At 44.0% G+C, this 60,948-nt stretch overlaps 2 protein-coding genes across 2 annotated transcripts; both read right to left on the bottom strand.

Moving 5' to 3' along the window:
* Positions 1 to 8,264: 8,264 nt before the first annotated feature.
* On the bottom strand, positions 8,265 to 33,396 carry LOC136587216 (1-aminocyclopropane-1-carboxylate synthase-like protein 1). The gene is made up of 10 exons (XM_066585771.1): positions 33,344 to 33,396; positions 32,359 to 32,456; positions 29,507 to 29,584; positions 29,018 to 29,118; positions 26,366 to 26,449; positions 23,130 to 23,175; positions 22,898 to 23,039; positions 14,309 to 14,451; positions 11,391 to 11,544; positions 8,265 to 8,400 (listed from the first exon to the last, which is right to left on the bottom strand). Exons 3-10 carry the CDS (start codon positions 29,546 to 29,548, stop codon positions 8,369 to 8,371), a joined length of 744 nt encoding a protein of 247 aa, XP_066441868.1. The 5' UTR covers positions 29,549 to 29,584; positions 32,359 to 32,456; positions 33,344 to 33,396; the 3' UTR covers positions 8,265 to 8,368.
* A 21,192-nt stretch (positions 33,397 to 54,588) lies between these two features.
* On the bottom strand, positions 54,589 to 60,197 carry LOC136587211 (E3 ubiquitin-protein ligase UHRF1-like). Its single transcript, XM_066585762.1, has one exon. The coding sequence runs from the start codon at positions 60,050 to 60,052 to the stop codon at positions 57,818 to 57,820; it is 2,235 nt and encodes a 744-aa protein (XP_066441859.1). The 5' UTR covers positions 60,053 to 60,197; the 3' UTR covers positions 54,589 to 57,817.
* Between the last annotated feature and the right edge of the window lie 751 nt (positions 60,198 to 60,948).

The raw sequence follows: 60,948 nt of genomic DNA on the forward strand, positions 1-60,948 counted from the left end.
CAACTTAATACCTCATACATTCTATAGTTATTTCATCTGGCTATGTATGCAGGTGAGTGTTTTGAGCATTTGTCAGTCATTGGTTTATGTCTGTCCGTAAGTATGGAGTTTGTTTCGCAGTTATGCTGTTTGGTCTGGTTTCCCCAGTTCATGAGTGTGAGTGGCGTTTATGTCTGCTGCTCAGCTATGTCTACTCCAGTCCGCAGTTTTGAGGTTCAGTCTAAGTTCACCTGCCGGCAAGTTTTGTGTCCAGTTCGCAGTCCTGCAGTTCACGTGCCGGTAGGACCCTGCAGAGTGTTCATGTCCCAGTTTGATGTTACACAATGTGAATGCATTCTTACAGTTTAGTGTGAATTTTGTCCATTTGATGTGTGTTGCTCCCAAAGTGTCTGTGTAGCCCTACCCTAAAAACTTCCCTCCTCCATTTTTGAGTTTAATGTTGCTTCCAACCATCACTCAAAGCTGAACGGGCACAGACCTTACTGGGTGAGGAAGACAGTGGGGCTTAGTAGATGGCTGTCACAGGTGACTCTGCTGCTCAATTCCATAGTCCAGCAGCGGCCTGGCTTAGCTACTCGCTGGTTGCAATTAGGCATAGACAGAAGATTGTGACACCAATACCCTTTATCTTAATTATACTAATGACAACCATAGGGTATTAAGTTTATTCAACTCTTGAACAAAGTCCATGAACAATTGCTATGATAACAGGATTAAACATTGGTTATTCAGTAGATTGTCTGAAGTAAGGTCTTGTTTGACCAGACTTTTTTACACTCTAAATGTGCCCACTTTGGATGTGTGATAACGTTAGGGAAACAATGCAAGCGTGGGCTGCATTCCCACGACCGTATATCGGCTCGGTTTTCACGCCGAGCCGATATACGTCCTCCTCATCTGCAGGGGGGGAGGATGGAAGAGCCAGGAGCAGGAACTGAGCTCCCGCCCCCTCTCCACCCCTCTGCACTATTTGCAATGAGGAGAGGTGGGACAGGGGCGTGGCTAAGTTGCTAGAACTAGCCCCGCCCCCATCCTGCCTCTCCCCATTGCAAATAGTGCAGAGGGGTGGAGAGGAGGCAGAGAGGGGGCGGGAGCTCAGTTCCTGCTCCTGGCTCTTCCATCCTCCCCCCCCCCTCTGCAGATGAGGACGACGTATATCGGCTCGGCATGAAAACTGAGCCGATATACGTTCGTGTGAATGCAGCCTTAGGACATAGTAGATGACTAAGCTATTTTATAGCGTATAAAAGATTTGAGTTGATGCATGGAGGACAGAAGCCATGGACCCATGAGTAGGGGACTCTCTCTCTTACAGTGTAATTCCCAGGGGCTCTCTGTTTTCCGCTGCCCGCTTCTCCAGCTGATGCCCAGACAGATGATTATAAGGAAGGCTCCTACAGATGGGATTGGATCTCTGTCTTTCGCTGCCTCTTCCTGCAGTTGATGTTCCAAGACAGATGATGTGTTTGTGATGTGAGTATATTCCTAGGTCAGGTGAATATGATTCATGTATATCTTTTGGTGATATCATTACTTAACCTTTGCATAACAAATATTGTAAGTGTATGCCACATCACTTATTTCATGTAACTTAGTTTAATTATCACTTTTTTTTTTACAATTTTGTTCAATTATTATCTTGTTAATAAAATTGAGTTGCATCAGTCTATCTGTCCTTCTTTAAAGCCATATCCGAACTTGTTGCCTTTCAACTTGGCAAAACAACTATCCTGCTGCACTTCAGTGGTAGTGTTACTCACGGTTGACAATGGTTCCTTTCTAATTGCTCCCAGGACTTGTGAGGTCTTCCCCACAATGGGTATGATTCTTCCAGTGGGACGGAAATAGACTCTCCAGTTAGTGAGGCTCTCCTTCTCTGTCCACTATTCTTAGTCTAAGCTGAGACTAGGCGCAAGCTTTTCCTTCCTTTCCTTTTCCTCATACTCCCTCTTTCTTAGAATCAGACACAGGCTGCAGACAGACTGGCAGACTCTCCCCTTTTTCTCTCTCTCCTCTCTACCCATGAGCTGCTATTTATAAACTCCCCTCTAGCTAACTCGAGGGCATTCTGGATGCACCTCTTTCTCCAATCCCAAGACTGCTTTTGGGAGTGACAGACATAACGCATCAGAGTCGGGTATCTCACATACAGACATATACAAGTTAAACATGCATAACACCACAGGAGGTAATTAAAGTGCTGAGTGGCCCTAAAGTCTGGGCCACTACAGTCCGCCCTACTTAAAGAAAGCCGATCTTGGCGTACTCTGAAGAGCTGAGTTTATATCCGAGATGGGACTTTCCTCAGCGTGCTACTCAATGGAAATGAAAAACTCTCCTTACATCCCAATAAAGAGTGGTAGTACCGGTCTCAATAAAGAGGATTGTTAAGGGAGGAAACTCACTAGTCAAGACTGGAAAGGGAATGCTGGAAACATATTCCTCACTCCTCCCCAGGTTACTCTTTACATAAGAAACCTTACTTTTGCATAACTCCCAAAGTTTTTTAAAGTCTTGTGTGCAGTTTTAGTTTATGACAGAATGCAAGGAAGTGGTATGGCCATACCTTTTGAGAAAAAGTATTGCTAGGCTGGACAAAATCAGAATGCACTAGTATTTGCTATTGGGCACTTACATAATTCTTCTCCCCAAAGACTAAAGAAGACAGATACAACACTGTAACCGAAATTAAAACTAACAAAGGATGTCTTGCTAGGTTGTGGGTAGGAGTGGCATGACCTTCACTACCTCCCATCTTGTCATAACAGACACGATTACACCAAAAGCCAAACATTGAGGAGGTGCAAGACATGGAAACGACACACTGGGCATTGTTATTATGTCACACTATGCACCTTATTACTCTCTAGGGAATACAAAACATTTATACATTACAGGTCATTATTACTTATACACGCCTGCAGATTACTTCCTCATGCACATTTTACTTATAACGTTGCATAAACGTTTGGTAATCAAAACATTTCAAACATTAGCAGAAGCAGTCCATAGATGAAAGCATGGCTCACAAAAACATGGAGTTCATAAAGTCTCTCTTAAGCAATGTGCTGTACTATAAATTAAGAGTCCAATAATCCAATGTCCAAACAGTAATAGATCACAGTAATTGCCTCTACCTTGAAGGGAGTCCATAGAGATTTTTTTAAATTGTCTGTTAGAAGCCTTCCCTCCTTGGAAGCTCCCAAGGGGCAATCGGCTCTTCCTCCTCCGACTCTGTGATAAAACTGATAAGTGTATGTCGCTGCCGAATGAAGGTATGCCAATAGACGAGCACAATGACAAACCGGGGTGCCGAAGTCTCATGAACTCTTATTCGGCTTCCAGAAGTGCTTGTTCATCCATTTAAGCTAGTGGTGTATTGGGCCAAACTACCCAAGAGGAGGGGCGGTAATACACCCCATCAGTTGGTATTCCATTGATAACGGCGCTGATCCAGTTGCTGCAGTATCAGCTCCTTGTTCCACTTGTCCCCCTTTGGATCACAGAATACAAAAGAAGAATTTTGCATTAGGGTAATTTATTACATATGGCTGCAGGTATCCTGGAATGGGCTGTAAAGCCTCTGTATTGTCCTTGTGAATCAATATCCACGGCACGCAGTGATAAAGAACGGGTCCCGTAGGCATAAACAAAGCTTCCCACGGCTTAGTAGGAACGTTCCCTTGCTTCTCCAGTGCGGGATCAGGCATGGTTGGGCCTACTGCAGACTGTGCATTGGCAGTAGCAGGCATTTGTCCAGCTCCAATCTCCCGTCATGTGGTTGGATCCAGCATACACCATGACGACATTGGTCTACCTCTCCTTGGCAGTAGGCGAGGTGGAAAAGGAGCTCTACTTGGAATATCCAGATGCTACACACTCTTCTCTTCGGCAGCTGTGACCAATCACAGGCAGCACTCAGCTGTCATTCAATGAATAGCTGAGCGCTGCCTGTGATTGGCTGAGCCCTCAGCCAATCAGACCCAGCACTTTCAGAAGGCAGGGATTTTTCAATCCCTGGCCAGCAGAAAATGCTTCAGAGCAGTGCAGGGGAGCCAACGAGAAGACGTGCAGGAGCCCTGACAGCGGCAGAGAGGTGATGTAGATATATATGTTTTTTTGTATATATTCTTTATTTTTCAATTTTAATAGGGTGGGGGGGAGGGGTTACAACAGAAATAGAAATAAATCAGTGGTAAATCACATTACAAAACCATATATTTTTATTTTTTACAGCAACTAGGGATGATTTTCAGTGAACGGCTTATATTTCAAGCCCTTCCCTGAAAATCACTGCGGGGGTTGCCTGCATTCCATTGCTTTCAATGGGGTGGCTGCAGCACCGGCCCCATTGAAAGCAATAGGAGAACATTGTGATCCTCTGCCACAGCTGTGGCAGAGGATTCTTTCGTCCCTATGGGGAGTCCCAGCATCACTGAACACTATGACAGTGCTGTCACAGTGTTCAGTAATGAGGGGACTCCCGCGGGGAATCTTTATGCGCAGCACGGACCTTAATGGCGCACGGATGTCCTGTCTTTTGCAGGTGCAAATATTTTGCGCCTGTAAAAAAGAGATGTGTGAAAACTACATAGGAAACCAAAGGTTCTAATAGTCAAGCCTTTTTTTGCGCACATAGGCGCGTACAAAAAAAGCTCATCTGACTTCACCCAGAGGGGTAGATTTACTGCAATTTTTCTGCATGGGAAAAATCCAAAGCAAATTTTCACCAAAATCTGCACCATTTTGTGTGAACTTTAACATGTATTTTGGTGAAGGGGTGAAATTTGCTGCAAATCTGTGGATAGGTCAAAATCAGTGTGAAAATGTGGATTTTGTTTGTGAAAATTTGCTGCATTCTTCTGCAGTAGAAGGTCCACAGAAAATCTGCAAGATGTCAATGCACCCTTAGGGCTCAGTCACACGGGCACATCGGCGCCCGTGTTACTACAGGAAGGAGACGGCCGTACCTCAAGACGGAGGTCTCTCTGCAGCGCCGGGAGAAAGAACACGTGATCAGCTTTATTGCCGGTCATGTGTTCTTTCTTCAGCGCTGCAGAGAGACGTCCGTCTTGAGGTACGGCCGTCTTCTTCCTGCAGGAAGGGCTCAGTCACACAGGCGCATCGGCGCCTGTGTACAGGTGCCGATACGCCTGTGTGACAGAGGCCTTATGGTGGAAACACACAGTGCAGCTGGCCGCGTGCAGGCAAACCATGGCCACACAAAATTACTGGCAAAACTGTGCAGCCATTAACCACTGTGGGTGGGCATGGTTTGGCCCTGTGTAGCTAGTCCCAACATGTTCTACCAACCTTAACCTGTTTATAAATACGGCACCAGGACTAACTTCAGTACATAAATACCATACCAGAACCAAGCTCATAACATGAATACAGCACCAGAAACAAACTTAGTACATGGATACAATACTAGAACCAAGCTCAATACAGAAATACAGCATCAGAACTAATGTTATAACATAAATAAAGAACCTGAACCAAGCTGAGCACATAAATACAGAACCAGAACCAAACTGAGTACACAAATACAGTAACAAAACCAAGCTAAGAACATGTTTGCAGCACTAGAACCCCCCAAAAAATAACATATTCTATAAAGACAGCCTTTATAATGCAGCAGAACTAGATACAGTGGCTTAATTTTAGTATACCTCTAAATAATAGATACCATATAATGATTGCAGTGCAGGTACCTCCAATGATCACAGGTGATGTCTCTTACTGGAGTTGTCTATATTCAGTTTTTTTCTCCCAGGACCCAGACTACCAGTGAGACAACTTCCAGACATGATTTGCCTCTGCACACTATCCCCATTCTTCTTCTGCAACCCATATTCAACTTTTCAGTGCCTCCCACACACAATAAGTCCACTGTGGCCCCACTTATTAATAGGACCCCTGTGTGCCCCAATTAAGAATAAGACCCTCTATGTGCCTCCAATTAAAGGCATTGTCTCATGACACGCTACTATCTCCTATCCATAGCATAGGGGATAAAAGCTGATCCTTGGTGATGACAGGCCCTCACTATAGAACAAATACTACCACATAGTGCCAAATACCACGATACAGCACCAACTCTCCAAGTTACAGAAACAGCGTAGCTCCCATTCACTTCAATGAGAGCTACGCAAACAGCACTGGGCTGCAGCACTCAGCTGTTTCCATGGGCTCCGGACAGGACGCTATTAACTATAGCAAAGGTTTTCCATCTTGGCTATGAAAAGCCAAGATGGTAATACCCCTTTAACGCCAAATGAATACCATAGTACATCAAGAATTATCCTTCCAGTTGCACCAAAGATGACAATGTAGTAAACTTTTTACAACTCCCCATCCCCACTGGCAGCAGCACTTTAACTCCTTCCTTCCTACCCCTCTACCACTGACAGTGGCACTTTAACCCCCCTTCCCCAACGGACAGCAGTTCTTTAAAGGGAACCTGTCACCAGTTTTACGATTGCGTAGTATCAAACATTCCAACACTGAGATATAAAAATCGGACTCTTTTCAGATTGCCATGCGTGGGCTCCACCAAAGACTTCTATGGGAGAGGATGTGTATGGCAATGAGATTTTCGTGCCATGCGCAGACTTCAATGACGGATAGCGCAGGATTGGGAGAGCGGGTGAGTATATAAAGTACATCTGCGGCTCCCCTCACCTCCCTGAACAGCACCAAACAGCTTTTCATGCTGTTTGAAGGATCAAAACTACTAGTGATCTATCGTCAGTATAGATCACAAAAAGCAGACCAGGGGAGATGCGCTGCTTGGAACCCCCACCGATCAGCTGATAACAAGCTGCTATGGACAGCCAGGACTGTCAAAATGTCATTTGTATCGCAGTGATCCTGTTTGGTATTGCAGCTTTATCCCATGCATTTCAATAGGAGAGAGCTGCAATACCAAACCAGGCCACTGCACTACGGCCGACATTTTGACAGTTCTGGATGTCCATAGCAGCTTATCAGCCAACTGACAGTCACAAGTAGCGTACCCCTGCAAATGAGCTATTGGTGTCTGATCATGAGGATAGGTCAATTTTTTGATAATGGAAAACTCCTTTAAACCTTTCCAATCCAGTGTCGGACGTCGTCTGACATTCAGATTTCCCTGCATAGCTGCGATGTCAGGCGAGGTCCGATACATATTCTTTAAAACTATGCAGGACAGCTCTCCGATGTTGGAGGCTGTTCTGCATATGTATATTAGGGCCCATTCACACGGCCGTATGATAAAAGCACTACGTGTATTACGCAGGGTTTTACCATTGTGTGGGCCGGCTATCACTGTATAGGGCAGTGCGGCTAGTTTCTTCTTATTTTTAATTCCTTGCTCTGTCTCATAGGAGCGTTGCGTATTAAATGATGCACATACACAATGTATTGCGTATGTACAGCGTTTTATACAGACTCATAGAAAACAATAGGGCTGTACGCGTGTAATGCATGGTAATATAGAAGATGCTGAGTTATTTTTTAAATACGTGTATTATACACAATGAAAAAACGCTACTGCGAGTGGAACATGCGAAAATCAATAACTTGCTGTGACGTACCAGATAGATAATTAGATAGATATGAGATAGATAGATATGAGATAAATAGATAGATAGATAGATAGATAGATAGATAGATAGATAGATAGATAGATAGATATGGGATAGATAGATATGAGATAGATAGATATGAGATAAATAGATAGATATGAGATAGATAGATATGGGATAGATAGATAGATAGATAGATAGATAGATAGATAGATAGATAGATAGATAGATAGATAGATAGATAGATAGATAGATAGATAGATATGAGATGGATAGATAGATAGATAGATAGATAGATAGATAGAGAGATAGATAGATAGATAGATATGAGATGGATAGATAGATAGATAGATAGATAGATAGATAGATAGATAGATAATGAATAGTCTTATTATATAAATGTGTGTTATATCAATATACATATATTTTCAGGGTTATTACAAATGGTCTTCCCGATGTGAAACACTCATAAATCACGTTTAATTTTCAAACAATTGCTAATGAAATCATCAAGACGGATCATTTTAATGTGTTTCTGTTGAGTAATTCCAAGGTATCCACAACGCACTTTCCCACACACAATGAATAAGAGCTGGGGAGTGTGCGGGTGGCAGGGAAATTGGATTGGAAAGGGTTAATTTGTTATAAGGATTTTCTGACTTTGACCCAGGCCATTTATTGTTAAACTGTTTTTATTAATTTGTGGTATAGATGAATTCTGGTTGGGATCCATGATTGATGATGTCTTCTCTCCTCTAGAGGCTTCTAGAAGTTGCTTTATGTTATTTGGAATTATTTCATTGTAAAACCTTCTTCAATTTTTCTAAACCTAAAAACAATTTAAAAAAAAGGTTTAATAAATCATGAGTTCTTCTTTCCTTGTAAAAACAATTGTACTTCACAGAAGGGGAGTGAGAGTGATCTGGCCCCGGAGTCACGGGCTCCCTGTTCACCACCACATCTCCATAGACATGATACACCGAATTAATAGAGTTTGATAAAATGTATTGGAGGATCACTTATCACATGCATTAATATTTGCAGGACCTTTTAAGCGACCCTCCGGTTTCAGGACAAAAATCTATCCCGGGACCAGAGGGGTTAGGCAGTATATTACCTGCAGTTGTTCTCCCCCGCCTCTCCGACACACCACTTTCAGGTCCCATTTTTGGCCATCCAAGATGGCCAATACAATCTTCTGACTACCTAATCCCCACAGTGTACTGGTAGTGTTAGACTACTGATAGACTATACCGGATCTTTGATTGGTGAGAAGTGCTCATGTGATCAGCACTGGCCAGTCAGAGAGCAGTACACAGTCTGCTTAAGGTAGTTAGAAAATTACTGTAGGATGGCTTAAAATGTGGCCCAGAACTGACAGAACGAAGGAGTGGCAAAGAAGAACAACTGCAAGTAATATACCCCCTTTTGTCCAGAAAGTGGAGGGTTGCATTAATTAAACATGAGGAGTGAGAGCTCACACTGATCACCAGATAGTTTTGGGGCTTTAGAGCAAAGACAATGCATATGGTAATGCATTCCTTATGAGGGGTTGTCCAACAAGTATGGGCCCAAGGTGTAAAAAAAAATTGGAAAATTTTGTTGCAGTCTCCCTCTGTCGATGCTTACATCTGGTTTTCATTGGACCCGTGTAAACACCAGGACTCAATAATGTTTTGTCTAGAGATGAGCGAGTATACTCGCTAAAGGCAATTGCTCGAGCAAGCATTGCCTTTAGCGAGTATCTCCCCCGCTCGAGACTGCAGGTTCGGGTGCCGTCGCGGGGGAGCGGTGAGTAGCGGCAGTCAGCAGGAGGGAGCGGGGGGGAGGGGGGGAGAGGGAGAGAGAGATCTCCCCTCCGTTCCGCCCCGCTCTCCCCCGCAGCTCCCTGCCCGCTGCTGGCACCCGAACCTTCCGTCTCGAGTGGGGAGATACTCGCTAAAGGCAATGCTTGCTCGAGCAATTGCCTTTAGCGAGTATACTCACTCATCTCTAGTTTTGTCCACATAGCTGTGGTATCTTATCGCTGCAATAGAACTTCTCATAACTATGAACTTTTTTTTTTTTTTTTTTTTTACACCTTGGAACTATTTGGGGACCCCCATGTAAGGGCAATTACCCACTAGGGTGTTTTTTTTTTTTAACACTGCGTTTTTTTCAATGGGACTTTCTAATGTTAAAATCGCAAACTTGCGATGGAAGGTGGGTAAAACTGGGCTGAATACCCTAAACAGAATGAAATCACTCCACGGGGTGCATTCACGTTCTAAGGTCTTTTAACATTTTCTCGGGAAAAGGAGCAGATAGAAACATGGGACACATTTTAGAAGACGTCGGCATCCTTTGGGGCTGAGGGAGACAGATGGTAGCATCGTCCGATGCATCGGACCCACATAACAGCGGCTGTAGGAAGCAGCATTTTCAATACTTAAAGAACAGCGTGTCATTATGGGGTTTTTTTCAACTTGCGTGGAATGACACCCATCGACATTCATTGTCAGTTGAGTGAGACATTCGGTGAAGGTGTCATGGACGTGAAAAATATACATTTGCAGGTGCAACAGTTCTAACAAAGATGAACGAGGTGTAAGAGCAAACCAAAATAGCCTTGACCATGCGCCAGCCGATCTGACATCAGGATTGCATCAAGTCTTTATGGAGAACCACCGACTGACTGAGGAAAGTAGACATTTCCGTAGAATCTGTGCCCACCAGCCTGCATGAATACCTGAGGGTGCGGAACGTTTCCTCCAGTTGCCTACTGCAAATACGAGTATATCAACACAACGCTCCTGTTCATCGGACGGCCCTTATTCAGGGGTTTCTTCATGACAACCGTGAAGTGTTCCTTCATGCTCCGTACTCACCTGTCCTTGCATTTAGCGATTTTTGGCTTTTTCCAGTGATGGATGCTTTTACATAGTCAATTTGCATTTGTGCCGCTCTTGAATTAATGATTTTCAATGAGCAAAACAGACCCCTAAAGAAACATTCGCAACGGCCATGCGATGATGGTGTCGACATTGTGAAAAATGTGTATGTCAAGAGAAAAATTATGTTGAGAAGTAAGAATACCTTCTGCTTTCTGGGGTAAATAGTTTATTAGAAAACAACTAGGAGACATTGGAACTTGAATGTATCTCCTCAACGAAAATAAGACCTACTTTAAAAATAAGCCCCGCCCTGATTTTTTGGGATGGCTTGAAATATAAGCCCTGCCCTGAAAATAAGCCCTAGCTGTGTTACATTTAAAAAAATCAATACATTATCAAGCAGGCTTTGTCCGCATCCCTCTCCGGAACTTCTACATGCTTTCTGCAATCCTCAGCTACTCACAGAAGATCCTTTCCTGGTTACAGGATTCATAAATCCCGCCTCCAGAGAGCACTGCTCAGCCAATCAATACAGCGCTTGATGAATCAATACAATGACTGTGATTGGTTCTTAAGCGCTGCTCAGCCAATCAGAGCCATCACTTCCTGGAGGCGGAATTTAGAAATTCTGTAACCAGGAAGTGATCTTGTGCGGACGATCGAGGACTGCAAGAAGCCTACTGGAGCTCTGGAGAGCAGTGGGAGGGACGGGACTAAACCTGGCAAATATAATAAGTCATCCCCCATAAATAAGACCTAGTGCTTTGGGGGGGGGTGAAAATTAATATGAAACAGGGTCTTATTTTCAGGGAAATGTATTCCTTTCAAGATAACTACAACGGTAAATTCAGGTATGGGAGGGGGTTATCCCTTTAAGTAGTTCTAGGTAGGAATCGTCCAGACTTGGTCCTTTGTATCTCCTATACCAGTACGTAGATTTACTTACACGCTTGTAGCATGTCATCTGGCAGCGAGGTGGTTAAACGAAACCAACCAGGCTCACAGCACTGAAAGGCTTTGCCAGGAGTTATGTAAAGTTTTTCAGCAATAAACCGTTTCCATAGTTCTATCTCCGCTTCAGAGGTCTGTGATGTCAGGAACTAAATTTAGGAGAAAAATTAAGAAAAATTAATTAGAGCAGACATATGAGAAACGGTGCAAAATAACTGCAGGGAAGGAATGTACAGAAGGAGGTAATGGGAGGAAAATTCTCCCCTGCCCCCCCCCCCTCTGTACCCACATATACACAGCCTGGGGCCGGGCTCACAAGACCGTATTGGAATTGCGTATTACGCAGGCTCTGGACTCCCATGTGATACGCAGTAGCTCTCAGGCAATCAATTACATTGCCTTATGCAGTTCCGCTCGCATTAGTGTGTCGAAATTTGCGTAATCCGCGAGTACAAAGTAGAACACAGCATATTCTATTTTGCCACCTGTATTTATGAGTTAGCGCCCATTCTTCTCTATTGTACCGTATATATGTGCGCCCATGCACACTTATATTGTTTATGGGCTGGGGGTATACGTTTTATCGCTAAGTGATGGCGTGGGAAATATAAACAAGAAACTTGTATGCAATCATGCGCAGTACAATTTTCTCTGCCATACATGGATATACCCCGGGGTACAGTTGAGTTCACAACTGGAAAACGCTACAGCAGCCCCACGGTGTTTTACGCTTATGGCGTAAGGGCTTATTCACATGTGATTCATGTCTGTGTGTTATCCGTGTGTCCAGTGAACGTCACAAAGCCATAATAGCCAATGAGGCTATTCACACAGCTGCATATGCTTTGCTGGTCCGTTTTCTCAGAGGAGGATAGCCCATTCAGCGTTAAGGGATCTGTAAATGTGGACAGCGTACAGACCGCGCCCGTGAGCTTTCCAAATGTTTTTGTGTTAAATTTTTGAGGATCCAACACAGCCACATCCATGAGAATAAGAGACAATGGTCGCTTCTGTGCTTCACACAGGACAACTATCGCTCACAATCGCTTGCTTGAGTGATTTTTCGGCAGCTAGTCGGCCCATGTAAAAGTACCCTAAGGTATAAGGTGCGAGAGGAGCAGTCTGCTCATAAATACAGCAGACTCAAATGTAGTATCCATTCAATTATTTCGGGGGACCTAGTAGGCAAATGAATCAATATTTGTGCGGTTTTATCTACCGTTAACCTTTTCTGGGCCAAATTTTTTTTTACAAAAGTGGTAAAATTTAGAGCACTGGGGGAAAAAAAAAACCGAAAACCGATGATCCTATTTAGGAACATTAGTATGTAAAAGATAGCAGTAACATATCGCCCTCACATAAGGCAGCAGAATAAGGTGACACATCCACTTTTGAACTTTTGAAGTTTTCCAGAAACTTGCAAAGAGCCAATGAAAGTTTCTACCGCTAGCAAGGACACAACTTCTTTCGCCATAGCATGGTTTTATAGCGACTGCTCATAAGCTTAGAACAAAGTACATTGATGAGAAGATACACAGATCACTTATGACTAAAGCTTTCCAAGTGATAAGAGCAAGTTGGTGTAATCAGTATAATGGGCACAGGCTCATCAGTGGCTACCACCATTGGATCGGAGCTGCAAATTAGGTGAGGTAATGCCTGTAAGGATGCTGCCTGGCTGGAAGCCAATGAGGGGAAAACTCTTACTAGTGGGACTTCGATGGGGGTCACTTATTGCTACTTGTGTCGTTATTGGGGATACTATTACTACTGGAGGTCATTATCACTAGTGGGGTCACTATTATTACTGGGGTTACTATGGGGAAAACTATTACTATTGCGGCCACTATGGGGGTTTGACTGATGTGTCCGTCAATGAAAAGGAGTTTCACAACCCTATCCTGAAAGGACTTTTTCAATCTGCTAGTTAATGGGGTCCATTTTGCGCCATTCGGTTCCATCATAAGATGGGTCCACTTGGCCACGGGATTCCTCTTTCCTGCTCCCATAATGGGGCAAGAACACGTAACCCCTGAACGCTTCCACCTTTGTAAATAGCTTCATTTTATTTTTGATGCATTTGAGGAATAAAAAATGATTGCAAATAGTCTTGATTACAGATCTCCTTTGCAGATCTTTGTGCTTCTATGGTAACAGACTACTATACAAACCCAGTGTAGTCAGAGCCTGAAGTCATGTCAATCATCTGTTGACTTACGTTTTGCTATGTATGTTAAGAAGTAAAAGACAATAGATGGAAGGGAGTATTACTGCAGGATCAGACTACACAGGGATTGTTAGTAGTCTGTAACCATGGCAACACATAAGTCTGCCTAGGAGCTGTAAACTGCTTCAAGCAATTTGCCAAGTTGCTTCAAAGTTGCTTTAATTTTGCATCAGAGGAGTTCAAAAGAACCAAGACTGCCTGCCCACCAAAAGGGACCCCAGCGATCGTGTCACCATCAAGGATACTATTGGGACTGATTGCAGTGTTGAAAAGATTAATGGCCAAAAATGGAAGCTATTTGGAATAAGGCAGAGTGACTACACTACATTTTTGTTAAATTAGTTGCCGCACACCTTTTATTGTAGTTTTTACTGACAAATATAAAAAAAATGTGGTAGTTGCAAAAACGATAAAACAGGAGGTTCTTATTTTGTCAGACTCACTTTTCTATGGTCGTCAGTCCTGGTGAAGACGCCATAGTAAGGTATTTTTCCCCAGGTACCTTCCATCATCCCACTGCAGTGAAAATGTATGGCCCGGCAGAGTTTTCCTCGGCTCATTTATTTCAGTATAGAACGGGTTTGTCATGTTGAGACAAGCCCCTTTTAACCACACACTCAGTTCTGCTACATCTTACGGTATAACAGTGCGTGAATAGCTTGTAGCTCTGATATTAATAGACAAACCTTCCTGAAATCAGCCCAGACATAGATCCCCGTGCATCGGTGGAGAACTGGTACTGTAAGTTCCTCTAGCCCGCTGAGAAGTTTCTTCTGAGCTTCTCTAAGACGTTTTTTATTTGTAGGAAAAAACACATTGTCCAACCAGTCTGTAAAGAAAATGAAGTTATTGACCATTAACCCTCTGTAATGCTCTGCTTGTACATGATCTCCATGTTCCTTCTCTTACAGCTCAAGGCCTAACATTATTTTTGCTGCTTTCTAGCACTTCTCTCTACTTGTTCATCACATCTGTCTCCATCACAGATTTAGTACAGTGTTCCTCTAACTAGGTTGAAGTACAATGTTACGTATTACATAGTACCGCGGGGGCAGAGCAAGACAGGGTCTTTTTTTGGTCTTTTTTATTTCCTGTGTCATGCTCCGCCCCCTCAGGCTCAGCACTTGGCATAACAGAGCATTTTTACCTCCAATTATCTTTGAGCCATTTGAAGGCCCCAACACTTTTGGCTTTAGTGTGCTAAAGAATATTTCTATTTTAACCTCTCAGCATTCTACATAATAACATAGTATGTAAGCCTGAAAAAAAAAATTATTCCCGACTCCAATGAGGCAATCAGAATAATTCCTGTATCACCAACTCTTCTTAAGTAATCAGTGGCTATAACATGTAATATTGTTATACTCAAGAAAGGCCTCCAGGCCCCCCTTGAACACTTGTAGTGAGTTTACCATCACCACATCCTCAGGAGAGATTACATAGTCTCACTGCTCTTACAGTAAAGAACCCCCTTCTATATTGGTGTAGAAACCTTCTTTCCTCCAGATGTAGAGGGCACCCATCTGTAGAGCCACAGTCTTGGGTATACAAAAACTCCTCAGGTTGCGGCATGTCTAACATTTTCATGGAGTCAGAATAAAAACCTTTTTTCCATTTCTACTTAACCTGGATTCTGCTAGGAGTTCCTGAGTGCCGCAACCTTAGGAGTTTTTGGATGTACCATTTAGGACCGAGAGGTCAACGGTCATTCTGGAACAGGCACCTTACTTGTTTTTCTTCCCCACCTGTGTGGTTACAATCAATGTTCTGCTGGCTATCGCTTTTTGACTTGGAGTCCTGGGTATAGATGATGGGAGAGATCTCTGTATCGTTCCCTGATATAGCTATACATGGTTAGTACCGCTGCCCAAAACTGTCCACAATATTCCATGTGTGGTCTGACCAGTCACTTGTAAAGAGGAAGAACAATGTTCTCCTCATGTGCCCCTAGACCTCTTCTAATGCCCCCCATGATCCCATTTGCCTTGGCAGCAGCTGCCTGACACTGGTTGCTCCAGTTAAGCTTACAGGTAACTAAAATCCCCAAGTCCTTTTCCTTGTGAGTGTTATCCAGTGGTTTCCCATTTAGTGTGTAATGGTGACTTGTATTTCCTCTGCCCATGTGCAGAATCTTACATTTACCAGTTCTGGCGGTCAGAACTGTTTTTTAATGTTAAGATGACATACTTGTATGAGGGCTAATTGTTTCTTTTTTGGTGACATTTTTGACTAGATTTGTATTAATTTGACTAAATTAAAGAAAAACTATTTTTCGTCAATTTTTATTAACATATTTTTGCCATTTACTAATCTTCTTAACTAATAATAGATTCTAGCAGAGGTTATTACAGTTATGGTGTACTCACTATGTGTATATTTATTGGTCTGTAACTGTTATATTTTAAAATGGCTATAAGGGCTTATTCAGACTGGCGTATATCGGTCGGGTTTTCACGCCCGGCTGATATACGCTGCCCTTCTCTGCAAGGGGAGGAAACAGGACGGGACGAGAGCGGAGAGGGCGTGGGAGCTCAGCGCACTAGCTCCTGACTCGTCCTGCCTCCTCCCCTTGCAGAGAGGGGCAGCGTATATCGGCCGGGTGTGAAAACCTGGCCGATATACGGACGTGTGAATAAGCTCTTATAGTTCTAAGAAAAAAATAAAATAAAATAAAAAAATTATATATATATATATTTTGCACATTTGTTTTCACAGATATTCTTTAAACAATTCATATTTTCATACTTACATTCTTTTAATCCCATAATAAGATTTTTAAAAATAATTTATGATGTATGAGGTTATATAATAATGTACCTGCATATGTACATAGTGACAGACAGACTAAAATATAACTTTTATTCAAGACTAACATAAAATAATGACTTGGGCTAAGAACAAGACAAACATAAAGACAGAGAATATTACAGATAGGTGGGTAATTGGAGTTATTAGAATCACCCCACCTAGGCTATGGTAAAGACGAGACTGAAGAGTCACTAGTGATGCATCAGATAGTCCGTAATTTAATGAGTAGAACCACGGGTATCAGATATAAGTCTAAGAACACTTTGGTACTGGAGCAAAATTGCTCAAAAAACCTATGGAGATCGCACTGGTTTAGTCGTCACTTGCGATTAATTAATCCAATGGTCACTAAAGTGGGGCCCCAGTACCTATAAACTATAAGAAAAGTGTCACGCATCAGTATAGCGACCGTCTGTAACAAAGTGGTCACATTCGGATAGGTTGATGATCACAGGATTTGATAGTTACTTAGCCAATAATATGATTTGAGGAAACCATAAAAGTGCCTCAAGTATTTGGCTCAGAGTAGTATCAGTCCATATCATTTGGAAAGAACGGTAAGCTCTCTTTAGTATAAGTATAGCTCAATATACAACTCATAACTCAAGAGAGAAGAATGGATGACCTCTCTTTATGTGAAAGGGTGATTACTGCTCAGGAATAATTACTGCTCGTAGAAATATGATTACTTGCTCAGGAATAATTACTGCTCAACGCGTTTCCCTACTAGGATTGTTGGTAGTTCATCAGGAGCAATTGTATGAGTTATGCCATACGATATGACAGGTTCATTGAGTTGAAAACTCAAGAGAAAGAGAGAGAAAGTACCACAATCGTGTTTTGAGACACGAAGGGTTAAATACTTTGTCAAATTTTGAGAAAGTGCCACAATCTCGTTTTGGGACACAAAGAGTTAAGGGAAAGTGCCACAATCGTGTTTTGGGACACGAAGGGTTAAATACTTTGTCAGATTTTGAGAAAGTACCACAATCGTGTTTTGGGACACGAAGGGTTAATTACTTTCTGCCAGATTTTGAGAAAGTACCACAATCGTGTATTGGGACATAGAGGGTTATATAATCTCTGTCAGATTTTTGTTGGTGTGGTCATGCAGGCTAGTTAGGAGATGTGCAGGAGATATACTGATTTATAGAGAAATACTGCACATCAACTAACCTCAAAGAATTGAAATGGGATCAGAACTAGAAAGTAGGGGATTATTCAGGACCCATACTTAGTTCATCATCCAATCTTTGAACAAGGTCGCTAAATAGCGAAATAATAGCGGTCTGCAACTTGTTCATATAATAAGCTCTATAGATATATAGTAGCCTGGGACTAGTCTATCAAAAAAGAGATAGAGTTCTAGGCTACATAGAGCTTTTTTCACAAAAGTGGTAGAGCCTGGAGCTCTGATGGCTGAGCTCACCATCAGAGCTCCAGGCTCTACCACTTTTGTTATTTTATCTGAATGTGTGTGTGTTGGATGCAGGTCTCATATCTAGGCAGCAAAGACACCGCTCTGCTTATGCTACTATGCGCTGCCTAGAGACCTTGATAGAATGAAAGGGATCTGAAAAAAGCTCTATGTAGCCTAGAACTCTATTTCTTTTTTGATAGACTAGTCCCAGGCTACTATATATCTATAGAGCTTATTATATGAACAAGTTGCAGACCGCTATTATTTCGCTATTTAGCGACCTTGTTCAAAGATTGGATGATGAACTAAGTATGGGTCCTGAATAATCCCCTACTTTCTAGTTCTGATCCCATTTCAATTCTTTGAGGTTAGTTGATGTGCAGTATTTCTCTATAAATCAGTATATCTCCTGCACATCTCCTAACTAGCCTGCATGACCACACCAACAAAAATCTGACAGAGATTATATAACCCTCTATGTCCCAATACACGATTGTGGTACTTTCTCAAAATCTGGCAGAAAGTAATTAACCCTTCGTGTCCCAAAACACGATTGTGGTACTTTCTCAAAATCTGACAAAGTATTTAACCCTTCGTGTCCCAAAACACGATTGTGGCACTTTCCCTTAACTCTTTGTGTCCCAAAACGAGATTGTGGCACTTTCTCAAAATTTGACAAAGTATTTAACCCTTCGTGTCTCAAAACACGATTGTGGTACTTTCTCTCTCTTTCTCTTGAGTTTTCAACTCAATGAACCTGTCATATCGTATGGCATAACTCATACAATTGCTCCTGATGAACTACCAACAATCCTAGTAGGGAAACGCGTTGAGCAGTAATTATTCCTGAGCAAGTAATCATATTTCTACGAGCAGTAATTATTCCTGAGCAGTAATCACCCTTTCACATAAAGAGAGGTCATCCATTCTTCTCTCTTGAGTTATGAGTTGTATATTGAGCTATACTTATACTAAAGAGAGCTTACCGTTCTTTCCAAATGATATGGACTGATACTACTCTGAGCCAAATACTTGAGGCACTTTTATGGTTTCCTCAAATCATATTATTGGCTAAGTAACTATCAAATCCTGTGATCATCAACCTATCCGAATGTGACCACTTTGTTACAGACGGTCGCTATACTGATGCGTGACACTTTTCTTATAGTTTATAGGTACTGGGGCCCCACTTTAGTGACCATTGGATTAATTAATCGCAAGTGACGACTAAACCAGTGCGATCTCCATAGGTTTTTTGAGCAATTTTGCTCCAGTACCAAAGTGTTCTTAGACTTATATCTGATACCCGTGGTTCTACTCATTAAATTACGGACTATCTGATGCATCACTAGTGACTCTTCAGTCTCGTCTTTACCATAGCCTAGGTGGGGTGATTCTAATAACTCCAATTACCCACCTATCTGTAATATTCTCTGTCTTTATGTTTGTCTTGTTCTTAGCCCAAGTCATTATTTTATGTTAGTCTTGAATAAAAGTTATATTTTAGTCTGTCTGTCACTGTGAAGGGCTCCAATTTGATTTAGTCAGACAAAGTTCTGCCCCTGTGATTCTCCTGCATATGTACATACAAGCAAGTACATTATCCTGTGTTCTTGCACAAGCATGCCTAACAACAGGCCTGAAGCAACAGCCCTGGGGTCCTTCAACATGCCAGGGCTGTCTACATAGGGTTATAGATTGCGTCATAGCACATTCCTTGGGTTGCATTCAAAGGTGGGAATCCCTCCATTTTTTCCCTCTGCTATGCCAAGATATTCTACAAAGGATTAAACGATGACGATCAGAGGACCATGCCAGTCTATGATATTCGCGGTCCTGTTGCTGATCACATGAGTACAGTGACAATACCCAGGTTATCGGAACGTGGCAATAGTACAGAACTTTGCATTGTGTATTCTACTGTCACTACACCCTGAAATGCACTGTGCCTTTCCTCTGTTATTCCTCCTGCAAATATATGAATAAAATAGCAAATGGGCATTATCAGTCCTCTTGTCAATGGGACATGTCACTGCACACTCTTATGCTGTCCAATCAGTGCTGACAAGGTAAAACTGTGTGAGGATACACCCTACTGACATGAGAAATGGTAACATACAGTTATATATAAATTTCCAGGAGGAATAACAGATGAATAAAACACAGAGTTTAAAGAAAATAAGCTCCATAACTGTTACTTGTAACTGATGTAACTGATGATTGTTACAAGGCTTGTATAAAGAGTCTAACATTAATTTGAATGCTGCCTTCCAGTAGGTGACGCTGCAGAGGTATTGTTCCATCTCCCTTATTTGCATATTACCCAGAGGAGCATGAATGGCCTTTTAAGTCTCCTCACTCACCTTTTAGGTGCTCTCCCTAAGGAGAAAAGATAGCGTTTCTGATCTATAAAAACCTCAGTACGCCAATATAAATGTAGCCAAAAAAAGATTACTATGTCAAATTTTATTAGAGATACAGTATATATAATTAAACACACAAGTGCTTAAAAATAATTAAAACAGCATTCAAATAACACCAGTCAAAACTCAACATGAGCACTATAATAGCTGATCCATGCACCTCTACCAACCCCCTAAACAGATGTAATACAAACGGCAAAACTGATGTTAAGGCTGCCTGTCCATGGGCATTGCATTATACCGCGGAGGAGATCCTGGGAGCAGGAGGCAGCAGACGGATCTCCGTGGTGAGCTCACCGTGGAGAACCGCGGCAATTTGCAGCATGCTGCGATTTGCCCACCGCGAGCAGAGAATCGCTATGATTCACCGACCGTGGACAGGGGGGCTGCGCTTTCCATAGCAATGCTATAGAAAGCGTGCACTGCGTTCCCCGCGGCCGGATTATCACAGCGGGGAACGCAATGCAAGAACGCCCATGGACAGGCAGCCTAAAGAACATACATGGCTGCATCAGACTTGGGACATGTTTTATCCACCTACTCTATGATTTGGGGGAAATATGTCATTGCATGGTGCTTCAGCAATATTACTTGCATTTCTTTTGCCATACTGATTGCATTTAAGGCGGGCTATTCTTGTACCAGTAGTACTGCACCATAGAAATCAGGTTATATCAGATGATCCGCCTCCACTGTCTTTGCACCTGCAGTTTTCTTGTATTATCCCTTATATTAAGGAGCGCTAATCTTGTATCTGTAGTACTACATTGCAGAAATCAAGTTTTCCCTTTTATTATACATATATGACTTCCAATTTTTGATCTTTCATATGCTTATACCTTTATGTTATTTAGAGTCAGTTTTGCAGTTTGAATTACATCTTTTTTGCTAGAAGTGTGCAGATCGCTTCTTATAGTGACCATATTGGGTTTTGTCTGAACGCTGTTGTCATTGCTTTTGATACTTATGTGTTTATATATTCATATATGCCTAATCAAATTTGTCCTGGTAATCCTTTTTTTGTCTACATTTATATTGGTGTGCTGAGGTTTCTACCGTGTTCCCCCCGAAAATAAGACTCTGTCTTATATTAATTTTTGCCCCAAAAGAGACACTAGGTCTCATTTTCAGGGGATGTCTTATTATGCTTACCTAGCAGGCTTCGTCCAGGTCCCTCCTATTGGTCTTCGAGGACTGCAGGAAGTCTGCTGGGGCTTCGGCTGCCCACAGAAGATCACTTCCTGATACGGAATTCATAAATCGCGCCTCCAGGAAGCGATGGCTCTGATGGCTGCATTGATTCGCTGAGCAGTGGTCGGAGAAGCAATCACCACCACCGTGTTTGTAGAGGCGGGATTTATGAATTGGCTGAGCCACGGCATTGATTGGCGAATTCATAAATCCCGCCTCCACACTGTGATGACTGTGATTGCTTAAGCAGCGATCGAAGAACCAATCTTAGCCATTGCATTAGTTCATCGAGTGCTGCATTGATTGGCTGACCAGCGCTCGAGAACCAATCAGAGCCATCTTTTTCTGTAGGTAGGATTTATGAATCCAGTAACCAGGAAAGGATCTTCTGTGGGCGGCCGAGGACTTCAAGAAGCACGTTGGAGCTCCGGAGAGCAGCGGGAGGGACCTGGACCAAGCCTGCTAGGTAATGTATTCCTTTTTCCTTTATGTAATGCAGCTAGGGCTTATTTTCAGGGTATGATTTATATTTCAAGCCTCCCTAAAAATCCCCCAAAAATCAGGGTTGGTCTTTTTTCTCAGGGGAACAGTGTATATATACACTTGCTACTCTTTCTGATCTCATAGCTCTGAGGGTGTTGCCTTGCGGGACCCCTTTTATTGGATTTTCTTTGTTCATTATTTAAGCTGTGCTCATTTTTCTTTCATTGTTGTCTCATGATGTTATTTGCATTGCAAAATCAATGGCTAAGCTTGTTGTACTTCCCTTTCTACAACTGAACAGTATCAGGGTGCACACAATCACAGGGATCTCTGTGACACAGTGGCCTCTTTAGAGGGATTGTATGTATACCCTCATATATATGTGTATGTGCTTATAATATATATGTATAAATACATGCAAGTGAGTGATGAAATAATCCTCCACAGCCCCACCTATTGGAATGGCAGCTATCCTAGGAGTCAATATCTAGCCTTTTAACAACCCTGTTTAAAAGTCCAGTTACCATACAACATGCCCTCTACTAGTGCCCCTTGTGCTAAAATAGGAAGAGAAGCAGTACTTACCAGTTCCCTGCCACCACGAGCCCGTGCTGCAGCCCCGCTGTGGTCCCTGTGATTGTCGTGACAGATGATAACACCGGAAGTTAGGTGACTGCTGCAGCCAATCAGAGGCTGCAGCAGTCACCTGACTTCCAATGTTGCAATAAGTAGCTCCTACACTCAAGGACTCGTTACTTCTCCCATGATTTCAGCTGATCATCAGAGGTACTAACCATCAGACCGTGGTCATCAGCTCAGTGTCAAGTGGGAGCTACTGAACAAAAGCTGATCATTCTGCGGTAAGTGACATATTGCAATAAAGCAATGAGCAACTTTCTTTTTATCTGCTGGGCCTAGATTGTAGATCTTTGGAAAAAATAATGACTAACCTCTGTCCCGGAGTAACTGATAGATCATGTACTGGGTGGGTCCCGAACATTGGTGAAAAAATGCCAAGCGAGTAATGGCATTGAGAACATGCTTGTTTTCTGTATAAAGCAGTCCTACTCTCATGCCATTCATTCCAAAGTCCTACAAAGGAACCATAAACAGAAAACCCTACAGTTAATGGAACATGCCAATATAAAGGATCTTTTACTACAATGAAGGTTCACACTTTACCTTGCTAAGCCCCCATATAAAGTGAGTTCTCGATGGATCTGGAAGACTAAATATGAACATAACATTGTAAATCTTTGAAATTTTTTATTTTTTTGACTGACACACGATTTGTCTAAGGAAATAAAGACAGGAAGAGGAAAATGAAGAAACCTTTTTCAGGTTACAAGCCAAAAGAGTTTCCTTCCGATATACAGTACTGTGCAAACGTTTTAGGCAGCTGTGGAAAAATGCTACAAAGTAAGAATGATTTAAAAAATGGAAGATTTAATAGTTTATTTCTGTCAATTAACAAAATTTAAACCACATCAATATTTGGTGTGACCACCCTTTACCTTCAAAACAACAGATTCTTCTAGATACACTTGTCATGGATTTTGTAGGATTATACTCAGATGTATGATTAACATGTGATAATTGTTTTCATATGTAGGTTGAACATAGTCATTAACTGAAACTTAAACAGCTGTGTAGGAGGCTTAAAACTGGATGAACAACAGTCAAACTGCTGCAAAGGTGAGGTTGTGGAAGACAGTTTCTTATCACAGGTCATACACCATGGCAAGACTAAGCACAGCAACAAGACGCAAAACAGTTATACTCCATTAGCAAGATCTCTCCCAGACTGGGGTTTCAAGATGTGCTGTTCAAGCTCTTTTGAGGAAGCACAAAAAAGCAGGCAACATTGCGGACCCTAGATGCAGTGGTCAGCCAAACAAACTTAATGCAGCAGGTGAAAAACACATCATGATTACTTCGCTTCAAAATGTCCAGCAGTACCATCAGCGTAGAATTGGCCAAAACCAGAAGGACCCAGGTACACCCATCTACGCTTTGGAGACGTCGGACAAGAAGTGGTCTTCAACGAATAATTGCAGACAAGAAGCCATACCTCTGACGTACAAACATGGCCAGATTAACCATGGTGCAAATGAATTACTTGCTCCAGACCCCATGGTCCACCTACGAACCAATTTAGTAGTCGTAAAAATAAAAAGAGGCTGCATACTGATTTCTCACATAGCACTCCTCCAATCCACTCTGGACTGGCCTTCTTTTCTGTCTTCCGGGGTTAGAGAGTTCCCGTTATACGTGCCAAGACATTTGACCGGTGCTGGCCCTGGCCTCAGTGCTAGTGCCAGTCATGTTTCATGGCACGTATCACGGGAACTCACTGACCTCGGAAGACCAGGAAGAAAGAGAAGAAGAGAAGTCCGGAGCTGCTTGGGGAAGCCCTATGTGATGTCAGTATGCAACCTTCTTTTTTTTTTTTATAAACTAGCAGAAAAGGTGGAATTAATGGGGCGGGGGGTAGGAAAGGCAGAATTATTAATTATGGGGGCAGAGAAGGTGGCATTATTACCTGCTGGGGAAGAAAAGGTGGCGTTATTACCTACTGGGAAGGAGAAGGTGGAGTTATCAGTTACAGGGGCAAAAAAGGTGGCATTATTAATTACTATGGCAGAAAAGGTGGTATTATTACCTACTGGGGCACAAAAGGTGGCATTAATTATGAGGGCAGAAAAGGCGGCATTATTACCTATGGAGACAGAAATGGCAGCATTATTATGGGGGAAGATTGTGGGCAATATTACTGATGGAGGCAGAAAAGGGTGGCACTTTCACGTGTGGAGGGCACTAAAAGCAGCTCTTACTGTGTGAGGCCTAATTACTGCACACTCTGAATAGTGCAGAAGTGTGGAAAACATATGGAGGGTGATTGAAAATAATTCTGTGTGTCAAATTCTAGAGAGACAAGTTATGGGCGGGAGGAGTCATTGTGACGGTGTGGGCACGGATAGAGAAGAAAAGGGAAATAGAACGACACCAATCAGTGATGATATCACCTGTGATCACTGGATGTAACTGCACTGAAACCTTCACACCTGCCTAAAACCTTTGCACAATACTGCACATTTCCAAAATGTAAAGTTAGACCTGCCATAAGATGTGTTTGGTTGGGATCAGACAGAGATTTTGTGACAATAGTGTACAAGAAACAGAGAGGGTCTCATAGCAAACCCAAAAATGCGGTAGTGTGTTGGTGCTGCCCTCACACCCCAACATACAGGTACAGGAGGACATACAGTTTATTACCCACTCACTGTCCATGTGTAAGTTGGACATGATCAGGACAGGTTTTCTGTCTCTGGATGTAATAAAAACCTCACTGACAACAAGCAGAGATCTTCTGAAATTAGAACATTTCATAAATTTAAAAAAAACGTAGCATGTCCTATTATGGCGCGTATTACGCGCGAATACTAAGCAGCAAATATATGCACGCACGAGCGAGGCCTAATACAGTGGTTAATTTTGTATTTACAGAAGCATCTTTAACTCCTTCCTGATCAGCCCACGTAAATTAACAGGCTAACAGGTTTCTCTTTTTGCCTGCAGCCCCTTAGTTTATTGTTGTTTTTGATGGTCCTGTGCGCTTCACACAGTCCGAGTAAAAATAAAAAATACAGCATGTCCTTTTTATGTCCAATTTTCCAGAGGAAGGAGGCGGAACGGGACGGGAGCAGTGCACTGAGGTCCCACCCCCTCTCCGCCCCTCACGGCTGTTTGCAATGGGAGTGGTGGGATGGGGCGGGGTTAAAGTTCCACCCTGTCCCCTCCCATTGCAAATAGTGGTGAGGATGTGGGAGCTCAGTGCACTGCTCCCATCCCACCCATTTTTTCAAACTCCTGCACTCTGGCGCCGAGCTTGAAAAGCAGGCGAGGGGGAAGGGAATCCCCTCAATCAGACGCAACTACGTTCTGTACCGCCGAGCGTAGATGCTTCATTGTAAACAATGGGAGCTGCGATGCCAGAGCACGCAGCGAGATAGAATATGCGAATTGTTTCCCGCATGGTATCACGGTGCCTTGCAGAGAAACATCGCTCATGTGTATGACCCCATTCAAAGGAAGAGATTTGTGCATCTTGCAACTCACAATTCTCACAATTTTGACTCCCGTGTGAAGCCGGCCTCAAGCTAAAATAAGGTTCTTGTCCTTGCTGCTGTAGCAACATCATACATCATGCACATATTTCTATCATTTCATGCATGAGAGAGTTAGAGGATTCATTTGGGGGGTAAAAAGAAAGACAAAATTACTTCCTAGCCACTCCAAGGTTTAAGCAATGAGAAAGCACCATGTGTCCCAAAAAATGCATTTTGGGGTAGAGTATGTTCAGATTGTTTTGGGACAATTCTCACCATCACAAGAGAATGGGAGAGCTCAGTACTTACTGGTGGAAGGAGAGGACACTGGTAAAGTCCCAATCCAGGACTGACAGCATGTAGATCTCATCCAGTATGACATGCAGGCTGTGCCTATAGAGTAAAGCAATGGGTGAATGGAAGCAGGGAGAACTTGTACACTACAGGAAAACAGAGCAGGTCCTACTTTTTTTTGCATGTGTGCGAAACAATAGGATCTATTCTCTGTGTTTAGAATGCACAGATTTTGCGTGCGCAAATACCTGCGCAAGCACGGTCGTGTGCAGAAGCCCTAAGGCCTCATGTCCACTAGGAAATTCGGGCCCGCACACATTCTCCATGCAGAATCCCGCAGCGGGTCCCTCCTTTACCGCGGACATGAGGCCTGAAAATTGATTTTACTTACCTGTCCGGATGCTGCGGGTTCCAGTCTGTCGCGGCTGGATCTTCTGCCCTTTCACCCAGCAGATGTGCTCGGCACGGTGGCAGCGTACTGTGCGCATGCGCCGTGCACTCTTTTAAAAAAATTTTGCACTCCTGCTGTCCCGCACTCCCGCGGCAGAGCAGACTTTCAGGTGCGGATGTACCACGGATCCAGACGGCTTCCATAGAAGCCTGCGGGAGCCGTCTGCACGGAAGACCCGCAGAAAATGGAGCATGCTGCGGGTTTTTTCCCGCACGTGCGATCTGTGCGGCAGGGGAAAATGACATCCGCAGGAATTTACTTACCTGCGGGTGTCCAATGCATCCCTATGGGCGCAGATCACGCATGTGGGTCACCTACGCGGATTTTGTAATTCTAATCGTCCAGTGGACATCAGGCCTAAGTCTATGTAGTGCGTAAATATGCAAGAAAAAATGCATACACTTGTGTACAAATGCTGTGTTTTTACGCGAGCCAAACCCACATACGCTCATGTGAATGAGCCCTAAGGGATAGCATCTGTGATGGTCAGACATTTTTAATTGCGATTTCATACTTGGCAGCAGAAGGCACAGTTTCATTCGGTGAAACATACATTGGAAAATCTATCCACAAGATGGCGCTCTTGCTCCTTCACACATCTGCCCTAACGTTGTACACACAAAATGTCTAGGACCAAAAGTAACAAAAGGTCAAGAAAAAAATCAGTACAAACGTCTGACATTATAGGATTCCATATACAAAGAGCAAAAAATATATATACCGCGTAAATCTGAAAAAGTTAAAATATTAAATATAACAATGGAAGAAACTTATTTGCCTTTTTCCATAAAAACTTTTTGCATATTTTTTTTAATTAAAGTCACTGATGAATTATTATACACTGAATTACACACAACCACTGTGTGTGAAAAAGCCTTATATATGCACTAGGAAGTATCATTAAAGGGAATCTGTCAGGTTGAACATGCTGATCATTCTGCAGGCATGATATTATAGAGCAGGAGGAGCTGAGCAGATTGATATATAGTTTTATGGGGAAACATTCAGAAGAACTTGTGTTTTACTCATTTATATCTCTGCTCGTTCTGAGCTGAACAGTCCAATGGGCGGAGCTATCAGCGATTGGCAGCTACTGCTGTACGTACAGTCATACACAGCTGTCAGTCATTGATAGAACCGCCCACTGGTCAGGGAAATAGAAATCGTTTGATTGCTCATACAATACAGAGCAATACCATAATATTGCAGTATATCGCATTCTGACTGCTCGCTCTAAATGGAGGTGCGTTCCATTTGGAACCCACAATGATACGGATAATCACGAGTATGCATAGAGCCTATAGCCAGACGCGACAGGGGGAAGGAGAAGACCTGAACATGGATTCCAGTACTCAGCTGTAAAAGCGATTTATGTATAATACACCGGATATGTTTTTGTCTGTAATTATGTGATAGGCGGATACTTGTTGCCCATTGGTTGTATGTCCAATGTGGTTTGTATTTAATGGTGGACTGTATATGGGGGATCAGGCTTGACAAAGACCTTACAGGTTGAAACGTTGCCCGTTCTTCCTTTTTAATATGGAACAAATAAAGGTTTGAAAATATTCTATCTACCTTTAACCCTTTCCAATCCACTGTCTGACATCTTCAGACATTCTGATTGAAGGCTGTACAGCTCCGATGTCGGAAGACGTCCGGCAGAGTATTCTTACTGTATATTACTGGTCACTCTGTTGTCGGGGGGGCCTCTCCAGCATGTACTATACCGCAGTATTAGCTCTAGCCAGCAGATGGCGTCATTGTATAATGTTAGAAAGAGAAAAACCCCTAGAACGCCTGAATCCAAAATTGGATTGCAAAGGGTTAATGCTGCCATACTTCTACATTGAGTGCGATTATTTGGGGGTGTTTTTTTGTTAATTGACCCCATACGGCCGTGCATTTTCTCTTTTCCTCCCCATCCTATTTGGACTTTATTACTTAAGTGGGTGCTGTTGGATCCTATAGTTGTACGGTGGGCAGCCAATCAGGACAGAGCATTGATTTAAAGGGTTAACAGCTGCAAATGGAGTAAATGTTGATTGTGGCTGTCAGCTGTCAAAGACTGTGCTCTGTACAGCAGCATGTATGGCAAAAAATTCAGCCAGCTGCAAACTTGGATTATTTACACAAACATCATGATTACAGGTAAGAATTCACAAAAGGAAGTTCAGTTCCATCAGAGACCCCTGTAAAGTTTCTGCTCCTCTTACCTGCTAGCAAAGCCAAGGCATTCTTGAAGTAAGTGGGGAGAGTAGATGTCTCCTAAAGGATTTTGAGGATTTATTAAGATTAATGCTTTAACTCGGATGCCCTGGAAAAAAAACAGAAAGTTTCATCACTGTATAATAAAATGAAACTTTTTTTTTTTTTTTTTACAAGAACCCAGTTTGCTGTCAGTGAATTGAACATTTTTGCTTCCATTCAGAGAGCCCATTCTGATATCATACTTCTCAAAGCTGAGGCTTTACCACAATGTGATCCTTTCTTGACAATCTATTTCGGTCACAAAAATCTCTCCAGGCCTCGTTATTTTGTTACAATGTATCAGCACAGTTAATTCTCTTTGTCCTTAGTCCAGACTGTTTGACTCACGTAAAAAAAAATCCCTTAGGCTGGCTTCACAGGGGCCAGAAAATCATGCAAAATTTGTGCATTGCGGGACGCACACCATACACATGAGCGATGTTTTCAAATGTCACCTGTTGTTTTCCTTTCTCCAGCCCCTCTTCTAACATCTGCATCGTTAACTCGAATGGATGACTGTGATCTTCTGTTGCCTTTAAGAGACATGATAAGGGTTACTAACTGATGTGGAATATCAAGACTTTCTGTAATGAGTCATTTCTTAATTGTCATCAGAGCTATGTTTTACTGATAGAGAGCTCCAAATTTCCTTTAGAGACAGTTTGAAGTCACCACTAGGGGAGCTGAAGAGCTTACTGTATACTTTGTTATTACAGTCAAACCTCTAGTTTCGTTGGTAATCCGCCCGAAAGCAATTGGCCAAACTTGAAACCAATGAAACTCTAATTAAACTGTACCCACCAGCAGGTGGAATGGTATAGCTTTAGCTAAGCCTGTAAGGATGCATCATTGGATTGATGTGAAGCAAAGTAAAACATCTCACTATCAATATGGTGTTTGATAAGTATCAGACAGGAGAGCTGCACTTAATGGAAGTGACCAGAATACACTGAGGAGACGACAAGAGTGTGGCAGGCAATCAAGTGAGGGGGGGGGGGGGGGGGAATGCATTGGCCCTTCAAAAGGGTTATCCAGCTCCAATTATTTTTTTAAAATCTGCCCAGGGTGATGGAAAAACATAAGAATACATACTCAAATGTAACACGGCACGTGAATCCTAACGGACAGGTCAATGGGTCATACCAAGTCAATTAGCAGATAAGTGACATATTTATTTCATGAAAGTATAAAAAGATATAGTAAAAGTTTACAAGACACTTAGCTTGTCTACAGGAGCTGACGGGTCTTGAGACATCGGCAATAAGATGTCAAGAAGTGCACCACAGTACCAACAGACAAGAACTCCCTCCTGGTTTGGGTGTTCGACATCTTATACACTGCATTATTAATATCTACTCAATTAATTCGCCCACTTTTAGGGCAATCGTAGCTTTTAGAGGTCAGGAAATAAATTCTACAACGCAGTGAACATCCTCCAGACTAAACTTGACCCATGCCCGCTGCAGCAACTTCATCAATTGTTGCAAATTTTTCGGATAAATGAGAGTAGATCTCACAACGTTTTCCAGCATATCCCAAACATGTTCCATGGGGTTACAGTCCAGTGAGTTTGGGGAGCAAGGCAATGTGAAGAATTCATTGTTGTGTTCCTACAACCCCTCCCTTGTGATCTGAGCTCGATGACATGGAGTGTTGTGTTGTTGAAAGTTGACACTGTGGTTGAGGAAGTATTCCTGAAGGTCCCTGTAGCATTCACCAGTATTATTGTATTATGTTGCCACCGGAAGTTAGGGGTGGAGACATAATACAGCTGCCTTACATGGAGTTGAAGCCCCCAGCCTGTAATTGGCTGTCTCTGCTTCCCAGTCGTCTGTGAAGTGCCATGCTGTCCCCGTTGCCGTGAGTGCTGTGTCTACTGCCGCCCCACCGCCAACACTATCCTCCCCCCTGGCCACCCAGTTGCCGCAAACATCCTCGGCCCTGCTGTAGTGCCGCTCACTCGTGTGGAATAAGCAATCCCGTGGTCTCCCTAGCTTCACCAGATGTGGATGCTGATGGCTACTCTGATCCCCTGCCTCCACTGCCTTCAGCAGCTGTCACCAGTGCTGCTAGCCAGAGGAGCATGGGGAGCAGAGTAGCAGTCAGCGCTCCCTTCACTAGATGTCAGGTGCGCCGATGCCGACAGCCGCACACCCTTGCTCGATGCTGGCAGCAGCAGCAGCCTCCTGACGTCCAGCGGCACACAGTTTTCCTAGTCTGCCTGTCAAGTGTGGTGCAGGGAGCACGCAGGACTCGCTCGCATTCCCCCCACAACCCAGTCACTGTCACCGCTGCTGCCGCCGGTTGCACTACACAGTGTGCAGTGTGCTGGCAGGTCCCCGGCCCAAGTATCTTGCAGCCAATCGGCGTGACAGGGGCGTTCCGCCATCTAAGGGCTATCAAACCACTAGCTTCCGGTGGCGTCAAGATACAATAATACTGCATTCACCATTCACAGATTGTGGTATGATGTCCAACAGTCCCAGGCAATACCAGGAAAATGCTCTCCAGACCCTAACACTGCCACCACTAGCTTGTTGAGCCCCAAAGGTGCACCCATGGGATATGCCTATCCATATGTTTCAGCAGGAAACAGGACTCAGCAATCCAAACAACCATCTGCCACGTGTCCAAGGTTCATTGACATCTTTTCTGCACCCATGCGAAGCACTGTTGGCAGAGATGCAAGGTCATCAGGCGTACCCTTGTTTTTTGTTTTTTTTTTGCAATGCAACCACCACCCTTGTTGTTCTTCAGCTATCCGAACCCCAGTAGAGGCAAGGTAATGCGGCCATCATTCAGTGCATTTCGCTTACAGAACAAAGCTTATTTTATGTTTTTCTGCCACCTTGAGCAGGTTTTAAAAAATAGAGGGCTAGATAACCCGTATTAAGTTTGTCTATATACTCGAAACTAGTGTGGGATGTACGGCACTGTGTTGTTTTATTGTGTCTGAACATTAGGAAATGTGTGGAGCAGAGAGTCTGAATGCGGCAACCTGTAGTCTGTCAAGTATTTCTAGGGAGCCAGGGAAGAGCTCCTATCTATGTGACTCTAATGTGGCATCAAAGGAGCACATTTAAGTACTTTTATATTTACATTTAAAGGGATTATCCCAATATATCAATTTATCAGCTCTCCAGAGGATAAGGGATAAGCGTCTGATTTTGGGGGGTTTGACCGCTCTGATCATGGGGGCGGGGAGGGGGTGAAGGGGTGGGGGAACTGCTACCCAATCCTAAGAATACATGTACAATGAGTCTAGAGTTCAGTTCAACATTGAGGTATATACAGTGAAACATCAGACCTGGCTGTTCAGGGGAACGTATACAGGCTGTAAATCAGAATATGCTCCAGTATATAAGGCGATCCTGGAATAGTAGGGCGTAGGAGTCAGGAATCCATCTGAAGAGAGACGGTGATGTGTTGAGGATATGTCAGTCCAATCAATTGTTATAATACACATATAGAGTTATAGAGATTCATCCAACGAGCTCTACATGTATACATCGTACTTACCAACTCTCCTAAAAAGGAGGATGATCTCAAAGACTCTCAGAAGAGCAGGCAGGCCTCCCAAAAATGTTAGTACTTATACTACTACTACTATTAAAGTGACCTTCTGGTCCCGGGAGTACCTGCCCGCTCTCAAAAGATTCGGGTGCCGGCGGGGGAGAGCGGGGAGGAACGGGAGGAGATCTCTCTCTCACTCTCTCCCCCCCGCTCCCCACTGCTCACTCCCGCAACTCACCACTCACCCCTGCCGGCACCCGAATCTTTTGAGATGAGCGGGCAAGTACTTGCATAAGGCAATACTCGCTCGAGTAGTTTGCAATTATATGGATGTTCTACGATTGGACTTTCATGAACCCTACTGAACATCTATGGGATAACTGGAATGTCAGGTCAGGAAATACGAACGGCATCCATCTTCTTTAAGAGAACTCGCCAGACGTTTGCAGGGTGAACTGAGGGAAATACCAGTGTATCAGACATTAGTAGAAAGCATGCCACAGAGAGTATCTGATATCATTAGGGACAAAGGAGCCCCACTAAGTATTAACATTTGGAAATTACTAGTACCTTTGATTCTTACTCAGGTGTCCTATTTTTTTTTTTAGGACAGTGTAAGTAACACCAAATGTCATTACATGTATGAGCAACTTTAACCACATTTACCACCTTTACCTTTTAGCCCCCACCTTTATCGTATTCTCAGCCAACCCTAACATGTGCATGAGAATGGGGTAATCCAAAATCTAAGAATATATGGCTGGAGTTTATGTACTTACCTCCTGGATTACAAATGATGGCGGAGAGAGCGCACAATATAGAGGCACATCCATTCATGATGATTACCTAGATGGAGGAACAAAAAGTCACTAGAACTAAATATAATAAAGCCAAATATATGTTGCTTAATATTTAAAGGTTATTCCCATCTTAAAAAGTGAAGACATGTTATTAGCATATGCTATTACTTTATGATCTTGCTTTAGTAGGAAGTCTCCTTCTAAGTTTTTGCTTCCAGATATAATCACTTGTAGGGATCTGCAGCTTGGCATCACTCACTTGAACATGGCCATGGATAGGAGCGCTGCTGGGCAGGGACAAGTGCGGCTCCTTCGTTCTCAAGATTGGTGGGGCTCTTAGAGGCCGGATAATAAGAAAGTGATAGAACGATAGAGGGATCAGCCTCTATCAAATATTTATTAGGGCATATCCTGTGGATATAGCATAAATGTCTGAGTTGGGAATACCCCTTTAACCCTTTCCAACCCACTGTCTGACGTCTAAAGACATTATGATTTAGGGCTGTACAGCTCTGATGTTGTAAAACGTCTGTCGGGGTTCTCTTACTGTATATTGCCAGCCTCTCTGCTGTCGGAGCCTATCCAACATGTCACCTTATGCAGTACTGACTTTAGCCAGCAGATAGCGCCGTTGTATAACGGTAGAAAAAGAGTAAGCCCCCTAGGAAAACTAGGATATAAATTGGATTGGAAAGGGTTAAGGGTGTGCGATCTGTGTGCTTGAACAGGGCACATCAATTGCCACTCCGTAAAAGGAAACCACAGACTACTTGACACATGAAATCTGTCAGCACCAATCTTAATGCTCATTGTAGAGCATCATTATTTGATCATATTTTTGTATAGCGCTATTATCTGACCAGTGTATGTTGGTATTATTTGAGCGCTGTACGGTGGTATTTACCTAGGCATTGTATGGCACTGCTACTTAGGCACAGTAGAGGATATACGTTTTGCAGTGTATATTGGTCCTTGGTTGGCACTGCAGAACATTCTTATTTAAAGGGGTTTTGTCATTAGGACAAAACCCTGTCCCCTAGTTGGGCCCTGCCTAAAGTAAAAAACAAGGATATACCCACCTCCTCCCTGGAGTCCCCAGATACAGCTGATAGTTGCCTCCGGTATTTTTCGGTAACTTCTGGGTAGTCGGACGGCAGAAGCACATGACTGCTGCAGCCAATCAAAGGCCACCCAGGATATGAGCACTGATGACAGGAGCACAGATAGTGATGCTGTAGCCTCCGATTGGTTGCAGTGGTCACGTGCTTCCGCCATCCAAGTACCCAGAAGTCAACGCTGAATACCTGCCACAAAAGTCAGGTGCATCCCGGGACTCCAGGAGAAGTTGAGTATACCCTCATTTTTTTGTTTTCAGCAGGGCCCAGCTGGGGTACGAGGTTTCGTCCTAATGACAAAAGCCCTTTAAGCAACTGTATGAAGGTGATATATGGCCAATATCTGGCATTGATATTAGGTAGAATATTGTATACTTGTAATTAGCTACTATATTGTCTAATTAGTTCTACGATATGATAGTATACCATTTACGGAGGAGCACCAGCTGAAGGTACCACACAGGGTGGTATCCAACTTGAGCCTGGTGCTAAGGCTGAACTAGTCCTGCACAGAGCTGCAACCTAAAGAGGATTCTGTAGTACCTCTAAGCTGGTATTGGCTTGTGGCATCATATCTCCTGTGCTATCACCTGGAGTGCTTCCCGTTAAAGTACTTAATTCCCTATGAGTATCAAAAGCAATAAATAAATGGAGGTTAAATCAGTCGTCTCAGAACCCCTAGCTAGGTTCTGTGGAAGTCCCAGTTGCGAAACACGAATATAGGGTAAGGGGGAAAAATATCTTACATTATTTGGATTCAGTGGGACTGGAGAATGACAATAGTCTGTAAGAAATCGTGCTGCTTCTTCTCGGAGGCTGCAATACACAGTTAAAGAACCATTCTAGAAGTTAGAAATGCAAAATAATAATACATTTTACTCTATTGACCATTTAAATTCACACTTCTGTGTCTTTCCACAAGTCCGCCATGGAAGTTCTCGTTATGGGTCCTATAGCTCCGCTAAACCAGTTCATGAGTATGATCCTGACTTTTCCACAGACTGTTTGAATAACGAAGATACAACTTCATACAACATAGCAATGCTATATATGGCCTGTATAAAAATGGGCACTCTAATAGCTGCTATTAGTCATTGTTGCTTGGTAAAGGAGTAAGAAAACTCAGGAAAAACAGACAAGAAAATCTATTATCTGGTGATTTATAGTAATCTGTAGTGCTCCGGTTATCTTACCTTGTGATGCCCGCTGGGTTATTATATCCCAACAGCGATGGCTCTATGTAGTTCATATCAGGCCTCATAAGCTAAGACATCAAAATAAGGCAAGACAGTTACTAGCACAGTCTTGTATTAGGTGCTATAGTATGAAATAGCGAATTCATGGGGTGAACCATTACATATCAGCCTTATGGGGGCAAAGTCAGAAAGGACTTTAAGCCAGAATTCTGGTATTAAAAAGTGACAAATGTTTGTACACGTCACACTTTCACTGTAAAAGTGGGTGGGGCTTGGTGGGGATTATTAACTATAATTTCCGCCAGAATCTGGTTAAAATTTTAGTGCATATCTACTGCCCTTAGATTTCTCTGGTTTTAGATAAATGTGCTCCTATATGCCAATATCACCAAATCTCATTGAATGTAGCATTTGGTAGCTGAGTACTATATTAAACTTTGCAATTCCCATTTCGATGGGGTCATAATTGGGAGAGAATATTTCAAAAAGGTATTTCCAAGTTGGTCAACTGGTCAAAACTAACATAAAAACAATGGTTAAAAGCCGTTGTCGACATTGGACAGTACCTTTTTGTTAGAAGGGTCCTTCAATGATAAGCTGATGTTCTATTGCTACTTTTCATTAGATGTAGGGAAAACTCAGCACCAAGTGTACCCTGCAGTACCTCCACAGGAGAAATGAAGCATTACATAGTGGCCATTGAAATCAAAGGAGTGTGTATGTAATTCATAGACATGCCGGGTCCTCCACAAAGAGTGGTGCTCTCTGTAACCAATACAGTAGACGAGTGTCCTGCATGTGCCTCCTCTGATAACTCAGAACTGATAATAAGGGCATTTTAAAAAGTTTTCTCCAAGTTAGACTTCCCCTTTAAATAGATGGCAAACATAGTACAACATTGCTATACTAGCCCTCCACAGCGTGAATCAAATATACCCATCATAACCAAAGATTTAGGAGATTTAGCAGTAATGGGTCTGATGATTTCCTCTTGAGGGTATGTTTATACGTAGCAGAAATGTTGTGAAAGATACCATGCTCCCTCTCACCTCCGAGGTCTTCACGCTCTCGGCACTTCCTTCACTGGGTACCCAGTGGTGTCTATCTAGTGCAGCGGCAATGGTCAGATCTGCAACATCTGACCAGTGGAGCTGCACTCACTAGGGCCCGCCGGGTGGCCAGTGAAGGAAGTACCGAGAGCACAAAGACTTGGGAGGTCAGAGGGAATATGGTATCTTCTGAAACCTGAAGAAGTGCAGCTAATTTTGAGTCAAAATATGCACCGATGGTGTGGATGTCGACTCTGCCGTTTGCGGAAATGCTGCAGCATTTCTGCTACATGTAAGCATGCACTGAATGTCCATCAGGCTAATTCTTTACTCCCTTGTTAGCTCTGGAGAGGAGAATCTGGCATAGGTGTAGTATCCCATAGTGAGACTCATGCACCACAAGAAGAATACTTTATACTTTTCTAAAGTCTTGTTATATGCTTTTATGCTTTTGAAGTGTTTATAACGTACATGTATGCCTCTAAATTTTTTTTGCCCACTAGATCTTTGCCCACTATATCTTACAAGTGACGGCTTAGATGGAGTAGAGCACACAAATGGTTAAATAGCCCAGATTGTAGTTACACACACCATGGCCAATCAGATCTAGGCTAGAGAGTAGAGTTAAAGTTCAGACATGCACCTAGCTTATTCTAGATTGCGAGAACTTGCTGGTTAAAGGTGGAATTAGCTAAAAAAAAAACAACCTGCTTTATGTCCAGCCTAGGAGAAACACATTTGGAGGCCTACTATTGAGTAGATGACAGGCTTGCTTTCTTGATACCTGGATTACTACATTTAGTCTACAGGATTGGCGTCTTACAGAAAGCTACGGACTCATGTGTCGTAAACACCTCACATTTGTGCAGTACTGGGGTTTGGGTGACTCCAGTGCCTTAAGGACATCACAGTAGTGCAGTATGGAGCACAAAAACATCTTAAGAGGGATCAAAGCCACCACTAGTATTGAAACTGCCGATTTTCAAGGAATGTGCCTTCATCTATGGATGTTGTGCCACTATGCTTTGGTTTCAAATACATGTGAGTTTTAACTTTCCTGACTCTCTGGACTTTAAATGGGCGAACACAGTACACTATACCATCTACACCCAGGGAGCAGAGACCAGCCCCAGTGCACCTCACCATCACCCCACACACTTTTAACCAGTGTGGAACTGTTTTAGGCAGTGTCACTATATTCGGCCACCATGAAGGGAAACATCTACTATGACCTTTTTGAAGCCCCTGATCCATTGTCCCCATCACCAACACAGGTTATGGTCTTCATGTCACAAATGGGATTCCAGGATTTGGCCCTTCTCTCTCCAAAGGCACTATTACAACCGTATTCTCTGCCTTTTTATGTTTCCTGGGTGGGAAAATAGTGCTGTGATGATGATTGGAAGCAATTATTACAAAAATGGCGGGCAGGATCAGACTATATACTGTAAGTGGACTGTAATAATTTCCAAGAAAACATGTCCGATCTATGTCTGTATGCATATAAAAACAGCTTTATGTCCAACCCGTAAAGTTTAATAGCATCAATCAAACTTGCATTCTAATGGTTACTCACCCTTTCTTTTAGCAAATCAAAACAGACCTTGTTTTCAGTGATTCCAACATTGATAAACCCCTAAAAAGTAAAAATCCTTATGTATCAGACAGCATGACTACATGGACAAGGCCATGAGAGACGATGTCGAGTTGGCTCACCCCATGGCAGCCTTTTGACTCCCCCTTAAATATACAAACTGGGATAGACTGATTGTATTCCAATAGAGAAGGATAAGTCGTTAGTTGTGCCACTTTTTCTGAGCAGCATGGTCCTAGTCTACAGTATAGGAAGAATCCCCTTCAAAAAACATGGTCCCACATTAGGATAACCTACCTGAGGGTTATAGTGTTTGTCATATGGATCCTCCAAACACATAATCAAGCCCTGTTCCAAAAGGTCAGTCTCAGATGCAATCTTTGCTCCTTTTACAGAAAGGTTTTCCATATCACCTGCTTTCTTCCTTCAAGAATCACCTAGAAGAATTTGTAGATCAAAATCTAACAGTAAAAACATTAAGGCTGGAATTTCCGTGTGGCACATCCGCCCGAGCCACCTAATCCTGGGACTAGCCAGCCATGTGGACGAGATTTTGCTAAAATCTCGTCCATAAGGGGCGGCCATTCCGTCGTGATAAAGCCGGGCGGAACCGGCGATGTGGAGTGGCATTGACAGCCACAGCATGTCAATTCTTTTTTTTTCCCGTTGCTGCCTCACTCCTTTCTATAGGGAGAGAAAGCCGCAACGGAATGTCGGTGGCTGAACCACTCCAAAATGTGCGGCGAAATGACGCAGGTTTTGAAGTTGCGGCTCTCCCGCGGAAATCTCGTGGCCTTTCGGTGCGGCTAAGCCGCTAGATTTCCGCGGGATTTCCGTCCCATGGGAACTCAACCTAAACATTTTGTATATGAGTGATAACTGATATACAGAAGCAATATGATACATGACAAACATTACTTAGTGCAAGTCTAACCAAGGTAGCGGTTGTGTACAAAACACTAATAAACCTATATTTAGTGTTCATTAAAAAAATATATACTTCCATGATGACTGTTTCCTTATCATAGATGCCAGTAGGATTTGATACACATAACACTGAAATCCCATGGGCGTAATCTTAGGTGGCTTGTAACTGAGGTCCATATATATTCTGGATCTAGTGATGACCAAACGTTTCAAAAGTTCTGTTCAGGCGGTTCAATGAATTTGGGGAAAAAGTTTGATTTGGTCCAAATCAGTTTAAACTGAACTTCCGCTCCCCTAAAGCTGCTGTATAACACTGCCTAAGAGCCATAAAAGCTCTGAATAACAGAAGAAAGAAGTGAGAAGACAGAAGGAGAAGAAGAGGAGGAAGTGCAAAAAGTTTTCTTCTTCTTTTCCTTCCACCTCATCCTTTTGCTCTTATTCCTTCTCTTCTTCTACTAGTAGGTTCAGCCAAGAGAAACTGCCTGACATTCAGGTTCACAAACGGAGCTTCTAGCAAAGTTTGACCCGATACAAGGTTTGACTGTTTCTCTGGGTGCAACACATAACCATAAAAACAGTTAGCCTGCTCCACAGGCTTGCTCTTAATTTTTCCTGTTCTTTATCTCCTAACTTCATCGTAATGCCTATCAATTAGAAATTTTTTCACAATAGCTGAGTTCCCAGAACACATCAGCCGCACAACCTAAACTAAATGATAATTTATACACAGGGACCAAATCATAGTGCCAATGTAGTGCCCAAATACATCATGCAAATTGCATTGTCATATAGTACACAAGTAAGGGGGAATTCAAACATGGCAGATGTGTTGCAGAATTTTTTACATTTGAATGGAGTTGTTTTGGTGGCACGAACATTAATTTCTGCGTGTTGGAGTAACCCTTTAAATTTAGATTCAGCATTAAGGTTACCGTGATCGAAGTTCTCTCATGTGTCCAAATTAATTAACAATGATCACCGGAGAAAAAAGAAGAGACATGAAATTTGTGAAGTCACGGATGAGCTTTTTCCAAAGAACCTAGCCCAGTTTTAACTTTATCTATAGTGCGAGCAGACAAAGAGTGGCCTATCACGGCGGACCACCTTCCTAAACTTTACAAATCATGAATAATTATTTGACTCATTGCCCACACCATCCTAGTAAAGGAATGCGACAAAATGACCAAATATGGTCACTGGGGAACATCTAAACTCCCCTTCCACACACTACCAAGAATAGCTCAGTCAGGTCTCTGCTGCTTTAAAAGTTTCAGACTAAAGCCACATTTACACAGGACGAATGTCGGGCAAACAATGCCCGACACTTGTCCCTGTGTGTCGTCGCTCCCGTGCTGCTGCACAGGAGTGAGTATTGCTGGCTCTCTGACAGAGCGGCGAGCAGGTGGCTGGGATGGCCGGAGGAGATTTCACCTCTCTTTCCCCCCTGCCCCTCTCAGTTCACTTAATATAGCGGCCGTTCAGTACTGAATGGCTGCTGTTTGAACTGAACGATCATCGTTCAGGACTTTATGCAGCTTAAAATCCTAAAAGATGATCATTCAGTGTAAACAGAAGACATTCAGTACTGAACGGCCGCTGTATTAAGTGAATAGAGAGGGGCGGGGGAGAGCGAGGAGTGAAATCTCCAACAACTGCCCTGCTGCGAACCAACGATACTCAATCCTGTGAAACAGTACGGGAGTGAGTACATGCGGGGACGAGTGTAGGGCATCATTTGCCAAACAGTCTTCACGTATAAATGGAGCTTTAAAGTTGTATTAACCCATGAATGACAAGTGTAACAATTATCTTAAAGCCTTATTGACACATCCGTATATATGCAGCTATCGTAGCTGCGTCCAAAAATTACAATCATCCAATGTATTCATTAAGAGGAGCAATTTTTTGGCAACTTAAAAAAAAAAATCACAACCGCAAAAATAGCACATCGGCAACCGATTTTATATGCAGCATCAAAAGATAGGTCTTGCCCTATCTTTTGCCTAGATACACTGGAGGCTCCCATAGGCTTCTATGGGAGCTGAAAAAAAGGGAGGGAGGAAGTTTAGCTGCATCCAAAGCTGGGAAACGAAGACAGCTGGCTTTATTTAAGCATTAATAGTCATTCCAAGGATTTCTGTCAACCAAGAGATTTCCACGCTGCAGCGTATTATTTCGCCGACATGCCACAGCCACCCATGTGAATGGACAAGAAAATGCGGCTAAAGCTCGCGACTTGATCTTAGCTATTCTTCATTCATGCGATTTTTTTTTTTAGCCTTAATTGGCCAAGCGTAAGAATGCATACCGTCGTGTGATGTGTACTGCGCAGTACACCAACCAACCACCACTTTAGTTCACTATTGGCACATTTGGCATTGTTAAGAATCGCCCTTGCTGTTGTATTGCACAGCTGGTACTAAAACGCTGTGAAAGAGTGGTGGAGGGAAGGTGCAGGATGCATCATTGGCCAATCATGCATAGTTTATAAAACTATCATACAGTGAAGACTGCTATTCTGTATTCTGTAATACACCAAGCTATATATTCCCTGTAGAGAAATGATAATTATCACTTACCACTTGTTTGAGTTTCCTGAATCCAGGGTGTGAGAGAAAGTGAGAGAATCCACCTCAAAGGATAAGAAATCTTCAGTTTTTAAAGGTGGAGTCTTTCCCTATGCTGAAGTGGATTGCAAAGCACGAGAAGTCAACTGTTATGTAAAGTACTGAATGCTAACCGAATGCAAAACATTTTTCTATATAGTCATGTCACATGTGACTAGGTGCTCAGATAACTCGTGGCTTTCAAGGTCAAGGAACCTTGAGGAAAAGTGATAATCCAGCGCTATATACATACACACACATATATATATATATATACACACACACACACACACACAGGGTTCTTACATATATTCAGGGTGCTGAATCCAAATACGGCACCAAAGTTAACTGTCAGGCAACATAATGAAATTCTAGACATAAGAGAGTAAGGTATTCAATATTGTACCACTTTTTTATATTGGTCATTATATGGGCCTCTATCAAAATTGTCTACCAGGACTTCCAGATTAGCATGGAGAAAGATTTCACAAGGACATACGTGCAATTAAAATGCTTGGTGATTACTGCTGGAATATGTCCATCATTGGTGGACATAAAAGAAATAAGGGACTTCGTCAAAAATTACATCCAATTTCCCATATTTTCAAGCCACTTATGTAAGTTCCTTGTTATCACACATCTGCCACATGGTGAACTTATGTCATGCTTATAACTGTACATTAGGCTGCTCTCACACCTGCGTTAGGGTTCATTTTAGGGGTTTTGTCTCTTTGCTCCATTTTTGGAGGAGAGAAGCTGAAATCAAGTAGAAAAAAAAAGATCTGTTTTTTCCCCCATTGATTTCAATAGGGTTTTTTTTTAAAAAAAAAAAAAAGCTAACGGAAAGGCTTCAGTTTGCTTCCGATGTGTTAGGTTTCTGGTGTTTTTGTGTGGAACGGTGGTGTCACAAACTTGACAACTAATACTCCCTTCATCCTGAGGACTACTGGCCCTATCCTCTGCTGTGGTAACTCCCTCCTGGACCTGGAGTTGGTAAGTGCCACCGTGACAGGTCCATGCACTACACCCTCCCAACTCCAGCCGTATGCGTGGGTAGCGAGCCATTCCCTACAGTAACACCAATGCATTTTTTGGGTGTTACATAACTTGGCGTCTCAAGCGGGGCGTTGCACAATGACCAAAAATAAATTAAATATAATGGAGACATTTCTTAATAAACTGGTATATGTGAACAGAATGGTTGTGTCTGCAGCAGCACTAGAAGGAACAATGCAGGCACAGCTGGAATGAACTTCCCAACCCTCTCTTCGCCTAGTTGCATAACTGGAGGAGTTTGTATATACATATAAAAGTGCAGTTACTCTTTAACCACTTCAAGACCACACTCAGGAGCAGAGTCCGCTCCATACCCAGTGGCTATCAACCGTTTCTAATAGCTGAAGTTGACGATAACTGCCACAATCAGAGTTAGCTCTGTTTGCAGCAGTTAACTGTTAAGATACCACGGTCAAAGCTGACCACATAAACAGTTAGCAAAAGGGGCTTACCCCTTCCAGCGTCCCATCCGCACCCAGTACAGCATGATCGAAAGTTGCAATATAAAAATCACAGGAAAAGGGAAAGAATTACAAAATCACAGAAAAGAATGGCCATGTTTACTTACCAAAATACTAGTAGGACACAGATGGGAAGACACATACATCACCTTCTAATATATACAGAAAGCCCAAGTGCTACATGGAGCTTATAACAGATGCAAAGTACTAATGAACAAATGCTCACATGACCTACAAAGAGGGAGGTGGCTACCTCGTGCTACACCTGCATACAGATAAGGCCTGTTTCACACGGGTTACAAAACGCATGTATGTGAAGCTCATGGCTTCCAATGAGTTCTTTCAAGCTACAAAACATCTCTCATGTGAAAGAGCCCATTGGAAACCATGGGCTTCACATACATGTGTTTTGTAGCCCGTGTAAAAGAGGCCTTAAGCATATAAAGGGTGCGAGGCCAAACATGTACCATGCCGTGCAGATCCAATCCAAAGCCCACAGATTGAAGTTAAGCAGGCTGAATCGCAACCAAGAGTAATCCACAGTGGCACTGATACCCTGGGCTCCCACAACACCCAAAGCCGGTTTTAGTGTAGAATGTCTCCACTGAAAGTATGGGTTGCTGGACTACAGGTAACGCCCAGGTCATGCGCCAAGCTGGCAAAAGCTACAGATCAGCGGAGATATACTACACTAGTACCGCTCAGTACTAGTAGGCGGCTCCCAGCTCCCGGATACTCCTCCCGTGCTGGACCGGAGGACTGACACTCCAGCACCGGGCTGACACTTAGCTCTGGCATTACTACAGCCAGGAAGCTCCTGGACACTCCTCCCAACCGACCGGTGCAAGCCTGGAGGGTTGACACTCCGGCACCGGGTGGGATGCGCAGGGGTGACACTCAGCTCTGGTATTAGTGCAGCCAGGAAACTCCCTCTGGACACTCCTCCCAACTGGTGCTGGAATAGAGGGCTAGGACTCCAGCACCAGTTGGAATAAGGAGGAGGGCTGGAAGCCACCTACTAGTATTGAGCGGTAGTAATGTAGTATGTCTCCGCTAATCGTGAGCTCTTGCCAGCTTGGGGTGTGACCTGGGCATTACCTGTAGTTGAGCCTGGCCAGCCCATACTTCCGGTGGAGACATACTATACTAATGCCCTCAAAGCCAACCCGCCTGTTGCAAAAGATACTGATAGATATTGATTAAAACAAACATGCAGACAGCCAAAGCGCCAAATGAAGGAGCATTGCTAAAGGCCCATTTGGACACAATGATTATCGCTCAAAATTCGCTCAAAAGCCATCTTTTGAGCGATAACCATTGCGTCTAAACGCACAGCCATCGCGCACTTTTTGTGCACTGTTCGTTTATTGCTCATTTCTAGCAAGCCTTATCAGCGCTGCCTGCTGATATCTTAGCAGCCTGTGCTGATAGTATTCTTTCAGTTGGTATCCCGCTGGCAGTGCTCAACGGGACACCAGCTGAAATCGCAGAGAACAAAGCAGCCGTTTGCATATTCAAAACAGCTACATTGTTCTCAGAGCCATCGCGCAGTATCCCGCTCCGCTTGCATTAACTCTTTAGTAGCTAATTAGCTACTTGGAGTTATGCAAAGATGATCAGTCAAAACTGTCACTCAAACTATAGTTTGAGCGAATTTTCAGCGATCATCGTTCCGTGTAAATGGGCCTTAAGGTGCAAAACACTGATAAGTAACCACTCACACACCTATCTTCGAAGAGGAGAGCGGCTACCTAGCACAAAAGATGCACATAGATAAGTAATACATTAATGATAAATGAAAAGGAGTCAGGCCAATAGATACGTGTGGTGCACCATACAGGCTTACAGCCTACTAAAAAATGGAGAGAATAGGCTAATAAAGCACATTGCAAAAATTCTTAGAATGGTTTATTGATTCTATACATTAAAAAGTGCAGTTAATCTTTAACCACTTCAGGACCACACTCGGGAGCAGAGTCCGCTCCATACTCAGCGGCTATCAGCTGTTTCTATTAGCTGACAGTTGCGGGTAACTGATACAATCAGAGTTAGCTCTGATTGTGTCAGTTAACCATTTAGATACCACGGTCAAAGCTGACCACATATACAGTCAGCGGGAGGGGGAAAACTTCCAGCATCCCATTGGCACCCAGTAAAGCATGATCGGAGGGTGCAAATGAACTAGCATAGCAGCCCAGAACCCACTGAAGTCTGGTTTGTGTACATTAACATACACAATGGGATTTCATGGGATCTTGAAAGTATCCGGGCATAGTGCTATTCTTGTCTGAGGCTTAAGTCTTGTGATCTTGACTCCCACAAAACTGGTAATTGGCCACTACCAGGTGCGAGAGTCTTGGTAAACATGTCAGCTTTGATATGTACACACTGGTTATGAGTGTAAAATAAGCTCGGGAGCCCCAATTGAGTTAGAAGCTCTGTACCCATGGCAGGAGATGGGTGTTGTGAATGTCTCAGGGGTTCTCTGTGTTTGTTGACGCTTCCCCAGCTGATGTCCAGACAGATGATACTTGTAGCAGCCCTTGGTGATGTAAGTAACTTTGTAGGTGGATGTCAAAGGTAGTACATGCTTGGTGTGTCAAAATTCGCTAAAAACCGGGCATAACTCATGTGGTGTGTCACTTCGAGAAAAAAACCCCCATAAATTGGCAATATTTATAGTTTAAATAACAAAAAAGTATAATTGTAATATATAACTGACTGTATTTAATAAACCCCAAACTAATTATTTTACTTACCTGCTTAGTGACTTCTTTGTTCATCCGTCAGTCGGCTTCTGTTGTTAGTCTTGATATTATTTAACAGTTAAATATTAAATTTTAACTTGTGTGGGATGCCGTGACCTGAGATAAGTGAGGGGAGGGGGGATTCTTTACCTAACCTGCCTATTTGTGACTTTTTTTGTTGCTGAATTTCAATGGCTAAGGCCTCATGTCCACAGGGAAAATAAGAATTAAAATCCGCAGCGTTTTTCCCGCACGCAGCTCCGCGCCCCATAGGAATGCATTGGATGGTAATTAAAAAATTTCTGGAGCATGAAAAAAAATGCACATGCTCCATTTTGGTGCGGATCACGCATGCGGGAGCTCATAGAGCACATAGCTCAATTGATCTCCCGCATGAAAAATAAAAGACAATTGCAGTGCATCCGCAGCCCAAATCCGCGTTACAAATCCGCAGCGGATCTGATTTTCCCTGTGGACATGAGGCCTAAATCTGCAATTGAAGGTTGATATTTTGTACACTTCAAGCCCAAGCAAGCGCTACTAACTTCATCTGTCAATCTGTTGGTTTTGATATTATTTAACGCTGAGAATAAGGTCTCACAAAAGTACGTAGAGGGAAAAATTGTGAGTAAAGCCATTGCCATATTTTTCAGGGTGCTAAAAGTGTCCGGTAATCGGTTCCAGGTACTCCAAATTTCCTGTTGGTAACTCAGATATTCTCTTAATTGCATCTTTATTCTGCATATCGTGAAATAGAACTGGTGAGCATCGTAGGAGAGTTTCTTTAAAGGGGTTCTGACATGAAAAAAAAATTTTTTTTACTTACCTTGCCTGGCCAGGACCGATTGCCAGGTATGTCCCCTCCATCCAGCATCCTCTTCTGTGGATTCTTGAACAGAGCAGGAGCAGTCAAAATGACCGCTTCCTGCTCTGCTCCGTCCACCACTTCCGAGGTGAACAGACGGGCCGCCCACAGCAAGCACGTTACAAGCAGTGCTTGCTGTGGGCGGCCCGTCCATCCTGGCTGAACTCCCCAGTGCTGCGCATGCGCAGTGGAGAGGTGACTCGTCCTGACTCCTGACAGAGGGCACCTCTCTTCTGCGCATGCGCGCATTCCCGGAGAGGGGCGGCTCATCGGAGAAAGAAGAGCGTGCTGGTGGAGGACCCCGCTGCACAACAGCAACAGGAAAAAAGGTAAGTGTAAGATTTTTATGCTTTAGCAGCCATTAATCGTGGGTTCCCTGTGTCCATTAGGCAGACCAGGGAACAGCGGCCTAACTGGAAGTCCCAGAACTAGACGCTCTGTGCCAGAATTCTGTTGTTTTGGCCTCCAGCCCTCCAGCGCAGAGTGTCTACAGCAATGTTTTATTCTCGGCTACTGCATCTGGCCGTGTAGGAGCCGAGGAAGAAACATCCTTCTCAGTTCTCAGCATGCGGCCCCATAAGTCTCTGTATGCGACCGCGTGTCAGCGAAAATGGCTACACGTGTCATAGGTTCGCCATCACGGATCTAATTACTCCAACATTATAGGCTAATGGAAAGAGCAAAAAGTTATGACTCTTGGAAGGTGGGAATGAAAAAAGAAATAAAAGTGATAAATCCCTGACCCTAAAGTGGTCAAGTTCTACCTAAGGACTATTGGTACAAGACGCTCAACAAGGAATCTTACTGGATGTTTCTCCTTGGTACGTCTGCACCTTGTGGCTCAAATAGTCACCAGGACTTCATTTTGCACTAATGAGCAGATCATATTGCTTTTATATCAGATGATATGATTTTAGTCATCGTTGGCCACGTGTATATTTGTCTCTTACGATGAAGTGATAACTTGTCATGTGATTTGATGGGACTGATCCACAGACTTATTTATTCTACACATGCGCTATGACCAGTATACTGAGTACAGGAGCACAGGATGGAACGTGTAAGTGATCATCGTGTCTATATGAAATCGTATAGAATACTCCAACAACGTTTGAATGCTTTTCTACTATATGAACGCTGGTTTCTCTTCTTCTTTCGAGTAGTACGGTATGGTGAAGGGTTAAATAAACAGCTGTAGGCAAAGCTGAGCACATGGCAGACCCATCACATTTGTGTGCTGCGTTAGAGCGGTACTAACACGGCTGCTGTAGTTTAAATTGAGGTTGGGTTTACATGAAGTGAAACTGCTGCAGAATGTCCGAAGCGGAAATCCTGCTGCAAATTCCACTTCCAAAACATCGTCAAAGTCCGCACCCGATTGCAGAAGATACAGCGCTCACCTGCGAAGTCTTCATCTGTCGGCGCTTCCTTCTTTGGGTACCCAGTGGCCTCTAGTGAACACAGCACTGCTGGTTATTTGTAAGTGCCATCACCTGACCAGTGGCGCTGCACCCACTAGAGTACGCCAGGTACAGAGTGAAGGAAGCGCTATTTTACACCGCTGGAATACACCCATCTGAACTGATGCAATGTAAACCAATACATCAGATGGGCAGCGGATATCAGCCAAGCGTGAAAGCTTGTGTGAATAAAGCCTAAGCAGCATCAGTTTGTAAATCCACCCAAAGTTCTACTTCAAAACACTCTTTTTTGTATCTTGGGAAAAAAAAAAATTTGAAAAAAGTTTGCCAGAGGGTATAAAGTTTGTGCATATGTAGCATGTGCAGTGCCCGTTTTTCACCTTGGATCTGCAGACAGAAAGTACAAAGCGTAATACAAGGAAAGTAGTTGAGATTTAAATAAATCAGTTCAGTCAAACGCATATGCATTTCAAATGAATAGCGATGAGTAAAGGCCCATTTACATGCAACGAAATGGCATATGAGCAATAATCGTTGCATGTAAATGCAACCATCGTTTACCCTTCGGCTGAATGAGGATTTTAAGGTGAGCAGATGACACAGATTGCATGAGGTGTTCTCCACGGGAGCAGCTGATTACATTGTATTCAGCTGACAGCCTATGCGAGAAGGAGCTGATTGCAGAGCTCAGACCACCTGCTGAGTTCGGCAAGCAGCTCCAGGAGGCTCATTTGCACGCAACTGAAGCTAATAAAGTGCTAATGGGCATTAGTGCCTATTAGCACTTTATGCAAAATGATCACTAAAACTGTCAATCTTTCAAATCGCTTGAAAGATTGTCTTTGCATGTAATTGACCCATTACCAAAACACCTCTGGCAACAACTTCCCTTTCAATGGGGGAGTGCGCAAATGTGCGTGCAATATGCAAGGAGATGCCCAATTCAGTACATCGAGAAAAAAACAGTACATCGAGAGCTAATTAAGTAAAAAAAGGAGGGCACAAAAAAAAAAATAAAAAAATTGCAAGTGGCAGCGATGTTTTTGCAGTAAAAGCAGCGCTGATGCTCAAAAATCGTGGGATAAAAGTCGCGATTTTCTCACAGCGATGTCACCAGTGTGCAGCAGCCGTTAGCCAACTTAATTGTTAGAAGTTTTTCCGTACTTTATACAGTGCACAAAAAAACCCCAAAAGACAAAAACATTCGTTTCACAAAAAAAAAAAGCCCTCATATGGTTTGGTCAATGGAAAAATTAAAAAAGTGGTGTAATTTTACCTGGGGACTATCAGTACAAAATGTTCCACAAGGAAGCTTACCGGATGTTCCTCCATGGTACGTCTGCATCTTGTGACCCAAATAGTCACCAGGACTTCATTTCGCAATAACGAGCAGATCATATTGATTTTATATCAGATGTTGTGAGTTTGTATTCATCTTTGGCCACGTGTATATTTGTCTCTTACGATGACGTGTAATTTGATGTGACTGATACCATGACCAGTATGCAGAGTCCGAGCGCACAGGATGGACCCGTATAAGTGATCAGCGCCTGTCTGTATGACTCTACACACTCGAAATGTGCAATTTACTTGCGGATGCAAAGGCATTTTTCTGTCAGACGCCTCCCATCACTTCAGTAAAGCAGCGATCCTCAGGCACGGTTTTTAGCCACGTCGGTAGATCGCCAAGTGTTTGCCCTTCTTTTCAATGAGAAAACTCGCATCACGTGGGCGAGGTGTGCCACAGAATGTGAAGATATAGGACATGCCGCAATTTTATCCTGCATTGCGATGCGGGGAGAAAAAAAAAAAATGTTCATGTATATGACTCAATTCAAAAGAATGGGGTCCAGATTCGTGCATCTCACAAAACATAAATCTCCACTATTTTTTAGGCCCCATGAAAGCGGCCTTAGGCCTCATGTCCACAGGCAAATTCTGATTTAATATCCGCAGCGTTTTTCCTGCACGCGGATCTGCGCCCCATAGGGATGCATTAGACACCCGCAGGTAGTTAAATACCTGCGGATGTCATTTTTCCCTGCAGGCGCAGGTCCCGCGTGCAGGAAAAAATCTGGACCATGCTGCATTCAGGCACGGGGACGGCTCCCGCAGGCTTCTATTGAAGCCTATGAAAGCCGTCAGGATCTGCGCCTGAATTTGGCCTCATGTCCACGGAGAAAATCAGATCCGCTGCAGATTTGTAACGCAGATTTGGGCTGCGGATGCACTATAATTGTCTTTTATTTTTCATGCAGGAGATCAATTGAGCTATGTGCTCTATGAGCTCCCGCACGCGTGATCCACACTAAAATAGAGCATGTCCATTTTATTTCATGCTCCAGAAATTTTTAAATTACCATCCGCGGGTATTTATCTACCCGCGGGTGGTCAATGCATTCCAATGGGGCGCGGATCCGCGTACGGGAAAAATGCTGCGGATTTTAATTCTTATTTTCCCCGTGGACATGAGGCCTTAAACTCACCTGCTCCGGGCGTGCATGTCTTCCTTCCTTCGCGGTCGGCGGATGTGTCCGGCCCATGTGCGCAGCACGCAGCCGGCGTGCCGAGCACATCTGCCAGGCCCAAGAAAGAAGATCCAGCCGCGCAGAAGGGAAGACACGCACGGCCCGTAGCAGGTGAGTTATTCTTATTTTCAGCCCTTATGTCCGCGGCGCAGGAGGGACCCGCTGCGGATTCTCCATGTAGAATCAGTAGCGGGCCTGATTTTCCCCGTGGACATGAGCCATTACAGTGTGGCCACATGATGGGGTGTTCCGTCACAGCAGCTATGGTTTTTAGATTTAGAATTTTTGCCCTGCGTAAACATCCTGCAGAATGACCGCAGCAGAAATTCCACAGTCAAAATTCACAGCCGATTTCAGAAGATACAGCGCTCACCTGCGAAGTCTTCGGCTGTCAGCACTTTTATTGGGTACCCAGTGGCCTTTAATGAGCCAAGGGCCGCTGCTCAGGTCATTTGGAAGTGCCATCACCTGAGCAGCAGCGCCTCGCCCCGTACTTAAGTCAGCTGTGGGTATGAAGTCGATTTAAAGTCAAAATCCGCACCAATTGTACAAATTTTGACTGTTTTAGAAGCAGAAATGTTGAGGAATTTTTTGCTCTGGACATTCTGCAACATTTCCGCCCCACGTAAGCACGCCCTAAAGGGGTTTTCTGACATTTTATATCATATTCACCTCCTGTGGCGCGCTGCTCCAGGGCTTCGTTTGGATCGCGGCAGCGGTCATGTGGGATGTTTTACGCACGGGATCATTGCAGTCAGTGAGAGGCTGGCAGTTTTACGAAACGTCACCAGGCCTGCTGGGCAACATCACCTGTCAGGAGGCGGACTGCAGTACTTCTTTTATATAGAGGTGGGGAGCATGCATCCTTTCTTCCCTTCAGTCTTCGGATTCTGTCTGGATTGTCAAAAATGGCATCAAGACATAAGGCAAACTTAAATCTACGGCAACGGAGACAGAACCGCTGTTGTAAACATCGGCGTGCAGAATGAACTGCGGTGTAAACCTAGTCGTACTGCGGATAGTACAGGGGCAGCCACACTCCTATGAATGCTGCCTGAAAGAAAGTCTGTCTTTGTTGCCCATAGCAACCAATCACAGCGTAGGTTTCATAAGAGCGGGGTGACGGGCTAAACTTCCATGGCCCACTGTTTTTTAATCCCTTAGGCCTCATGTCCACGGGCAAAATAGGATTCAAAATCAGCAGCGGATCACCCGCATGCGGATCCGCAACCCATAGGGATGCATTGACCACCCGCAGGTAGATAAATACCCACGGATGGTCAATAAAAGGGAATTTAAAAAATGGAGCATTGAAAAAAAAAAAAAGGACATGCTCCATTTTCATGCGGGTCTCCCGCAGGCTTCTATTGAAGCCTATGGAAACCGTCCGGATCCGCAGGAGACCTAAAATAAGAATAACTCACCCGCAGCGGACCGGGCGGTTCTTCTCTCCTTCACGGCCGGATCTTCTTTCTTCGGCCGGGCGGATGTGTCCGGCGCATGCGCGTGGCACGCAGCTGGCGGGCCGAGCACATCCGCCGGCCGAAGAAAGAAGATCCGGCCGTGAAGGAGAGAAGACCTGCACGGTCCGCTGCGGGTAAGTTAATTCTTTTTTTAAGCGCTCATGTCCGCGGGGCAGGAGAATCCGTAGCGGGCCTGATTTTCCCCGTGGACATGAGGCCTTATAGATGCAGCAGCCCTCCCCCAATTTTTTATCCCCCCCCCCCCCCCCCCCCTTGAAAAAAAAAACCCCAAAAAACAACATAACTCTTATTTATCCATCGACATAGAGGTCTGAGGATTTTTGTGGGCTGAGTTGTATTTTTCAATGGTACCATTTAACGTACCATATAATGTACTAAAAATTCCAGGTGTAGTGAAATGGAAAACAAACCGAAATTCCACCATCTTTGTTTGTATGGCATACACACTGCAACAAAAATGACATGATAGTTTTATTCTAGGAGTCAGTACAATTACTACGATACCAAATTTATATAGTTTATTTTGCTGCACTGCTTTTATTTTTTTAATAACATTTCATTTTTTTTAATGATTTTAGGTTGCCATCTTCTGACAGTCATAACTTTTTTTCCCCCCCGTCGACATAGTTGTGCGAGGGCTCAGTTTGAGCGGGATGTCCTGTTGGTACTATTTTGGAATACACACGGCCTTTAAAGGGTTAACCGCACCAATGAGCAGCGCGGTTTATCAAAGCTGTTGCGGCAGGGTGCCAGCATCCGCATTGTATGGAGTGGGATCACCCCGCAATCTCCCTCCATACATACATACCATCGAACCTGCAGGACACAACTGTACGTCCCGTAGCATTAAGGGGTTTTCTACTTCTGTTGAAGAACAAGGGACTCTGTACCCCCAATACCAGTGATTGGGAGGCCTCCAGCAATCTAATATTCACTACTTAGGTTCACATCAGCCAGGGCGAGCGTGATATGGGTGCGAATCCCATCCCTGTCCATGCGAAATCTCCATGGATGCAAGGTGTTTTTAATGGCAAAACAGCCTCGCACCACTTTGAGGATGCAGGGAGCCTCCGGCACGGCAGAGGATCGCGGAGTTTCTCCTATTGCTTTCATATGGGGCGGTGGTGCGATGCGAGAGCCCGCAGAAAGATAGAACATGTTGCGATTTGTTTCCTGCATCAGTGCCATGCAGGAAAACGTCACTCATGTGTATGACCATTCAAAAGAATGGGGTTCATATATTTATGCTTCTCGTAAAGCCGGTGTTAAGGCCCTTCTTATACAGAACGATTATCGTTCAAAGGAGCGAAAGTGAATAATTAGAATCATTCCGTGTAAAAGCAGCCAACGAAAACCGTCCACTTTGTTCATTTTCTGCAGACATAGAAATAATCGCTGGCGAATTCACTCATCGCTCAGTCCGTCTCATTCACACGGGTGAAAACCGCATAGGCGTTTTATGCGTTGTGAGATGCATGAAGATGGGCTCCATTGTTTTGAATGGACCTGTTCACACAAGCAAAAAATAAAAGTTGCGGCATGTTCTAGCTTTTGGCGTTCCCCCCCCCCCCCCCCTTTCATTTTACTGCACTTAGAACTTCTCTGTTACGTTTTTCAGTACATTAAATGGTACAGTAAATACTATCAATCAAAAATACGACTCATCCCGCAAAAAACAAACCCTCATATAGCTATGTCAATGGATAAATAAATGGAGTTAGGATTTTTTTAAAAGAGGGAAGGAAAAAACGAAAATGGCGAGGGGGAAGGGGGGTGGGAAGAGGGCCAAAGCATTAATGGGGTTAGACATTGCATGGCATGGGAAAATCAATCAATGGGAAACACTTGCGATTCTTTCCATCTCGCACCTGAGGATTGCAATTTCACAGAAGTATTCCAAGGAGTTTTTAAAAATATATAAAAACACAAAAATAAAAACCTTGCAGGCGCGTTAAAGTCTAAAAAAGTCGTGCTCATCCACGTGAATCCAGCCTTATACAGAAAATGTGAACGACTGAACGATTGCTCGTTTGAACAAGCCAACGATGTATCTACCTGAACGCAGGCAGACATTGTTCGCTCGTCCGAACGGTTGGTGTAAACAAACCCTTACGGCGGAGATACACAAAGGGCCGAAAACTATGCAATATTAGGAATTGTGAAAAGTTGAAATTTTTTTTTTTTTATTGCTTCAATAAGAACAATTTTACAAAATTGTAAAAGGTATAAAAACCATTCCACAGAACGTCACGTCTCCAAACGGACATGGATTAATAGGAGAACAAAAGGACAACACCTGGGACAGAAATCACAAGCCCAAATTGGATAAAACTTAGCCGAGCTCTAGAACACAAAAACCACAAGACACAGAAAGATACAACTATGTAAGAATTAACAAACTTGCCTGGAAGACTAGATAGGGAAACATTGAATAGTTAGTCTAAGCCAGGTGTCTCCAACTGGTCAACTACAAAACCCAGCATGCCCGACGGCTAGGTAGCCCAATGTTCAAGACCGCTGGTCTAGTTCCATGCAGTTGAGACAACCGTCAGCATGCAGCTATGGCTTTTTGGGACTTGTAGTTACACAGCTGGAGATGGACAGGTTGCAGACTTTTTAATGGAGGTTGTTCCACTTCAGCTTTTTGCTGCAGGAAGCAGACAGCCAAGTACATTGCGCAGTGGGCCGGGTTGAAATTGTAGGCCGAGACCCATTTACTTCAATAGGACAACTGTCAGTGCTCTGCCGTCACACGGGAGTATCGTTCATTGGATGGAGGCGGAGTGCTGCAGAACTCTTTCTGACACCACTGTGAACAGGCACTCAAAGATGAACGACTGCCTATTTACACTGAGCAAGTATTCACTGACTAGTTGCTTCCAGCGAGCGGAAACAAAGTGACCAATGATCGATTAGTCACTTAGTACCGTCAGATCCTGCATTTACATGGGACAACGATCAGTCAAAATTGTCAGTTTGGGCAATTTTTCAACCAATTGGTTGGCCTATGTTAAAAAAAATAGTACACTAAGCCTGCAGTATCAACCCCAGCCACCGTGCAATGTATGGAGCTGTCCGCTTCCTGCTGCATGACAGCTAGAAATGGGACAACCCTTTTAAAGGCAACAGGACTAGCAGAAGTGCATTTAAAGTGGATCCATCACCTACGTATGTACAGTTAGGTAGTCCAAGATGCAGTCTACAGACTCTGGGCCAGTTACAACAATGTGATATAGAACAAATTTAGGCCACGGCTGCCATTCGCCTCCTTTAAACAACTTTATAATATGACACATCCTATAAAAAAAACTGCAAAGATAATAAAACCAACATATACAATAAAACTGAACATGGAAAGTTCATGAGGAGGTGTAGCATCTATCATTTTCTGATAATTGCACCTAATCTCTGAACCTAAACAGTCATAATGGTGACTAATGATCATCTAGAACTCAGACCCCAAAACTCAGGTGCCATCGTTGCTGATCTGAACTCGCACTTGTTTACAGTCACTGTCCTTATTGGGTCCTCAACTAAAGAAAGATAGACTCTCAGTGCTTTGTAAGACAGCCCTTGTTTGCTTGAGGTAGATCACATACAACTCTACAATTGTGAAACAAACAGCCTTACATCCAAGGATCGCAAGAGGTGAACTTAAAAGGGTCATCCAGGAAGGGCCCGCCGGGATACACTGGGGTCAGAGTGGAAGCACTGCTCCAACCCTGTGTAGTGGCCAGTGCTCATAGTTGCAAGTGCAGCTCTCATTGAAATCAATTGGAGCTGCGCCTGCAATTACAAGCACCAGCCACTACACAATGGTCGGAGCAGTGCTTCCACTCTGACCCCAGTGTATCCCGGCCGGCGCTTCCTGGATAACATTTTTAAAGTAACACTCCCGTCATGGGACAAAATCTCTCCAGAACTGAGGTGGGGAGATATATTATTTGCTACCGCCAATCCATCTGCTACCGCCAATCCATCTGTTCCTTTGACCCGTCCCAGATGGCCATGGTGATTCTTAAGACCAAAAAAAATATATATATACACAAGTGCCCAGTATGCATCAGGTAGTCCAAGACATCAAACGTTAGCATTGGCCAGTGCTCACATGAGCAGCACTAGCCTATCAGGAAGTAGCATGCATTGTCTAAGGAGGAACAGTGTCCATCCTGCAGAGGAGCACCGTAGCCATGTTGGAAAATGAAGGGTCTCAACAGATCACCAGCGAATTGGAAAGGTACGGGACCAGGTAATATAACCAACTCCAGTCCCTGGCCATCGTCGGAGGGTCACTTGATGTGCTCTAACTTTGCAACAACCAGAGTTGCACTATAAAAGCCACATATACAGCTCCTATAAGAAAGGTCAGGGCCTTAAAGATGTCACACTGCCACTAGTAGTCATGTGGCCATAGACACGAGTACATCAATGATGTGTGGAGCTAGGATAAGCCATAGGCCACTTTGAAAGACCAAGAGTCCACACTCTTAAGGGAAATCTAGCAGAACTGATGCCACAGGGAGAAGAGGTTTCATCATTTAAAGGGGGCTTTCTGACACTAGAAGAATGGACCTACGTCTTCCTTTGACACTACCAACAGCGCCACTATTTGTCAACAGCTCATGACCGATATTGCGGATCTGGCCCTTTTCATTAAATAGTGAGCTGCAATACCAGAAACAACCAGTTGACAGGAGTGGCAACATTACAACCCCTTTAAATACCTTCTCGGGCGCTTGTTAACATGCAGACCACCACAAGCCATTTTCTCCAAGCAGCGACTATCCAGCTGTTATCACTGCAACTCCCAGCAAAACCTTGACTACATGCAGTGGTCAGTGCATCCTGGGAGTTGTAGTTTCAGCAACAGTAGAAAAGACAGTTTAGAGACGCTGCTATAAAAAAGTTTTCAACCTGATGCAGAACTACAGCTCCCAGCATGCAATTCAGGACACGTTGGGAGTTATAGTTTTGCATCAACTTGAAACTACATTTATAATAGACTGTCAAAACCATAAACAAGCATAAAAGCTGCCGCATACCAGCGTATTACAAACCTACAGCACTACGACATGACAAAGTGAACAGCAAAGTTAACCCTTTAGCAGACAGAACTTTTTAAGAGTCATCAGTGCAATTGTAAGCGATGAAAAATATAGGACCTGCAAAGTAACACAGGCGCTAAAGGCGAGAGAATAGAAGAGCGCTATGGAGAGCAGACGAATATATAGAACTACAGAGCAACGAGAGAAGACAAAGGCTGAGATAGAAGGAGGAGGGATGAAGTGGCAGACAAAGGAGAAGATCAACTATGCTGATAGTGTCACCCAGGATAGACAACTGGGCGCTCGGAAGAGAAGCTGTATGGCTTGGCCGTATCCTGGACTGAAGTCATTGGGCAGATCTACCGTCCACACTCGTAGCCAGGGAAGAGCTGGCCGAGGAGGGTCTGCAGAGGCTTGTTGACCCGCATGTTGTAGTTCTTGCCCAGGTCGTGCCTGCAGGCCGGACAGCTGTACACCGAGGCCTTGAAGGAACGGTCCAGGCAGCTCTTGCAGATGTTGTGCAGACACTCGGTGGTGATGGGCTCGTACACCACCTCCTGGCAGCAGATACACAGGAAGGTCTCCTCCACTTTGCTGATGAATTTCGGCCCCTCTTTCAGATAGGACATCACTTCACTCCACACTTTTGCATTCGGCTCGTCCTTTTTGATCAACTCTTTTTGCTCCGGCGTCAGTTTAAAGAGCTCTACTTTAGTTTTCTTTGGGGTTCCAGTAGAAGGCGTCAGAGCTTTGGCGTTCTCAGAGTTCCTCTTTCTCTTGCCCTTGCTTGGCGTTTCTTCCACGCCAGCATTTTCTTTCTCTCTCTCCTTGTTGGCCATAGTTTCCAGGTACCCCTCGGGGTATTGCATGGTGAGGCCTAGTTTCTTAACACGATCTTTGCCCTCCTTGGTCCACGGCGCCGGCTCGTCGTCATCTCTTTTTAATAGATAGCGCCAAACAAGAAAGCCGGACTTGCCCTTCTCTGGCCAGTACTTCACCACCTTGTAAATGCCATCATATCGGTTACCGTCCTCTGGGGCATATTTGCTGTGTTTCCGCCCCTTGGCATTGCGCACAACACGAACCGGCCTACCTGCTTTCCAGTCCTTGGCTACAGCCCCTTGCTTGTCGTTGATGGGGGCGCTGCAGTTGAGGGCCAGGGCTCGGTTCGTGTTAGTCAGTTTCTGGTCACATGACTGCTCAGCTGTTCGCTTGTTGCCCGAGAGGTCTCTGCCTCCGCTGCCGGTGTAGGTAAACTCCGTCCCATTGTCCGCATCATCCTCATAACCTCCCGCCAGCACCAGAGAATAAGCGCCATCGTGACTTCTTCCGTGGATGCCAGCCACATGAGGCCGATGCACTCCCGCCTCACTGACCTGCACCCTGAACTTCCACATGGTGCCAACGGGCACACCTGGTATCTTCCCATAGTGGTTGGATGGAACAATTGTGCATTCCCGGGAGCGCCCAACACAAGCCATGCCCTTACCCCAGTCTCTTTGGCAAGACGAGTTAGCAGATGCCATCTTGGCCTTTTTCTTGCTCTCCTTCAGTTTTTCACCAGCTAGCACCACCTCGCTGGCATCATTTCTACACTCAGGGCAGTACCAGTCCTCATCATCTTGGGGAAGGGAAGTGAGTGGAGGGTCAAGACAGTACATATGAAAAGCCATGTCACACTCATCACACAGCAGCTGCTCCCCGGGGCTCTCTTTGCCCCCACAGACGTGGCAGGCGCACATGCGGCACTTGATCCTGGGGTTATCCTTGCAGTGTTTACACTCTGGTCCATTCTGGCGTTTCGGGGGCGGCTCTGAAGACTGGGCGGAGGTGCCAGGCTCTTCAATCTTATAAATGTCATCCACAAATCTGACCCTGCAGTCATCCAAGGAGTCACCCACTTCCCCCAACAACACCTTAGCGTACAGTTCTTTGATGGTTCTGGTCTCCCGCTTGCGCTGGATCTCCGCATCGTACCAGTAGCCGCGCTCCTTGGGCTCATCCGGGTTGTAGTTGACCATGACCACCAGTCCAGCCTGCAGCTCCTCCCAGGACAGCTTGGTCCTGGCCCGGGGTCTCACATCCCTCCCGGTCAGCTGCACCACCCCGTTCTCAGGATAGTCCTCGTACTTTATATGGTAGATGACGTCATCGGGGGCTCCCCGGGTCACATTCACCACCTCCGCCTCGAACCAGGCGCCCATATGCAGGTCCCGGGCGTCCACCAGCTCCTGCACCCGGTACAGTCCCAGGGTGGTGGGCTCGGCGGGCGGCTCCTCTTCCGGCTCGGTCTCGGACATGGGAGCGTCGTCGGGCTCTTCTGCCGTCACCGGAGCAGCGGCCGCCGCCGGGGCAGGAGGAGGGGGGAGCTGGCGGACCAGCAGCTGCACGATGTCGTTGAGCCCAAGGCTGTAATCAAAGAGCGTGTGGCCGTCCTCCATCTGCTTCCCCCGGTAGAAGAGCCGCTGCCTGTCCTGCTGCACCCCGAACACCTCCTGGATCCGCTCCCGCAGCTCCTCCACCTTGGTCAGCTTAGACAGGGAGTCAATGCGATGAGTCTCCCGGCCGTCCATGGTGCGCACCTGGATCCACATGATGGCGGTTGCTGTAAGGAGAGTTGATGCGTCTGTGCTGCCCGGGATTGTCTCTCGCTCCTCGGACGGCTCCCCAGCGTGATGCGGACACTGCAGAGTCCGGTGAAGTGTGTACAGAACTCCCGCGCTACTCAATTGGCGCGGTTTATAGTTTGGCGGGAAAATGACCCGCTCGCAGATGATTGGCTGGAGAAGAGAGCGGGGCGGAGATATCTACTACAACCCCGCCCTGCCCTCGCGTCTCCCATTCATTCTTTTCTATTTCCGGCTTGTGTTCCATCCGGGATTCGGAGGTCTTTAACCCCTTATGGACAAGAGGACTCCTTGCTGTCATACGCACACAACATGCATATTTATATATATTTTACCCCCCCCCCCCCCATAATCTAATAATGCTCACCAAAATAAGACATGCTGGTTTTTTCCCCCATATGCGCGAAAAATTATGCATGTCTGGATGGCCTGATGTAAATCAAAGAGCTTTTAGGGCTCGTTAACACGAACATATGCATTTTTACGTTCGCCCATATACAGGGTATATATACGCATAAATGATCTTTTGACAAGATCGACTCCCAAATGTAATTGGCGTATTTAACGCAATTTACACGGGGCGCTGCTGCGTGTATGTTAAAAAAATACACAAATATTTTCAGGCGGCTTTCGCATATTTTTTTTCTTTACTAAAATCAATGAGATGCAGTTTTTTATATGCGCCCTAGGCTTTGTTCACATGACCGTATGTTTTAACGCTACCCGCATCGCAAGTGAAAATCGCGTGAATGAAGAATAACAATAAACAAGTCTCAAGCTTTACCCGCGTTTTTAATACAGCTAAATTAGACGCATATATACGGTCATATCGATAAGCCCTTAGGCTAACTTCACACTGGCGA

The sequence above is a fragment of the Eleutherodactylus coqui genome, chromosome 12 (assembly GCF_035609145.1).
Source record: "Eleutherodactylus coqui strain aEleCoq1 chromosome 12, aEleCoq1.hap1, whole genome shotgun sequence".
Taxonomy (NCBI): domain Eukaryota; kingdom Metazoa; phylum Chordata; class Amphibia; order Anura; family Eleutherodactylidae; genus Eleutherodactylus; species Eleutherodactylus coqui.

Coding starts and splice junctions, on each gene's coding strand:
- LOC136587216 (XM_066585771.1), bottom strand. CDS start 29,548: ATGCAGATGTTAGAAGAGGGGCTGGAGAAAGGAAAACAACAG. Junction 23,040..23,129: donor TTATATGGGGGCTTAGCAAG/GTAAAGTGTGAA, acceptor GTTCCTTTGTAG/GACTTTGGAATGAATGGCAT. Junction 8,401..11,390: donor AGATGACATGCTACAAGCGT/GTAAGTAAATCT, acceptor AATTGTTTTTAG/GTTTAGAAAAATTGAAGAAG.
- LOC136587211 (XM_066585762.1), bottom strand. CDS start 60,052: ATGTGGATCCAGGTGCGCACCATGGACGGCCGGGAGACTCATCGCATT.